Genomic DNA, 72,089 nt, shown 5'->3' on the forward strand with positions numbered 1-72,089 from the left:
TGCATTGCCCTAGAGCTGCAAGGCACAAAGTGCTGCGTTCTTTCCATAGGGGCAGATGGGCCCCAAAGCATCTTGCTTCCAGATCTCTGGGAAGCTAAGAAACTAGTCGCTCTGCACAGTGCTCTTACAGCCTACCGGGAGCATCTCTTACAAAGGCCTGTGAAACGAAGTTTCTTTGCAGGTCTGATCTAGCTGAAGTAGAACTTCGGCTCTGGGTGTGCTACATTGCCCTAGAGCTGCAAGGCACAAAGTGCTGCCTTCTTTCCAAAGGGTGAGAAGGGCCCCAAATCATCTTGCTTCCAGCTCTCTGGGAAGCTAAGAAACTAGTCGCTCTGCACAGTGCTCTTACAGCCTACCGGGAACATCTCTTACAAAGGCCTGTGAAACGCAGTTTCTTTGCAGGTCTGATCTAGCTGAAGTAGAACTTCGGCTCTGGGTGTGCTACATTGCCCTAGAGCTGCAAGGCACAAAGTGCTGCCTTCTTTCCAAAGGGTGAGAAGGGCCCCAAAGCATCTTGCTTCCAGCTCTTTGGGAAGCTAAGAAACAGGTCGCTCTGCACAGTGCTCTAACAGCCTACCGGGAACATCTCTTAGAAAGGCCTGTGAAACGAAGTTTCTTTGCAGGCCTGACCTGGCAGAAGTAGAACAACTGCTCTGGGTGTGCTACATTGCCCTAGAGCTGCAAGGCACAAAGTGCTGCCTTCTTTCCTTTAGGGCAGATGGCCCCTAAAGCATCTTGCTTCCAGCTCCTTGGGAAGCTAAAAAACAACTCGCTCTGCACAGTTCTCTAACAGCCTACAGGGAACATCTCTTACAAAGGCCTGTGAAACGCAGGTTCTTTGCAGGTCTGATGTGGCTGAAGTAGAACTTCTGCTTTGGGTGTGCTACATTGCCCTAGAGCTGCAAGGCACAAAGTGCTGCCTTCTTTCCAAAGGGTGAGAAGGGCCACAAAGCATCTTGCTTCCGGCTGTTTGGGAATCTAAGAAACAACTCGCTCTGCACAGTGATCTAACAGACTACCGGGAACATCTCTTACAAAGGCCTGTGAAACGCAGTTTCTTTGCGGGCCTGATCTGGCTGAAGTAGAACTTCTGCTCTGGGTGTGCTACATTGCCCTAGAGCTGCAAGGCACAAAGTGCTGCGTTCTTTCCATAGGGGCAGATGGGCCCCAAAGCATCTGTTTTTTTGTTGTTGTTGTTTATTAATGTTATGATGGATTACAAGATTGTGAAATTTCGGTTGTACATTTTTGTTAGTCATGTTGTGGGAACACCACTTCCCCCTCCGTGCCCTCCCCCCACCCCCCCTTTTCCCTGGTAACCACCGATCAGATCTCCTTCTCAATATACTAATTTCCACCTATGAGTGGAGTCATATAGAGTTCGTCTTTCTCTGACTGACTTATTTCGCTTAACATAATGCCCTCGAGGTCCATCCACATTGTTGTGAAGGGGCCAATGTCGTCTTTTTTTATGGCTGAGTAGTATTCCATTGTGTATATATACCACATCTTCTTTATCCAATCATCAGTTTCTGGGCATGTAGGCTGGTTCCACGTCTTGGCTATTGTAAATAATGCTGCGATGAACATAGGGGTGCAACGGACTCTTGAGATATCTGATATCAGGTTCTTAGGATAGATACCCAGTAATGGGATGGCTGGGTCATAGGGTATTTCTATTTTTAACTTTTTGAGAAATCTCCATACTGTTTTCCATAGTGGCTGTACCAGTTTGCATTCCCACCAACAGTGTATGAGGGTTCCTCTTTCTCCACAACCTCTCCAACATTTGTCGTTCCTGGTTTTGGATGTTTTTGCCAATCTAACGTGGGTAAGGTGATATCTTAGTGTAGTTTTGATTTGCATTTCCCTGATGATTAGCGATGATGAACATCTTTTCATGTGTCTATTGGCCATATTCATATCTTCTTTTGAGAAATGTCTGTTCATGTCCTCTGCCCATTTTTGGATCGGGTTGTTTGTTTTTTTGTTGTTAAGCAGTGTGAGTTCTTTGTACCTATTCTCCTCAAACTGTTCCAGAAAATTGAGAAAGATGGAGAACTCCCTAACACATTCTATGAAGCCAACATCACTCTGATCCCCCAACCTGACAAGGACAACACAAAGAAGGAGAACTACAGGCCGATATCACTGATGAACATAGATGCAAAAATCCTCAACAAAATTTTGGCAAACCGATTACAGCAATACATCAAAAAGATTATACACCATGATCAAGTGGGATTTATACCAGGGACACAGGGATGGTTCAACACCCGCAAGTCAATCAACGTGATACACTACATCAACAAAATGAAAAACAAAAACCACATGATCATCTCAATAGACGCAGAGAAAGCATTCGACAAGATCCAACACCCATTTATGATAAAAACCCTCAGTAAAATGGGTATAGAAGGAAAGTACCTCAACATAATAAAGGCCATATATGATAGACCCACAGCCAACATCATACTCAATGGACAAAAGCTGAAAGCCATCCCTCTGAGGACAGGAACAAGACAAGGGTGCCCACTTTCACCACTCCTATTCAACATAGTACTGGAGGTGCTGGCCAGAGCAATTCGGCAGGAAAAAAAAATAAAAGGAATCCAAATAGGTAACGAAGAAGTAAAACTCGCGTTGTTTGCAGACGACATGATCTTATACATAGAAAACCCCAAAGAATCCACAGAAAAACTATTAGAAATAACCAACAACTACAGCAAAGTAGCAGGGTATAAAATTAACGGGCCCCAAAGCATCTTGCTTCCAGCTCTCTGGGAAGCTAAGAAACAACTCGCTCTGCACAGTGCTCTAACAGCCTACCGGGAACATCTCTTACAAAGGCCTGTGAAACGCAGTTTCTTTGCAGGCCTGATCTGGCTGAAGTAGAACTTCTGCTCGGGGTGTGCTGCATTGCCCTAGAGCTGCAAGGCACAAAGTGCTGCGTTCTTTCCATAGGGGCAGATGGGCCCCAAAGCATCTTGCTTCCAGCTCTCTGGGAAGCTAAGAAACTAGTCGCTCTGCACAGTGCTCTTACAGCCCAGCGGGAACATCTCTTACAAAGTCCTGTGAAACGAAGTTTCTTTGCAGGTCTGATCTAGCTGAAGTAGAACTTCGGCTCTGGGTGTGCTACATTGCCCTAGAGCTGCAAGGCACAAAGTGCTGCCTTCTTTCCAAAGGGTGAGAAGGGCCCCAAAGCATCTTGCATCCAGCTGTTGGGGAAGCTAAGAAACAAGTCGCTCTGCATAGTGCTCTAACAGCCTACCGGGAACATCTCTTACAAAGGCCTGTGAAACGAAGTTTCTTTGCAGGCCTGACCTGGCAGAAGTAGAACAACTGCTCTGGGTGTGCTACATTGCCCTAGAGCTGCAAGGCACAAAGTGCTGCCTTCTTTCCTTAAGGGCAGATGGCCCCTAAAACATCTTGCTTCCAGCTCCTTGGGAAGCTAAGAAACAACTCGCTCTGCACAGTTCTCTAACAGCCTACAGGGAACATCTCTTACAAAGGCCTGTGAAACGCAGTTTCTTTGCAGGTCTGATGTGGCTGAAGTAGAACTTCTGCTTTGGGTGTGCTACATTGCCCTAGAGCTGCAAGGCACAAAGTGCTGCCTTCTTTCCAAAGGGTGAGAAGGGCCCCAAAGCATCTTGCTTCCGGCTCTTTGGGAATCTAAGAAACAACTCGCTCTGCACAGTGCTCTAACAGCCTACCGGGAACATCTCTTACAAAGGCCTGTGAAACGCAGTTTCTTTGCGGGCCTGATCTGGCTGAAGTAGAACTTCTGCTCTGGGTGTGCTACATTGCCCTAGAGCTGCAAGGCACAAAGTGCTGCGTTCTTTCCATAGGGGCAGATGGGCCGCAAAGCATCTTTTTTTTTTTGTTTGTTTATTAATGTTATGATGGATTACAAGATTGTGAAATTTCGGTTGTACATTTTTGTTAGTCATGTTGTGGGAACACCACTTCCCCCTCCGTGCCCTCCCCCAACCCCCCCTTTTCCCTGGTAACCACCGATCAGATCTCCTTCTCAATATACTAATTTCCACCTATGAGTGGAGTCATATAGAGTTCGTCTTTCTCTGACTGACTTATTTCGCTTAACATAATGCCCTCGAGGTCCATCCACATTGTTGTGAAGGGGCCAATGTCGTCTTTTTTTATGGCTGAGTAGTATTCCATTGTGTATATATACCACATCTTCTTTATCCAATCATCAGTTTCTGGGCATGTAGGCTGGTTCCACGTCTTGGCTATTGTAAATAATGCTGCGATGAACATAGGGGTGCAACGGACTCTTGAGATATCTGATATCAGGTTCTTAGGATAGATACCCAGTAATGGGATGGCTGGGTCATAGGGTATTTCTATTTTTAACTTTTTGAGAAATCTCCATACTGTTTTCCATACTGGCTGTACCAGTTTGCATTCCCACCAACAGTGTATGAGGGTTCCTCTTTCTCCACAACCTCTCCAACATTTGTCGTTCTTGGTTTTGGATGTTTTTGCCAATCTAACGTGGGTAAGGTGATATCTTAGTGTAGTTTTGATTTGCATTTCCCTGATGATTAGCGATGATGAACATCTTTTCATGTGTCTAGTGGCCATATTCCTATCTTCTTTTGAGAAATGTCTGTTCATGTCCTCTGCCCATTTTTTGATCGGGTTGTTTGTTTTTTTGTTGTTAAGCAGTGTGAGTTCTTTGTACCTATTCTCCTCAAACTGTTCCAGAAAATTGAGAAAGATGGAGAACTCCCTAACACATTCTATGAAGCCAACATCACTCTGATCCCCCAACCTGACAAGGACAACACAAAGAAGGAGAACTACAGGCCGATATCACTGATGAACATAGATGCAAAAATCCTCAACAAAATTTTGGCAAACCGATTACAGCAATACATCAAAAAGATTATACACCATGATCAAGTGGGATTTATACCAGGGACACAGGGATGATTCAACACCCGCAAGTCAATCAACGTGATACACTACATCAACAAAATGAAAAACAAAAACCACATGATCATCTCAATAGACGCAGAGAAAGCATTCGACAAGATCCAACACCCATTTATGATAAAAACCCTCAGTAAAATGGGTATAGAAGGAAAGTACCTCAACATAATAAAGGCCATATATGATAGACCCACAGCCAACATCATACTCAATGGACAAAAGCTGAAAGCCATCCCTCTGAGGACAGGAACAAGACAAGGGTGCCCACCTTCACCACTCCTATTCAACATAGTACTGGAGGTGCTGGCCAGAGCAATTCGGCAGGAAAAAAAAATAAAAGAAATCCAAATAGGTAACGAAGAAGTAAAACTCGCGTTGTTTGCAGACGACATGATCTTATACATAGAAAACCCCAAAGAATCCACAGAAAAACTATTAGAAATAATCAACAACTACAGCAAAGTAGCAGGGTATAAAATTAACGGGCCCCAAAGCATCTTGCTTCCAGCTCTCTGGGAAGCTAAGAAACAACTCGCTCTGCACAGTGCTCTAACAGCCTACCGGGAACATCTCTTACAAAGGCCTGTGAAACGCAGTTTCTTTGCAGGCCTGATCTGGCTGAAGTAGAACTTCTGCTCGGGGTGTGCTGCATTGCCCTAGAGCTGCAAGGCACAAAGTGCTGCGTTCTTTCCATAGGGGCAGATGGGCCCCAAAGCATCTTGCTTCCGGCTCTCTGGGAAGCTAAGAAACTAGTCGCTCTGCACAGTGCTCTTACAGCCCAGCGGGAACATCTCTTACAAAGTCCTGTGAAACGAAGTTTCTTTGCAGGCCTGACCTGGCAGAAGTAGAACGACTGCTCTGGGTGTGCTACATTGCCCTAGAGCTGCAAGGCACAAAGTGCTGCCTTCTTTCCTTAAGGGCAGATGGCCCCTAAAACATCTTGCTTCCAGCTCCTTGGGAAGCTAAGAAACAACTCGCTCTGCACAGTTCTCTAACAGCCTACAGGGAACATCTCTTACAAAGGCCTGTGAAACGCAGTTTCTTTGCAGGTCTGATGTGGCTGAAGTAGAACTTCTGCTTTGGGTGTGCTACATTGCCCTAGAGCTGCAAGGCACAAAGTGCTGCCTTCTTTCCAAAGGGTGAGAAGGGCCCCAAAGCATCTTGCTTCCGGCTCTTTGGGAATCTAAGAAACAACTCGCTCTGCACAGTGCTCTAACAGCCTACCGGGAACATCTCTTACAAAGGCCTGTGAAACGCAGTTTCTTTGCGGGCCTGATCTGGCTGAAGTAGAACTTCTGCTCTGGGTGTGCTACATTGCCCTAGAGCTGCAAGGCACAAAGTGCTGCGTTCTTTCCATAGGGGCAGATGGGCCGCAAAGCATCTTTTTTTTTTGTTTGTTTATTAATGTTATGATGGATTACAAGATTGTGAAATTTCGGTTGTACATTTTTGTTAGTCATGTTGTGGGAACACCACTTCCCCCTCCGTGCCCTCCCCCAACCCCCCCTTTTCCCTGGTAACCACCGATCAGATCTCCTTCTCAATATACTAATTTCCACCTATGAGTGGAGTCATATAGAGTTCGTCTTTCTCTGACTGACTTATTTCGCTTAACATAATGCCCTCGAGGTCCATCCACATTGTTGTGAAGGGGCCAATGTCGTCTTTTTTTATGGCTGAGTAGTATTCCATTGTGTATATATACCACATCTTCTTTATCCAATCATCAGTTTCTGGGCATGTAGGCTGGTTCCACGTCTTGGCTATTGTAAATAATGCTGCGATGAACATAGGGGTGCAACGGACTCTTGAGATATCTGATATCAGGTTCTTAGGATAGATACCCAGTAATGGGATGGCTGGGTCATAGGGTATTTCTATTTTTAACTTTTTGAGAAATCTCCATACTGTTTTCCATAGTGGCTGTACCAGTTTGCATTCCCACCAACAGTGTATGAGGGTTCCTCTTTCTCCACAACCTCTCCAACATTTGTCGTTCTTGGTTTTGGATGTTTTTGCCAATCTAACGTGGGTAAGGTGATATCTTAGTGTAGTTTTGATTTGCATTTCCCTGATGATTAGCGATGATGAACATCTTTTCATGTGTCTAGTGGCCATATTCATATCTTCTTTTGAGAAATGTCTGTTCATGTCCTCTGCCCATTTTTGGATCGGGTTGTTTGTTTTTTTGTTGTTAAGCAGTGTGAGTTCTTTGTACCTATTCTCCTCAAACTGTTCCAGAAAATTGAGAAAGATGGAGAACTCCCTAACACATTCTATGAAGCCAACATCACTCTGATCCCCCAACCTGACAAGGACAACACAAAGAAGGAGAACTACAGGCCGATATCACTGATGAACATAGATGCAAAAATCCTCAACAAAATTTTGGCAAACCGATTACAGCAATACATCAAAAAGATTATACACCATGATCAAGTGGGATTTATACCAGGGACACAGGGATGATTCAACACCCGCAAGTCAATCAACGTGATACACTACATCAACAAAATGAAAAACAAAAACCACATGATCATCTCAATAGACGCAGAGAAAGCATTCGACAAGATCCAACACCCATTTATGATAAAAACCCTCAGTAAAATGGGTATAGAAGGAAAGTACCTCAACATAATAAAGGCCATATATGATAGACCCACAGCCAACATCATACTCAATGGACAAAAGCTGAAAGCCATCCCTCTGAGGACAGGAACAAGACAAGGGTGCCCACCTTCACCACTCCTATTCAACATAGTACTGGAGGTGCTGGCCAGAGCAATTCGGCAGGAAAAAAAAATAAAAGAAATCCAAATAGGTAACGAAGAAGTAAAACTCGCGTTGTTTGCAGACGACATGATCTTATACATAGAAAACCCCAAAGAATCCACAGAAAAACTATTAGAAATAATCAACAACTACAGCAAAGTAGCAGGGTATAAAATTAACGGGCCCCAAAGCATCTTGCTTCCAGCTCTCTGGGAAGCTAAGAAACAACTCGCTCTGCACAGTGCTCTAACAGCCTACCGGGAACATCTCTTACAAAGGCCTGTGAAACGCAGTTTCTTTGCAGGCCTGATCTGGCTGAAGTAGAACTTCTGCTCGGGGTGTGCTGCATTGCCCTAGAGCTGCAAGGCACAAAGTGCTGCGTTCTTTCCATAGGGGCAGATGGGCCCCAAAGCATCTTGCTTCCGGCTCTCTGGGAAGCTAAGAAACTAGTCGCTCTGCACAGTGCTCTTACAGCCCAGCGGGAACATCTCTTACAAAGTCCTGTGAAACGAAGTTTCTTTGCAGGCCTGACCTGGCAGAAGTAGAACGACTGCTCTGGGTGTGCTACATTGCCCTAGAGCTGCAAGGCACAAAGTGCTGCCTTCTTTCCTTAAGGGCAGATGGCCCCTAAAACATCTTGCTTCCAGCTCCTTGGGAAGCTAAGAAACAACTCGCTCTGCACAGTTCTCTAACAGCCTACAGGGAACATCTCTTACAAAGGCCTGTGAAACGCAGTTTCTTTGCAGGTCTGATGTGGCTGAAGTAGAACTTCTGCTTTGGGTGTGCTACATTGCCCTAGAGCTGCAAGGCACAAAGTGCTGCCTTCTTTCCAAAGGGTGAGAAGGGCCCCAAAGCATCTTGCTTCCGGCTCTTTGGGAATCTAAGAAACAACTCGCTCTGCACAGTGCTCTAACAGCCTACCGGGAACATCTCTTACAAAGGCCTGTGAAACGCAGTTTCTTTGCGGGCCTGATCTGGCTGAAGTAGAACTTCTGCTCTGGGTGTGCTACATTGCCCTAGAGCTGCAAGGCACAAAGTGCTGCGTTCTTTCCATAGGGGCAGATGGGCCGCAAAGCATCTTTTTTTTTTGTTTGTTTATTAATGTTATGATGGATTACAAGATTGTGAAATTTCGGTTGTACATTTTTGTTAGTCATGTTGTGGGAACACCACTTCCCCCTCCGTGCCCTCCCCCAACCCCCCCTTTTCCCTGGTAACCACCGATCAGATCTCCTTCTCAATATACTAATTTCCACCTATGAGTGGAGTCATATAGAGTTCGTCTTTCTCTGACTGACTTATTTCGCTTAACATAATGCCCTCGAGGTCCATCCACATTGTTGTGAAGGGGCCAATGTCGTCTTTTTTTATGGCTGAGTAGTATTCCATTGTGTATATATACCACATCTTCTTTATCCAATCATCAGTTTCTGGGCATGTAGGCTGGTTCCACGTCTTGGCTATTGTAAATAATGCTGCGATGAACATAGGGGTGCAACGGACTCTTGAGATATCTGATATCAGGTTCTTAGGATAGATACCCAGTAATGGGATGGCTGGGTCATAGGGTATTTCTATTTTTAACTTTTTGAGAAATCTCCATACTGTTTTCCATAGTGGCTGTACCAGTTTGCATTCCCACCAACAGTGTATGAGGGTTCCTCTTTCTCCACAACCTCTCCAACATTTGTCGTTCTTGGTTTTGGATGTTTTTGCCAATCTAACGTGGGTAAGGTGATATCTTAGTGTAGTTTTGATTTGCATTTCCCTGATGATTAGCGATGATGAACATCTTTTCATGTGTCTAGTGGCCATATTCCTATCTTCTTTTGAGAAATGTCTGTTCATGTCCTCTGCCCATTTTTGGATCGGGTTGTTTGTTTTTTTGTTGTTAAGCAGTGTGAGTTCTTTGTACCTATTCTCCTCAAACTGTTCCAGAAAATTGAGAAAGATGGAGAACTCCCTAACACATTCTATGAAGCCAACATCACTCTGATCCCCCAACCTGACAAGGACAACACAAAGAAGGAGAACTACAGGCCGATATCACTGATGAACATAGATGCAAAAATCCTCAACAAAATTTTGGCAAACCGATTACAGCAATACATCAAAAAGATTATACACCATGATCAAGTGGGATTTATACCAGGGACACAGGGATGATTCAACACCCGCAAGTCAATCAACGTGATACACTACATCAACAAAATGAAAAACAAAAACCACATGATCATCTCAATAGACGCAGAGAAAGCATTCGACAAGATCCAACACCCATTTATGATAAAAACCCTCAGTAAAATGGGTATAGAAGGAAAGTACCTCAACATAATAAAGGCCATATATGATAGACCCACAGCCAACATCATACTCAATGGACAAAAGCTGAAAGCCATCCCTCTGAGGACAGGAACAAGACAAGGGTGCCCACCTTCACCACTCCTATTCAACATAGTACTGGAGGTGCTGGCCAGAGCAATTCGGCAGGAAAAAAAAATAAAAGAAATCCAAATAGGTAACGAAGAAGTAAAACTCGCGTTGTTTGCAGACGACATGATCTTATACATAGAAAACCCCAAAGAATCCACAGAAAAACTATTAGAAATAATCAACAACTACAGCAAAGTAGCAGGGTATAAAATTAACGGGCCCCAAAGCATCTTGCTTCCAGCTCTCTGGGAAGCTAAGAAACAACTCGCTCTGCACAGTGCTCTAACAGCCTACCGGGAACATCTCTTACAAAGGCCTGTGAAACGCAGTTTCTTTGCAGGCCTGATCTGGCTGAAGTAGAACTTCTGCTCGGGGTGTGCTGCATTGCCCTAGAGCTGCAAGGCACAAAGTGCTGCGTTCTTTCCATAGGGGCAGATGGGCCCCAAAGCATCTTGCTTCCGGCTCTCTGGGAAGCTAAGAAACTAGTCGCTCTGCACAGTGCTCTTACAGCCCAGCGGGAACATCTCTTACAAAGTCCTGTGAAACGAAGTTTCTTTGCAGGCCTGACCTGGCAGAAGTAGAACGACTGCTCTGGGTGTGCTACATTGCCCTAGAGCTGCAAGGCACAAAGTGCTGCCTTCTTTCCTTAAGGGCAGATGGCCCCTAAAACATCTTGCTTCCAGCTCCTTGGGAAGCTAAGAAACAACTCGCTCTGCACAGTTCTCTAACAGCCTACAGGGAACATCTCTTACAAAGGCCTGTGAAACGCAGTTTCTTTGCAGGTCTGATGTGGCTGAAGTAGAACTTCTGCTTTGGGTGTGCTACATTGCCCTAGAGCTGCAAGGCACAAAGTGCTGCCTTCTTTCCAAAGGGTGAGAAGGGCCCCAAAGCATCTTGCTTCCGGCTCTTTGGGAATCTAAGAAACAACTCGCTCTGCACAGTGCTCTAACAGCCTACCGGGAACATCTCTTACAAAGGCCTGTGAAACGCAGTTTCTTTGCGGGCCTGATCTGGCTGAAGTAGAACTTCTGCTCTGGGTGTGCTACATTGCCCTAGAGCTGCAAGGCACAAAGTGCTGCGTTCTTTCCATAGGGGCAGATGGGCCGCAAAGCATCTTTTTTTTTTGTTTGTTTATTAATGTTATGATGGATTACAAGATTGTGAAATTTCGGTTGTACATTTTTGTTAGTCATGTTGTGGGAACACCACTTCCCCCTCCGTGCCCTCCCCCAACCCCCCCTTTTCCCTGGTAACCACCGATCAGATCTCCTTCTCAATATACTAATTTCCACCTATGAGTGGAGTCATATAGAGTTCGTCTTTCTCTGACTGACTTATTTCGCTTAACATAATGCCCTCGAGGTCCATCCACATTGTTGTGAAGGGGCCAATGTCGTCTTTTTTTATGGCTGAGTAGTATTCCATTGTGTATATATACCACATCTTCTTTATCCAATCATCAGTTTCTGGGCATGTAGGCTGGTTCCACGTCTTGGCTATTGTAAATAATGCTGCGATGAACATAGGGGTGCAACGGACTCTTGAGATATCTGATATCAGGTTCTTAGGATAGATACCCAGTAATGGGATGGCTGGGTCATAGGGTATTTCTATTTTTAACTTTTTGAGAAATCTCCATACTGTTTTCCATAGTGGCTGTACCAGTTTGCATTCCCACCAACAGTGTATGAGGGTTCCTCTTTCTCCACAACCTCTCCAACATTTGTCGTTCTTGGTTTTGGATGTTTTTGCCAATCTAACGTGGGTAAGGTGATATCTTAGTGTAGTTTTGATTTGCATTTCCCTGATGATTAGCGATGATGAACATCTTTTCATGTGTCTAGTGGCCATATTCCTATCTTCTTTTGAGAAATGTCTGTTCATGTCCTCTGCCCATTTTTGGATCGGGTTGTTTGTTTTTTTGTTGTTAAGCAGTGTGAGTTCTTTGTACCTATTCTCCTCAAACTGTTCCAGAAAATTGAGAAAGATGGAGAACTCCCTAACACATTCTATGAAGCCAACATCACTCTGATCCCCCAACCTGACAAGGACAACACAAAGAAGGAGAACTACAGGCCGATATCACTGATGAACATAGATGCAAAAATCCTCAACAAAATTTTGGCAAACCGATTACAGCAATACATCAAAAAGATTATACACCATGATCAAGTGGGATTTATACCAGGGACACAGGGATGATTCAACACCCGCAAGTCAATCAACGTGATACACTACATCAACAAAATGAAAAACAAAAACCACATGATCATCTCAATAGACGCAGAGAAAGCATTCGACAAGATCCAACACCCATTTATGATAAAAACCCTCAGTAAAATGGGTATAGAAGGAAAGTACCTCAACATAATAAAGGCCATATATGATAGACCCACAGCCAACATCATACTCAATGGACAAAAGCTGAAAGCCATCCCTCTGAGGACAGGAACAAGACAAGGGTGCCCACCTTCACCACTCCTATTCAACATAGTACTGGAGGTGCTGGCCAGAGCAATTCGGCAGGAAAAAAAAATAAAAGAAATCCAAATAGGTAACGAAGAAGTAAAACTCGCGTTGTTTGCAGACGACATGATCTTATACATAGAAAACCCCAAAGAATCCACAGAAAAACTATTAGAAATAATCAACAACTACAGCAAAGTAGCAGGGTATAAAATTAACGGGCCCCAAAGCATCTTGCTTCCAGCTCTCTGGGAAGCTAAGAAACAACTCGCTCTGCACAGTGCTCTAACAGCCTACCGGGAACATCTCTTACAAAGGCCTGTGAAACGCAGTTTCTTTGCAGGCCTGATCTGGCTGAAGTAGAACTTCTGCTCGGGGTGTGCTGCATTGCCCTAGAGCTGCAAGGCACAAAGTGCTGCGTTCTTTCCATAGGGGCAGATGGGCCCCAAAGCATCTTGCTTCCGGCTCTCTGGGAAGCTAAGAAACTAGTCGCTCTGCACAGTGCTCTTACAGCCCAGCGGGAACATCTCTTACAAAGTCCTGTGAAACGAAGTTTCTTTGCAGGCCTGACCTGGCAGAAGTAGAACGACTGCTCTGGGTGTGCTACATTGCCCTAGAGCTGCAAGGCACAAAGTGCTGCCTTCTTTCCTTAAGGGCAGATGGCCCCTAAAACATCTTGCTTCCAGCTCCTTGGGAAGCTAAGAAACAACTCGCTCTGCACAGTTCTCTAACAGCCTACAGGGAACATCTCTTACAAAGGCCTGTGAAACGCAGTTTCTTTGCAGGTCTGATGTGGCTGAAGTAGAACTTCTGCTTTGGGTGTGCTACATTGCCCTAGAGCTGCAAGGCACAAAGTGCTGCCTTCTTTCCAAAGGGTGAGAAGGGCCCCAAAGCATCTTGCTTCCGGCTCTTTGGGAATCTAAGAAACAACTCGCTCTGCACAGTGCTCTAACAGCCTACCGGGAACATCTCTTACAAAGGCCTGTGAAACGCAGTTTCTTTGCGGGCCTGATCTGGCTGAAGTAGAACTTCTGCTCTGGGTGTGCTACATTGCCCTAGAGCTGCAAGGCACAAAGTGCTGCGTTCTTTCCATAGGGGCAGATGGGCCGCAAAGCATCTTTTTTTTTTGTTTGTTTATTAATGTTATGATGGATTACAAGATTGTGAAATTTCGGTTGTACATTTTTGTTAGTCATGTTGTGGGAACACCACTTCCCCCTCCGTGCCCTCCCCCAACCCCCCCTTTTCCCTGGTAACCACCGATCAGATCTCCTTCTCAATATACTAATTTCCACCTATGAGTGGAGTCATATAGAGTTCGTCTTTCTCTGACTGACTTATTTCGCTTAACATAATGCCCTCGAGGTCCATCCACATTGTTGTGAAGGGGCCAATGTCGTCTTTTTTTATGGCTGAGTAGTATTCCATTGTGTATATATACCACATCTTCTTTATCCAATCATCAGTTTCTGGGCATGTAGGCTGGTTCCACGTCTTGGCTATTGTAAATAATGCTGCGATGAACATAGGGGTGCAACGGACTCTTGAGATATCTGATATCAGGTTCTTAGGATAGATACCCAGTAATGGGATGGCTGGGTCATAGGGTATTTCTATTTTTAACTTTTTGAGAAATCTCCATACTGTTTTCCATAGTGGCTGTACCAGTTTGCATTCCCACCAACAGTGTATGAGGGTTCCTCTTTCTCCACAACCTCTCCAACATTTGTCGTTCTTGGTTTTGGATGTTTTTGCCAATCTAACGTGGGTAAGGTGATATCTTAGTGTAGTTTTGATTTGCATTTCCCTGATGATTAGCGATGATGAACATCTTTTCATGTGTCTAGTGGCCATATTCCTATCTTCTTTTGAGAAATGTCTGTTCATGTCCTCTGCCCATTTTTGGATCGGGTTGTTTGTTTTTTTGTTGTTAAGCAGTGTGAGTTCTTTGTACCTATTCTCCTCAAACTGTTCCAGAAAATTGAGAAAGATGGAGAACTCCCTAACACATTCTATGAAGCCAACATCACTCTGATCCCCCAACCTGACAAGGACAACACAAAGAAGGAGAACTACAGGCCGATATCACTGATGAACATAGATGCAAAAATCCTCAACAAAATTTTGGCAAACCGATTACAGCAATACATCAAAAAGATTATACACCATGATCAAGTGGGATTTATACCAGGGACACAGGGATGATTCAACACCCGCAAGTCAATCAACGTGATACACTACATCAACAAAATGAAAAACAAAAACCACATGATCATCTCAATAGACGCAGAGAAAGCATTCGACAAGATCCAACACCCATTTATGATAAAAACCCTCAGTAAAATGGGTATAGAAGGAAAGTACCTCAACATAATAAAGGCCATATATGATAGACCCACAGCCAACATCATACTCAATGGACAAAAGCTGAAAGCCATCCCTCTGAGGACAGGAACAAGACAAGGGTGCCCACCTTCACCACTCCTATTCAACATAGTACTGGAGGTGCTGGCCAGAGCAATTCGGCAGGAAAAAAAAATAAAAGAAATCCAAATAGGTAACGAAGAAGTAAAACTCGCGTTGTTTGCAGACGACATGATCTTATACATAGAAAACCCCAAAGAATCCACAGAAAAACTATTAGAAATAATCAACAACTACAGCAAAGTAGCAGGGTATAAAATTAACGGGCCCCAAAGCATCTTGCTTCCAGCTCTCTGGGAAGCTAAGAAACAACTCGCTCTGCACAGTGCTCTAACAGCCTACCGGGAACATCTCTTACAAAGGCCTGTGAAACGCAGTTTCTTTGCAGGCCTGATCTGGCTGAAGTAGAACTTCTGCTCGGGGTGTGCTGCATTGCCCTAGAGCTGCAAGGCACAAAGTGCTGCGTTCTTTCCATAGGGGCAGATGGGCCCCAAAGCATCTTGCTTCCGGCTCTCTGGGAAGCTAAGAAACTAGTCGCTCTGCACAGTGCTCTTACAGCCCAGCGGGAACATCTCTTACAAAGTCCTGTGAAACGAAGTTTCTTTGCAGGCCTGACCTGGCAGAAGTAGAACGACTGCTCTGGGTGTGCTACATTGCCCTAGAGCTGCAAGGCACAAAGTGCTGCCTTCTTTCCTTAAGGGCAGATGGCCCCTAAAACATCTTGCTTCCAGCTCCTTGGGAAGCTAAGAAACAACTCGCTCTGCACAGTTCTCTAACAGCCTACAGGGAACATCTCTTACAAAGGCCTGTGAAACGCAGTTTCTTTGCAGGTCTGATGTGGCTGAAGTAGAACTTCTGCTTTGGGTGTGCTACATTGCCCTAGAGCTGCAAGGCACAAAGTGCTGCCTTCTTTCCAAAGGGTGAGAAGGGCCCCAAAGCATCTTGCTTCCGGCTCTTTGGGAATCTAAGAAACAACTCGCTCTGCACAGTGCTCTAACAGCCTACCGGGAACATCTCTTACAAAGGCCTGTGAAACGCAGTTTCTTTGCGGGCCTGATCTGGCTGAAGTAGAACTTCTGCTCTGGGTGTGCTACATTGCCCTAGAGCTGCAAGGCACAAAGTGCTGCGTTCTTTCCATAGGGGCAGATGGGCCGCAAAGCATCTTTTTTTTTTGTTTGTTTATTAATGTTATGATGGATTACAAGATTGTGAAATTTCGGTTGTACATTTTTGTTAGTCATGTTGTGGGAACACCACTTCCCCCTCCGTGCCCTCCCCCAACCCCCCCTTTTCCCTGGTAACCACCGATCAGATCTCCTTCTCAATATACTAATTTCCACCTATGAGTGGAGTCATATAGAGTTCGTCTTTCTCTGACTGACTTATTTCGCTTAACATAATGCCCTCGAGGTCCATCCACATTGTTGTGAAGGGGCCAATGTCGTCTTTTTTTATGGCTGAGTAGTATTCCATTGTGTATATATACCACATCTTCTTTATCCAATCATCAGTTTCTGGGCATGTAGGCTGGTTCCACGTCTTGGCTATTGTAAATAATGCTGCGATGAACATAGGGGTGCAACGGACTCTTGAGATATCTGATATCAGGTTCTTAGGATAGATACCCAGTAATGGGATGGCTGGGTCATAGGGTATTTCTATTTTTAACTTTTTGAGAAATCTCCATACTGTTTTCCATAGTGGCTGTACCAGTTTGCATTCCCACCAACAGTGTATGAGGGTTCCTCTTTCTCCACAACCTCTCCAACATTTGTCGTTCTTGGTTTTGGATGTTTTTGCCAATCTAACGTGGGTAAGGTGATATCTTAGTGTAGTTTTGATTTGCATTTCCCTGATGATTAGCGATGATGAACATCTTTTCATGTGTCTAGTGGCCATATTCCTATCTTCTTTTGAGAAATGTCTGTTCATGTCCTCTGCCCATTTTTGGATCGGGTTGTTTGTTTTTTTGTTGTTAAGCAGTGTGAGTTCTTTGTACCTATTCTCCTCAAACTGTTCCAGAAAATTGAGAAAGATGGAGAACTCCCTAACACATTCTATGAAGCCAACATCACTCTGATCCCCCAACCTGACAAGGACAACACAAAGAAGGAGAACTACAGGCCGATATCACTGATGAACATAGATGCAAAAATCCTCAACAAAATTTTGGCAAACCGATTACAGCAATACATCAAAAAGATTATACACCATGATCAAGTGGGATTTATACCAGGGACACAGGGATGATTCAACACCCGCAAGTCAATCAACGTGATACACTACATCAACAAAATGAAAAACAAAAACCACATGATCATCTCAATAGACGCAGAGAAAGCATTCGACAAGATCCAACACCCATTTATGATAAAAACCCTCAGTAAAATGGGTATAGAAGGAAAGTACCTCAACATAATAAAGGCCATATATGATAGACCCACAGCCAACATCATACTCAATGGACAAAAGCTGAAAGCCATCCCTCTGAGGACAGGAACAAGACAAGGGTGCCCACCTTCACCACTCCTATTCAACATAGTACTGGAGGTGCTGGCCAGAGCAATTCGGCAGGAAAAAAAAATAAAAGAAATCCAAATAGGTAACGAAGAAGTAAAACTCGCGTTGTTTGCAGACGACATGATCTTATACATAGAAAACCCCAAAGAATCCACAGAAAAACTATTAGAAATAATCAACAACTACAGCAAAGTAGCAGGGTATAAAATTAACGGGCCCCAAAGCATCTTGCTTCCAGCTCTCTGGGAAGCTAAGAAACAACTCGCTCTGCACAGTGCTCTAACAGCCTACCGGGAACATCTCTTACAAAGGCCTGTGAAACGCAGTTTCTTTGCAGGCCTGATCTGGCTGAAGTAGAACTTCTGCTCGGGGTGTGCTGCATTGCCCTAGAGCTGCAAGGCACAAAGTGCTGCGTTCTTTCCATAGGGGCAGATGGGCCCCAAAGCATCTTGCTTCCAGCTCTCTGGGAAGCTAAGAAACTAGTCGCTCTGCACAGTGCTCTTACAGCCCAGCGGGAACATCTCTTACAAAGTCCTGTGAAACGAAGTTTCTTTGCAGGCCTGACCTGGCAGAAGTAGAACGACTGCTCTGGGTGTGCTACATTGCCCTAGAGCTGCAAGGCACAAAGTGCTGCCTTCTTTCCTTAAGGGCAGATGGCCCCTAAAACATCTTGCTTCCAGCTCCTTGGGAAGCTAAGAAACAACTCGCTCTGCACAGTTCTCTAACAGCCTACAGGGAACATCTCTTACAAAGGCCTGTGAAACGCAGTTTCTTTGCAGGTCTGATGTGGCTGAAGTAGAACTTCTGCTTTGGGTGTGCTACATTGCCCTAGAGCTGCAAGGCACAAAGTGCTGCCTTCTTTCCAAAGGGTGAGAAGGGCCCCAAAGCATCTTGCTTCCGGCTCTTTGGGAATCTAAGAAACAACTCGCTCTGCACAGTGCTCTAACAGCCTACCGGGAACATCTCTTACAAAGGCCTGTGAAACGCAGTTTCTTTGCGGGCCTGATCTGGCTGAAGTAGAACTTCTGCTCTGGGTGTGCTACATTGCCCTAGAGCTGCAAGGCACAAAGTGCTGCGTTCTTTCCATAGGGGCAGATGGGCCGCAAAGCATCTTTTTTTTTTTTGTTTGTTTATTAATGTTATGATGGATTACAAGATTGTGAAATTTCGGTTGTACATTTTTGTTAGTCATGTTGTGGGAACACCACTTCCCCCTCCGTGCCCTCCCCCAACCCCCCCTTTTCCCTGGTAACCACCGATCAGATCTCCTTCTCAATATACTAATTTCCACCTATGAGTGGAGTCATGTAGAGTTCGTCTTTCTCTGACTGACTTATTTCGCTTAACATAATGCCCTCGAGGTCCATCCACATTGTTGTGAAGGGGCCAATGTCGTCTTTTTTTATGGCTGAGTAGTATTCCATTGTGTATATATACCACATCTTCTTTATCCAATCATCAGTTTCTGGGCATGTAGGCTGGTTCCACGTCTTGGCTATTGTAAATAATGCTGCGATGAACATAGGGGTGCAACGGACTCTTGAGATATCTGATATCAGGTTCTTAGGATACATACCCAGTAATGGGATGGCTGGGTCATAGGGTATTTCTATTTTTAACTTTTTGAGAAATCTCCATACTGTTTTCCATAGTGGCTGTACCAGTTTGCATTCCCACCAACAGTGTATGAGGGTTCCTCTTTCTCCACAACCTCTCCAACATTTGTCGTTCTTGGTTTTGGATGTTTTTGCCAATCTAACGTGGGTAAGGTGATATCTTAGTGTAGTTTTGATTTGCATTTCCCTGATGATTAGCGATGATGAACATCTTTTCATGTGTCTATTGGCCATATTCCTATCTTCTTTTGAGAAATGTCTGTTCATGTCCTCTGCCCATTTTTGGATCGGGTTGTTTGTTTTTTTGTTGTTAAGCAGTGTGAGTTCTTTGTACCTATTCTCCTCAAACTGTTCCAGAAAATTGAGAAAGATGGAGAACTCCCTAACACATTCTATGAAGCCAACATCACTCTGATCCCCCAACCTGACAAGGACAACACAAAGAAGGAGAACTACAGGCCGATATCACTGATGAACATAGATGCAAAAATCCTCAACCAAATTTTGGCAAACCGATTACAGCAATACATCAAAAAGATTATACACCATGATCAAGTGGGATTTATACCAGGGACACAGGGATGATTCAACACCCGCAAGTCAATCAACGTGATACACTACATCAACAAAATGAAAAACAAAAACCACATGATCATCTCAATAGACGCAGAGAAAGCATTCGACAAGATCCAACACCCATTTATGATAAAAACCCTCAGTAAAATGGGTATAGAAGGAAAGTACCTCAACATAATAAAGGCCATATATGATAGACCCACAGCCAACATCATACTCAATGGACAAAAGCTGAAAGCCATCCCTCTGAGGACAGGAACAAGACAAGGGTGCCCACTTTCACCACTCCTATTCAACATAGTACTGGAGGTGCTGGCCAGAGCAATTCGGCAGGAAAAAAAAATAAAAGGAATCCAAATAGGTAACGAAGAAGTAAAACTCGCGTTGTTTGCAGACGACATGATCTTATACATAGAAAACCCCAAAGAATCCACAGAAAAACTATTAGAAATAACCAACAACTACAGCAAAGTAGCAGGGTATAAAATTAACGGGCCCCAAAGCATCTTGCTTCCAGCTCTCTGGGAAGCTAAGAAACAACTCGCTCTGCACAGTGCTCTAACAGCCTACCGGGAACATCTCTTACAAAGGCCTGTGAAACGCAGTTTCTTTGCAGGCCTGATCTGGCTGAAGTAGAACTTCTGCTCGGGGTGTGCTGCATTGCCCTAGAGCTGCAAGGCACAAAGTGCTGCGTTCTTTCCATAGGGGCAGATGGGCCCCAAAGCATCTTGCTTCCAGCTCTCTGGGAAGCTAAGAAACTAGTCGCTCTGCACAGTGCTCTTACAGCCTACCGGGAACATCTCTTACAAAGGCCTGTGAAACGAAGTTTCTTTGCAGGTCTGATCTAGCTGAAGTAGAACTTCGGCTCTGGGTGTGCTACATTGCCCTAGAGCTGCAAGGCACAAAGTGCTGCCTTCTTTCCTTAAGGGCAGATGGCCCCTAAAGCATCTTGCTTCCAGCTCCTTGGGAAGCTAAGAAACAACTCGCTCTGCACAGTTCTCTAACAGCCTACAGGGAACATCTCTTACAAAGGCCTGTGAAACGCAGTTTCTTTGCAGGTCTGATGTGGCTGAAGTAGAACTTCTGCTTTGGGTGTGCTACATTGCCCTAGAGCTGCAAGGCACAAAGTGCTGCCTTCTTTCCAAAGGGTGAGAAGGGCCCCAAAGCATCTTGCTTCCGTCTGTTTGGGAATCTAAGAAACAACTCGCTCTGCACAGTGCTCTAACAGCCTACCGGGAACATCTCTTACAAAGGCCTGTGAAACGCAGTTTCTTTGCGGGCCTGATCTGGCTGAAGTAGAACTTCTGCTCTGGGTGTGCTACATTGCCCTAGAGCTGCAAGGCACAAAGTGCTGCGTTCTTTCCATAGGGGCAGATGGGCCGCAAAGCATCTTTTTTTTTTTTGTTTGTTTATTAATGTTATGATGGATTACAAGATTGTGAAATTTCGGTTGTACATTTTTGTTAGTCATGTTGTGGGAACACCACTTCCCCCTCCGTGCCCTCCCCCCACCCCCCCTTTTCCCTGGTAACCACCGATCAGATCTCCTTCTCAATATACTAATTTCCACCTATGAGTGGAGTCATGTAGAGTTCGTCTTTCTCTGACTGACTTATTTCGCTTAACATAATGCCCTCGAGGTCCATCCACATTGTTGTGAAGGGGCCAATGTCGTCTTTTTTTATGGCTGAGTAGTATTCCATTGTGTATATATACCACATCTTCTTTATCCAATCATCAGTTTCTGGGCATGTAGGCTGGTTCCACGTCTTGGCTATTGTAAATAATGCTGCGATGAACATAGGGGTGCAACGGACTCTTGAGATATCTGATATCAGGTTCTTAGGATAGATACCCAGTAATGGGATGGCTGGGTCATAGGGTATTTCTATTTTTAACTTTTTGAGAAATCTCCATACTGTTTTCCATAGTGGCTGTACCAGTTTGCATTCCCACCAACAGTGTATGAGGGTTCCTCTTTCTCCACAACCTCTCCAACATTTGTCGTTCTTGGTTTTGGATGTTTTTGCCAATCTAACGTGGGTAAGGTGATATCTTAGTGTAGTTTTGATTTGCATTTCCCTGATGATTAGCGATGATGAACATCTTTTCATGTGTCTAGTGGCCATATTCCTATCTTCTTTTGAGAAATGTCTGTTCATGTCCTCTGCCCATTTTTGGATCGGGTTGTTTGTTTTTTTGTTGTTAAGCAGTGTGAGTTCTTTGTACCTATTCTCCTCAAACTGTTCCAGAAAATTGAGAAAGATGGAGAACTCCCTAACACATTCTATGAAGCCAACATCACTCTGATCCCCCAACCTGACAAGGACAACACAAAGAAGGAGAACTACAGGCCGATATCACTGATGAACATAGATGCAAAAATCCTCAACCAAATTTTGGCAAACCGATTACAGCAATACATCAAAAAGATTATACACCATGATCAAGTGGGATTTATACCAGGGACACAGGGATGATTCAACACCCGCAAGTCAATCAACGTGATACACTACATCAACAAAATGAAAAACAAAAACCACATGATCATCTCAATAGACGCAGAGAAAGCATTCGACAAGATCCAACACCCATTTATGATAAAAACCCTCAGTAAAATGGGTATAGAAGGAAAGTACCTCAACATAATAAAGGCCATATATGATAGACCCACAGCCAACATCATACTCAATGGACAAAAGCTGAAAGCCATCCCTCTGAGGACAGGAACAAGACAAGGGTGCCCACTTTCACCACTCCTATTCAACATAGTACTGGAGGTGCTGGCCAGAGCAATTCGGCAGGAAAAAAAAATAAAAGGAATCCAAATAGGTAACGAAGAAGTAAAACTCGCGTTGTTTGCAGACGACATGATCTTATACATAGAAAACCCCAAAGAATCCACAGAAAAACTATTAGAAATAACCAACAACTACAGCAAAGTAGCAGGGTATAAAATTAACGGGCCCCAAAGCATCTTGCTTCCAGCTCTCTGGGAAGCTAAGAAACAACTCGCTCTGCACAGTGCTCTAACAGCCTACCGGGAACATCTCTTACAAAGGCCTGTGAAACGCAGTTTCTTTGCAGGCCTGATCTGGCTGAAGTAGAAATTCTGCTCGGGGTGTGCTGCATTGCCCTAGAGCTGCAAGGCACAAAGTGCTGCGTTCTTTCCATAGGGGCAGATGGGCCCCAAAGCATCTTGCTTCCAGCTCTCTGGGAAGCTAAGAAACTAGTCGCTCTGCACAGTGCTCTTACAGCCTACCGGGAACATCTCTTACAAAGGCCTGTGAAACGAAGTTTCTTTGCAGGTCTGATCTAGCTGAAGTAGAACTTCGGCTCTGGGTGTGCTACATTGCCCTAGAGCTGCAAGGCACAAAGTGCTGCCTTCTTTCCAAAGGGTGAGAAGGGCCCCAAAGCATCTTGCATCCAGCTCTTTGGGAAGCTAAGAAACAAGTCGCTCTGCACAGTGCTCTAACAGCCTACCGGGAACATCTCTTACAAAGGCCTGTGAAACGAAGTTTCTTTGCAGGCCTGACCTGGCAGAAGTAGAACAACTGCTCTGGGTGTGCTACATTGCCCTAGAGCTGCAAGGCACAAAGTGCTGCCTTCTTTCCTTAAGGGCAGATGGCCCCTAAAGCATCTTGCTTCCAGCTCCTTGGGAAGCTAAGAAACAACTCGCTCTGCACAGTGCTCTAACAGCCTACCGGGAACATCTCTTACAAAGGCCTGTGAAACGCAGTTTCTTTGCAGGCCTGATCTGGCTGAAGTAGAACTTCTGCTCGGGGTGTGCTGCATTGCCCTAGAGCTTCAAGGCACAAAGTGCTGCGTTCTTTCCATAGGGGCAGATGGGCCCCAAAGCATCTTGCTTCCAGCTCTCTGGGAAGCTAAGAAACTAGTCGCTCTGCACAGTGCTCTTACAGCCCAGCGGGAACATCTCTTACAAAGTCCTGTGAAACGAAGTTTCTTTGCAGGCCTGACCTGGCAGAAGTAGAACGACTGCTCTGGGTGTGCTACATTGCCCTAGAGCTGCAAGGCACAAAGTGCTGCCTTCTTTCCTTAAGGGCAGATGGCCCCTAAAACATCTTGCTTCCAGCTCCTTGGGAAGCTAAGAAACAACTCGCTCTGCACAGTTCTCTAACAGCCTACAGGGAACATCTCTTACAAAGGCCTGTGAAACGCAGTTTCTTTGCAGGTCTGATGTGGCTGAAGTAGAACTTCTGCTTTGGGTGTGCTACATTGCCCTAGAGCTGCAAGGCACAAAGTGCTGCCTTCTTTCCAAAGGGTGAGAAGGGCCCCAAAGCATCTTGCTTCCGGCTCTTTGGGAATCTAAGAAACAACTCGCTCTGCACAGTGCTCTAACAGCCTACCGGGAACATCTCTTACAAAGGCCTGTGAAACGCAGTTTCTTTGCGGGCCTGATCTGGCTGAAGTAGAACTTCTGCTCTGGGTGTGCTACATTGCCCTAGAGCTGCAAGGCACAAAGTGCTGCGTTCTTTCCATAGGGGCAGATGGGCCGCAAAGCATCTTTTTTTTTTTTGTTTGTTTATTAATGTTATGATGGATTACAAGATTGTGAAATTTCGGTTGTACATTTTTGTTAGTCATGTTGTGGGAACACCACTTCCCCCTCCGTGCCCTCCCCCAACCCCCCCTTTTCCCTGGTAACCACCGATCAGATCTCCTTCTCAATATACTAATTTCCACCTATGAGTGGAGTCATGTAGAGTTCGTCTTTCTCTGACTGACTTATTTCGCTTAACATAATGCCCTCGAGGTCCATCCACATTGTTGTGAAGGGGCCAATGTCGTCTTTTTTTATGGCTGAGTAGTATTCCATTGTGTATATATACCACATCTTCTTTATCCAATCATCAGTTTCTGGGCATGTAGGCTGGTTCCACGTCTTGGCTATTGTAAATAATGCTGCGATGAACATAGGGGTGCAACGGACTCTTGAGATATCTGATATCAGGTTCTTAGGATACATACCCAGTAATGGGATGGCTGGGTCATAGGGTATTTCTATTTTTAACTTTTTGAGAAATCTCCATACTGTTTTCCATAGTGGCTGTACCAGTTTGCATTCCCACCAACAGTGTATGAGGGTTCCTCTTTCTCCACAACCTCTCCAACATTTGTCGTTCTTGGTTTTGGATGTTTTTGCCAATCTAACGTGGGTAAGGTGATATCTTAGTGTAGTTTTGATTTGCATTTCCCTGATGATTAGCGATGATGAACATCTTTTCATGTGTCTATTGGCCATATTCCTATCTTCTTTTGAGAAATGTCTGTTCATGTCCTCTGCCCATTTTTGGATCGGGTTGTTTGTTTTTTTGTTGTTAAGCAGTGTGAGTTCTTTGTACCTATTCTCCTCAAACTGTTCCAGAAAATTGAGAAAGATGGAGAACTCCCTAACACATTCTATGAAGCCAACATCACTCTGATCCCCCAACCTGACAAGGACAACACAAAGAAGGAGAACTACAGGCCGATATCACTGATGAACATAGATGCAAAAATCCTCAACCAAATTTTGGCAAACCGATTACAGCAATACATCAAAAAGATTATACACCATGATCAAGTGGGATTTATACCAGGGACACAGGGATGATTCAACACCCGCAAGTCAATCAACGTGATACACTACATCAACAAAATGAAAAACAAAAACCACATGATCATCTCAATAGACGCAGAGAAAGCATTCGACAAGATCCAACACCCATTTATGATAAAAACCCTCAGTAAAATGGGTATAGAAGGAAAGTACCTCAACATAATAAAGGCCATATATGATAGACCCACAGCCAACATCATACTCAATGGACAAAAGCTGAAAGCCATCCCTCTGAGGACAGGAACAAGACAAGGGTGCCCACTTTCACCACTCCTATTCAACATAGTACTGGAGGTGCTGGCCAGAGCAATTCGGCAGGAAAAAAAAATAAAAGGAATCCAAATAGGTAACGAAGAAGTAAAACTCGCGTTGTTTGCAGACGACATGATCTTATACATAGAAAACCCCAAAGAATCCACAGAAAAACTATTAGAAATAACCAACAACTACAGCAAAGTAGCAGGGTATAAAATTAACGGGCCCCAAAGCATCTTGCTTCCAGCTCTCTGGGAAGCTAAGAAACAACTCGCTCTGCACAGTGCTCTAACAGCCTACCGGGAACATCTCTTACAAAGGCCTGTGAAACGCAGTTTCTTTGCAGGCCTGATCTGGCTGAAGTAGAACTTCTGCTCGGGGTGTGCTGCATTGCCCTAGAGCTGCAAGGCACAAAGTGCTGCGTTCTTTCCATAGGGGCAGATGGGCCCCAAAGCATCTTGCTTCCAGCTCTCTGGGAAGCTAAGAAACTAGTCGCTCTGCACAGTGCTCTTACAGCCTACCGGGAACATCTCTTACAAAGGCCTGTGAAACGAAGTTTCTTTGCAGGTCTGATCTAGCTGAAGTAGAACTTCGGCTCTGGGTGTGCTACATTGCCCTAGAGCTGCAAGGCACAAAGTGCTGCCTTCTTTCCTTAAGGGCAGATGGCCCCTAAAGCATCTTGCTTCCAGCTCCTTGGGAAGCTAAGAAACAACTCGCTCTGCACAGTTCTCTAACAGCCTACAGGGAACATCTCTTACAAAGGCCTGTGAAACGCAGTTTCTTTGCAGGTCTGATGTGGCTGAAGTAGAACTTCTGCTTTGGGTGTGCTACATTGCCCTAGAGCTGCAAGGCACAAAGTGCTGCCTTCTTTCCAAAGGGTGAGAAGGGCCCCAAAGCATCTTGCTTCCGTCTGTTTGGGAATCTAAGAAACAACTCGCTCTGCACAGTGCTCTAACAGCCTACCGGGAACATCTCTTACAAAGGCCTGTGAAACGCAGTTTCTTTGCGGGCCTGATCTGGCTGAAGTAGAACTTCTGCTCTGGGTGTGCTACATTGCCCTAGAGCTGCAAGGCACAAAGTGCTGCGTTCTTTCCATAGGGGCAGATGGGCCGCAAAGCATCTTTTTTTTTTTTGTTTGTTTATTAATGTTATGATGGATTACAAGATTGTGAAATTTCGGTTGTACATTTTTGTTAGTCATGTTGTGGGAACACCACTTCCCCCTCCGTGCCCTCCCCCCACCCCCCCTTTTCCCTGGTAACCACCGATCAGATCTCCTTCTCAATATACTAATTTCCACCTATGAGTGGAGTCATGTAGAGTTCGTCTTTCTCTGACTGACTTATTTCGCTTAACATAATGCCCTCGAGGTCCATCCACATTGTTGTGAAGGGGCCAATGTCGTCTTTTTTTATGGCTGAGTAGTATTCCATTGTGTATATATACCACATCTTCTTTATCCAATCATCAGTTTCTGGGCATGTAGGCTGGTTCCACGTCTTGGCTATTGTAAATAATGCTGCGATGAACATAGGGGTGCAACGGACTCTTGAGATATCTGATATCAGGTTCTTAGGATACATACCCAGTAATGGGATGGCTGGGTCATAGGGTATTTCTATTTTTAACTTTTTGAGAAATCTCCATACTGTTTTCCATAGTGGCTGTACCAGTTTGCATTCCCACCAACAGTGTATGAGGGTTCCTCTTTCTCCACAACCTCTCCAACATTTGTCGTTCTTGGTTTTGGATGTTTTTGCCAATCTAACGTGGGTAAGGTGATATCTTAGTGTAGTTTTGATTTGCATTTCCCTGATGATTAGCGATGATGAACATCTTTTCATGTGTCTAGTGGCCATATTCCTATCTTCTTTTGAGAAATGTCTGTTCATGTCCTCTGCCCATTTTTGGATCGGGTTGTTTGTTTTTTTGTTGTTAAGCAGTGTGAGTTCTTTGTACCTATTCTCCTCAAACTGTTCCAGAAAATTGAGAAAGATGGAGAACTCCCTAACACATTCTATGAAGCCAACATCACTCTGATCCCCCAACCTGACAAGGACAACACAAAGAAGGAGAACTACAGGCCGATATCACTGATGAACATAGATGCAAAAATCCTCAACCAAATTTTGGCAAACCGATTACAGCAATACATCAAAAAGATTATACACCATGATCAAGTGGGATTTATACCAGGGACACAGGGATGATTCAACACCCGCAAGTCAATCAACGTGATACACTACATCAACAAAATGAAAAACAAAAACCACATGATCATCTCAATAGACGCAGAGAAAGCATTCGACAAGATCCAACACCCATTTATGATAAAAACCCTCAGTAAAATGGGTATAGAAGGAAAGTACCTCAACATAATAAAGGCCATATATGATAGACCCACAGCCAACATCATACTCAATGGACAAAAGCTGAAAGCCATCCCTCTGAGGACAGGAACAAGACAAGGGTGCCCACTTTCACCACTCCTATTCAACATAGTACTGGAGGTGCTGGCCAGAGCAATTCGGCAGGAAAAAAAAATAAAAGGAATCCAAATAGGTAACGAAGAAGTAAAACTCGCGTTGTTTGCAGACGACATGATCTTATACATAGAAAACCCCAAAGAATCCACAGAAAAACTATTAGAAATAACCAACAACTACAGCAAAGTAGCAGGGTATAAAATTAACGGGCCCCAAAGCATCTTGCTTCCAGCTCTCTGGGAAGCTAAGAAACAACTCGCTCTGCACAGTGCTCTAACAGCCTACCGGGAACATCTCTTACAAAGGCCTGTGAAACGCAGTTTCTTTGCAGGCCTGATCTGGCTGAAGTAGAAATTCTGCTCGGGGTGTGCTGCATTGCCCTAGAGCTGCAAGGCACAAAGTGCTGCGTTCTTTCCATAGGGGCAGATGGGCCCCAAAGCATCTTGCTTCCAGCTCTCTGGGAAGCTAAGAAACTAGTCGCTCTGCACAGTGCTCTTACAGCCTACCGGGAACATCTCTTACAAAGGCCTGTGAAACGAAGTTTCTTTGCAGGTCTGATCTAGCTGAAGTAGAACTTCGGCTCTGGGTGTGCTACATTGCCCTAGAGCTGCAAGGCACAAAGTGCTGCCTTCTTTCCAAAGGGTGAGAAGGGCCCCAAAGCATCTTGCATCCAGCTCTTTGGGAAGCTAAGAAACAAGTCGCTCTGCACAGTGCTCTAACAGCCTACCGGGAACATCTCTTACAAAGGCCTGTGAAACGAAGTTTCTTTGCAGGCCTGACCTGGCAGAAGTAGAACAACTGCTCTGGGTGTGCTACATTGCCCTAGAGCTGCAAGGCACAAAGTGCTGCCTTCTTTCCTTAAGGGCAGATGGCCCCTAAAGCATCTTGCTTCCAGCTCCTTGGGAAGCTAAGAAACAACTCGCTCTGCACAGTTCTCTAACAGCCTACAGGGAACATCTCTTACAAAGGCCTGTGAAACGCAGTTTCTTTGCAGGTCTGATGTGGCTGAAGTAGAACTTCTGCTTTGGGTGTGCTACATTGCCCTAGAGCTGCAAGGCACAAAGTGCTGCCTTCTTTCCAAAGGGTGAGAAGGGCCCCAAAGAATCTTGCTTCCGGCTGTTTGGGAATCTAAGAAACAACTCGCTCTGCACAGTGCTCTAACAGCCTACCGGGAACATCTCTTACAAAGGCCTGTGAAACGCAGTTTCTTTGCGGGCCTGATCTGGCTGAAGTAGAACTTCTGCTCTGGGTGTGCTACATTGCCCTAGAGCTGCAAGGCACAAAGTGCTGCGTTCTTTCCATAGGGGCAGATGGGCCGCAAAGCATCTTTTTTTTTTTTGTTTGTTTATTAATGTTATGATGGATTACAAGATTGTGAAATTTCGGTTGTACATTTTTGTTAGTCATGTTGTGGGAACACCACTTCCCCCTCCGTGCCCTCCCCCCACCCCCCCTTTTCCCTGGTAACCACCGATCAGATCTCCTTCTCAATATACTAATTTCCACCTATGAGTGGAGTCATATAGAGTTCGTCTTTCTCTGACTGACTTATTTCGCTTAACATAATGCCCTCGAGGTCCATCCACATTGTTGTGAAGGGGCCAATGTCGTCTTTTTTTATGGCTGAGTAGTATTCCATTGTGTATATATACCACATCTTCTTTATCCAATCATCAGTTTCTGGGCATGTAGGCTGGTTCCACGTCTTGGCTATTGTAAATAATGCTGCGATGAACATAGGGGTGCAACGGACTCTTGAGATATCTGATATCAGGTTCTTAGGATAGATACCCAGTAATGGGATGGCTGGGTCATAGGGTATTTCTATTTTTAACTTTTTGAGAAATCTCCATACTGTTTTCCATAGTGGCTGTACCAGTTTGCATTCCCACCAACAGTGTATGAGGGTTCCTCTTTCTCCACAACCTCTCCAACATTTGTCGTTCTTGGTTTTGGATGTTTTTGCCAATCTAACGGGGGTAAGGTGATATCTTAGTGTAGTTTTGATTTGCATTTCCCTGATGATTAGCGATGATGAACATCTTTTCATGTGTCTATTGGCCATATTCATATCTTCTTTTGAGAAATGTCTGTTCATGTCCTCTGCCCATTTTTTGATCGGGTTGTTTGTTTTTTTGTTGTTAAGCAGTGTGAGTTCTTTGTACCTATTCTCCTCAAACTGTTCCAGAAAATTGAGAAAGATGGAGAACTCCCTAACACATTCTATGAAGCCAACATCACTCTGATCCCCAAACCTGACAAGGACAACACAAAGAAGGAGAACTACAGGACGATATCACTGATGAACATAGATGCAAAAATCCTCAACAAAATTTTGGCAAACCGATTACAGCAATACATCAAAAAGATTATACACCATGATCAAGTGGGATTTATACCAGGGACACAGGGATGGTTCAACACCCGCAAGTCAATCAACGTGATACACTACATCAACAAAATGAAAAACAAAAACCACAGGATCATCTCAATAGACGCAGAGAAAGCATTCGACAAGATCCAACACCCATTTATGATAAAAACCCTCAGTAAAATGGGTATAGAAGGAAAGTACCTCAACATAATAAAGGCCATATATGATAGACCCACAGCCAACATCATACTCAATGGACAAAAGCTGAAAGCCATCCCTCTGAGGACAGGAACAAGACAAGGGTGCCCACTTTCACCACTCCTATTCAACATAGTACTGGAGGTGCTGGCCAGAGCAATTCGGCAGGAAAAAAAAATAAAAGGAATCCAAATAGGTAACGAAGAAGTAAAACTCGCGTTGTTTGCAGACGACATGATCTTATACATAGAAAACCCCAAAGAATCCACAGAAAAACTATTAGAAATAACCAACAACTACAGCAAAGTAGCAGGGTATAAAATTAACGGGCCCCAAAGCATCTTGCTTCCAGCTCTCTGGGAAGCTAAGAAACAACTCGCTCTGCACAGTGCTCTAACAGCCTACCGGGAACATCTCTTACAAAGGCCTGTGAAACGCAGTTTCTTTGCAGGCCTGATCTGGCTGAAGTAGAACTTCTGCTCGGGGTGTGCTGCATTGCCCTAGAGCTGCAAGGCACAAAGTGCTGCGTTCTTTCCATAGGGGCAGATGGGCCCCAAAGCATCTTGCTTCCAGCTCTCTGGGAAGCTAAGAAACTAGTCGCTCTGCACAGTGCTCTTATAGCCTACCGGGAACATCTCTTACAAAGGCCTGTGAAACGAAGTTTCTTTGCAGGTCTGATCTAGCTGAAGTAGAACTTCGGCTCTGGGTGTGCTACATTGCCCTAGAGCTGCAAGGCACAAAGTGCTGCCTTCTTTCCAAAGGGTGAGAAGGGCCCCAAAGCATCTTGCATCCAGCTCTTTGGGAAGCTAAGAAACAAGTCGCTCTGCACAGTGCTCTAACAGCCTACCAGGAACATCTCTTACAAAGGCCTGTGAAACGAAGTTTCTTTGCAGGCCTGACCTGGCAGAAGTAGAAAAACTGCTCTGGGTGTGCTACATTGCCCTAGAGCTGCAAGGCACAAAGTGCTGCCTTCTTTCCTTAAGGGCAGATGGCCCCTAAAGCATCTTGCTTCCAACTCTTTTGGAAGCTGAGAAACAACTTGCTCTGCACAGTGCTCTAACAGCCTACAGGGAACATCTCTTACAAAGGCCTGTGAAACGCAGTTTCTTTGCATGCCTGATGAGGCTGAAGTAGAACTTCTGCTCTGGGTGTGCTACATTGCCTTTGAGCTGCAATGCACAAAGTGCTGCCTTCTTGCCAAAGGGTGAGAAGGGCCCCAAAGCATCTTGCATCCAGCTCTTTGGGAAGCTAAGAAACAAGTCGCTCTGCACAGTGCTCTAACAGCCTACCGGGAACATCTCTTACAAAGGCCTGTGAAACGAAGTTTCTTTGCAGGCCTGACCTGGCAGAAGTAGAACAACTGCTCTGGGTGTGCTACATTGCCCTAGAGCTGCAAGGCACAAAGTGCTGCCTTCTTTCCTTAAGGGCAGATGGCCCCTAAAGCATCTTGCTTCCAGCTCCTTGGGAAGCTAAGAAACAACTCGCTCTGCACAGTTCTCTAACAGCCTACAGGGAACATCTCTTACAAAGGCCTGTGAAACGCAGTTTCTTTGCAGGTCTGATGTGGCTGAAGTAGAACTTCTGCTTTGGGTGTGCTACATTGCCCTAGAGCTGCAAGGCACAAAGTGCTGCCTTCTTTCCAAAGGGTGAGAAGGGCCCCAAAGAATCTTGCTTCCGGCTGTTTGGGAATCTAAGAAACAACTCGCTCTGCACAGTGCTCTAACAGCCTACCGGGAACATCTCTTACAAAGGCCTGTGAAACGCAGTTTCTTTGCGGGCCTGATCTGGCTGAAGTAGAACTTCTGCTCTGGGTGTGCTACATTGCCCTAGAGCTGCAAGGCACAAAGTGCTGCGTTCTTTCCATAGGGGCAGATGGGCCGCAAAGCATCTTTTTTTTTTTTGTTTGTTTATTAATGTTATGATGGATTACAAGATTGTGAAATTTCGGTTGTACATTTTTGTTAGTCATGTTGTGGGAACACCACTTCCCCCTCCGTGCCCTCCCCCCACCCCCCCTTTTCCCTGGTAACCACCGATCAGATCTCCTTCTCAATATACTAATTTCCACCTATGAGTGGAGTCATATAGAGTTCGTCTTTCTCTGACTGACTTATTTCGCTTAACATAATGCCCTCGAGGTCCATCCACATTGTTGTGAAGGGGCCAATGTCGTCTTTTTTTATGGCTGAGTAGTATTCCATTGTGTATATATACCACATCTTCTTTATCCAATCATCAGTTTCTGGGCATGTAGGCTGGTTCCACGTCTTGGCTATTGTAAATAATGCTGCGATGAACATAGGGGTGCAACGGACTCTTGAGATATCTGATATCAGGTTCTTAGGATAGATACCCAGTAATGGGATGGCTGGGTCATAGGGTATTTCTATTTTTAACTTTTTGAGAAATCTCCATACTGTTTTCCATAGTGGCTGTACCAGTTTGCATTCCCACCAACAGTGTATGAGGGTTCCTCTTTCTCCACAACCTCTCCAACATTTGTCGTTCTTGGTTTTGGATGTTTTTGCCAATCTAACGGGGGTAAGGTGATATCTTAGTGTAGTTTTGATTTGCATTTCCCTGATGATTAGCGATGATGAACATCTTTTCATGTGTCTATTGGCCATATTCATATCTTCTTTTGAGAAATGTCTGTTCATGTCCTCTGCCCATTTTTTGATCGGGTTGTTTGTTTTTTTGTTGTTAAGCAGTGTGAGTTCTTTGTACCTATTCTCCTCAAACTGTTCCAGAAAATTGAGAAAGATGGAGAACTCCCTAACACATTCTATGAAGCCAACATCACTCTGATCCCCAAACCTGACAAGGACAACACAAAGAAGGAGAACTACAGGACGATATCACTGATGAACATAGATGCAAAAATCCTCAACAAAATTTTGGCAAACCGATTACAGCAATACATCAAAAAGATTATACACCATGATCAAGTGGGATTTATACCAGGGACACAGGGATGGTTCAACACCCGCAAGTCAATCAACGTGATACACTACATCAACAAAATGAAAAACAAAAACCACAGGATCATCTCAATAGACGCAGAGAAAGCATTCGACAAGATCCAACACCCATTTATGATAAAAACCCTCGGGAAAATGGGTGTAGAAGGAAAGTACCTCAACATAATAAAGGCCATATATGATAGACCCACAGCCAACATCATACTCAATGGACAAAAGCTGAAAGCCATCCCTCTGAGGACAGGAACAAGACAAGGGTGCCCACTTTCACCACTCCTATTCAACATAGTACTGGAGGTGCTGGCCAGAGCAATTCGGCAGGAAAAAAAAATAAAAGGAATCCAAATAGGTAACGAAGAAGTAAAACTCGCGTTGTTTGCAGACGACATGATCTTATACATAGAAAACCCCAAAGAATCCACAGAAAAACTATTAGAAATAACCAACAACTACAGCAAAGTAGCAGGGTATAAAATTAACGGGCCCCAAAGCATCTTGCTTCCAGCTCTCTGGGAAGCTAAGAAACAACTCGCTCTGCACAGTGCTCTAACAGCCTACCGGGAACATCTCTTACAAAGGCCTGTGAAACGCAGTTTCTTTGCAGGCCTGATCTGGCTGAAGTAGAACTTCTGCTCGGGGTGTGCTGCATTGCCCTAGAGCTGCAAGGCACAAAGTGCTGCGTTCTTTCCATAGGGGCAGATGGGCCCCAAAGCATCTTGCTTCCAGCTCTCTGGGAAGCTAAGAAACTAGTCGCTCTGCACAGTGCTCTTATAGCCTACCGGGAACATCTCTTACAAAGGCCTGTGAAACGAAGTTTCTTTGCAGGTCTGATCTAGCTGAAGTAGAACTTCGGCTCTGGGTGTGCTACATTGCCCTAGAGCTGCAAGGCACAAAGTGCTGCCTTCTTTCCAAAGGGTGAGAAGGGCCCCAAAGCATCTTGCATCCAGCTCTTTGGGAAGCTAAGAAACAAGTCGCTCTGCACAGTGCTCTAACAGCCTACCAGGAACATCTCTTACAAAGGCCTGTGAAACGAAGTTTCTTTGCAGGCCTGACCTGGCAGAAGTAGAAAAACTGCTCTGGGTGTGCTACATTGCCCTAGAGCTGCAAGGCACAAAGTGCTGCCTTCTTTCCTTAAGGGCAGATGGCCCCTAAAGCATCTTGCTTCCAACTCTTTTGGAAGCTGAGAAACAACTTGCTCTGCACAGTGCTCTAACAGCCTACAGGGAACATCTCTTACAAAGGCCTGTGAAACGCAGTTTCTTTGCATGCCTGATGAGGCTGAAGTAGAACTTCTGCTCTGGGTGTGCTACATTGCCTTTGAGCTGCAATGCACAAAGTGCTGCCTTCTTGCCAAAGGGTGAGAAGGGCCCCAAAGCATCTTGCTTCCAGCTCTTTGGGAAGCTAAGAAACAACTCGCTCTGCACAGTGCTCTAACAGCCTACCGGGAACATCTCTTACAAAGGCCTGTGAAACGCAGTTTCTTTGCGGGCCTGATCTGGCTGAAGTAGAACTTCTGCTCTGGGTGTGCTACATTGCCCTAGAGCTGCAAGGAACAAAGTGCTGCGTTCTTCCCATAGGGGCAGATGGGCCCCAAAGCATCTTTTTTTTTGTTGTTGTTTATTAATGTTATGATGGATTGCACGCTTGTGAAATTTCAGTTGTACATTTTTGTTAGTCATGTTGTGGGAACACCACTTCCCCCTCCGTGCCCTCCCCCCACCCCCCCTTTTCCCTGGTAACCACTGATCAGATCTCCTTCTCAATATACTAATTTCCACCTATGAGTGGAGTCATATAGAGTTCGTCTTTCTCTGACTGACTTATTTCGCTTAACATAATGCCCTCGAGGTCCATCCACATTGTTGTGAAGGGGCCAATGTCGTCTTTTTTTATGGCTGAGTAGTATTCCATTGTGTATATATACCACATCTTCTTTATCCAATCATCAGTTTCTGGGCATGTAGGCTGGTTCCACGTCTTGGCTATTGTAAATAATGCTGCGATGAACATAGGGGTGCAACGGACTCTTGAGATATCTGATATCAGGTTCTTAGGATAGATACCCAGTAATGGGATGGCTGGGTCATAGGGTATTTCTATTTTTAACTTTTTGAGAAATCTCCATACTGTTTTCCATAGTGGCTGTACCAGTTTGCATTCCCACCAACAGTGTATGAGGGTTCCTCTTTCTCCACAACCTCTCCAACATTTGTCGTTCTTGGTTTTGGATGTTTTTGCCAATCTAACGGGGGTAAGGTGATATCTTAGTGTAGTTTTGATTTGCATTTCCCTGATGATTAGCGATGATGAACATCTTTTCATGTGTCTATTGGCCATATTCATATCTTCTTTGGAGAAATGTCTGTTCATGTCCTCTGCCCATTTTTGGATCGGGTTGTTTGTTTTTTTGTTGTTAAGCAGTGTGAGTTCTTTGTACCTATTCTCCTCAAACTGTTCCAGAAAATTGAGAAAGATGGAGAACTCCCTAACACATTCTATGAAGCCAACATCACTCTGATCCCCCAACCTGACAAGGACAACACAAAGAAGGAGAACTACAGGACGATATCACTGATGAACATAGATGCAAAAATCCTCAACAAAATTTTGGCAAACCGATTACAGCAATACATCAAAAAGATTATACACCATGATCAAGTGGGATTTATACCAGGGACACAGGGATGGTTCAACACCCGCAAGTCAATCAACGTGATACACTACATCAACAAAATGAAAAACAAAAACCACAGGATCATCTCAATAGACGCAGAGAAGGCATTCGACAAGATCCAACACCCATTTATGATAAAAACCCTCAGTAAAATGGGTATAGAAGGAAAGTACCTCAACATAATAAAGGCCATATATGATAGACCCACAGCCAACATCATACTCAATGGACAAAAGCTGAAAGCCATCCCTCTGAGGACAGGAACAAGACAAGGGTGCCCACTTTCACCACTCCTATTCAACATAGTACTGGAGGTGCTGGCCAGAGCAATTCGGCAGGAAAAAAAAATAAAAGGAATCCAAATAGGTAACGAAGAAGTAAAACTCGCGTTGTTTGCAGACGACATGATCTTATACATAGAAAACCCCAAAGAATCCACAGAAAAACTATTAGAAATAACCAACAACTACAGCAAAGTAGCAGGGTATAAAATTAACGGGCCCCAAAGCATCTTGCTTCCAGCTCTCTGGGAAGCTAAGAAACAACTCGCTCTGCACAGTGCTCTAACAGCCTACCGGGAACATCTCTTACAAAGGCCTGTGAAACGCAGTTTCTTTGCAGGCCTGATCTGGCTGAAGTAGAACTTCTGCTCGGGGTGTGCTGCATTGCCCTAGAGCTGCAAGGCACAAAGTGCTGCGTTCTTTCCATAGGGGCAGATGGGCCCCAAAGCATCTTGCTTCCAGCTCTCTGGGAAGCTAAGAAACTAGTCGCTCTGCACAGTGCTCTTACAGCCTACCGGGAACATCTCTTACAAAGGCCTGTGAAACGAAGTTTCTTTGCAGGTCTGATCTAGCTGAAGTAGAACTTCGGCTCTGGGTGTGCTACATTGCCCTAGAGCTGCAAGGCACAAAGTGCTGCCTTCTTTCCAAAGGGTGAGAAGGGCCCCAAAGCATCTTGCATCCAGCTCTTTGGGAAGCTAAGAAACAAGTCCCTCTGCACAGTGCTCTAACAGCCTACCAGGAACATCTCTTACAAAGGCCTGTGAAACGAAGTTTCTTTGCAGGCCTGACCTGGCAGAAGTAGAAAAACTGCTCTGGGTGTGCTACATTGCCCTAGAGCTGCAAGGCACAAAGTGCTGCCTTCTTTCCTTAAGGGCAGATGGCCCCTAAAGCATCTTGCTTCCAACTCTTTTGGAAGCTGAGAAACAACTTGCTCTGCACAGTGCTCTAACAGCCTACAGGGAACATCTCTTACAAAGGCCTGTGAAACACAGTTTCTTTGCATGCCTGATGAGGCTGAAGTAGAACTTCTGCTCTGGGTGTGCTACATTGCCTTTGAGCTGCAATGCACAAAGTGCTGCCTTCTTGCCAAAGGGTGAGAAGGGCCCCAAAGCATCTTGCTTCCAGCTCTTTGGGAAGCTAAGAAACAACTCGCTCTGCACAGTGCTCTAACAGCCTACCGGGAACATCTCTTACAAAAGGCCTGTGAAACGCAGTTTCTTTGCGGGCCTGATCTGGCTGAAGTAGAACTTCTGCTCTGGGTGTGCTACATTGCCCTAGAGCTGCAAGGCACAAAGTGCTGCGTTCTTCCCATAGGGGCAGATGGGCCCCAAAGCATCTTTTTTTTTGTTGTTGTTTATTAATGTTATGATGGATTGCACGCTTGTGAAATTTCAGTTGTACATTTTTGTTAGTCATGTTGTGGGAACACCACTTCCCCCTCCGTGCCCTCCCCCCACCCCCCCTTTTCCCTGGTAACCACTGATCAGATCTCCTTCTCAATATACTAATTTCCACCTATGAGTGGAGTCATATAGAGTTCGTCTTTCTCTGACTGACTTATTTCGCTTAACATAATGCCCTCGAGGTCCATCCACATTGTTGTGAAGGGGCCAATGTCGTCTTTTTTATGGCTGAGTAGTATTCCATTGTGTATATATACCACATCTTCTTTATCCAATCATCAGTTTCTGGGCATGTAGGCTGGTTCCACGTCTTGGCTATTGTAAATAATGCTGCGATGAACATAGGGGTGCAATGGACTCTTGAGATATCTGATATCAGGTTCTTAGGATAGATACCCAGTAATGGGATGGCTGGGTCATAGGGTATTTCTATTTTTAACTTTTTGAGAAATCTCCATACTGTTTTCCATAGTGGCTGTACCAGTTTGCATTCCCACCAACAGTGTATGAGGGTTCCTCTTTCTCCACAACCTCTCCAACATTTGTCGTTCTTGGTTTTGGATGTTTTTGCCAATCTAACGGGGGTAAGGTGATATCTTAGTGTAGTTTTGATTTGCATTTCCCTGATGATTAGCGATGATGAACATCTTTTCATGTGTCTATTGGCCATATTCATATCTTCTTTTGAGAAATGTCTGTTCATGTCCTCTGCCCATTTTTGGATCGGGTTGTTTGTTTTTTTGTTGTTAAGCAGTGTGAGTTCTTTGTACCTATTCTCCTCAAACTGTTCCAGAAAATTGAGAAAGATGGAGAACTCCCTAACACATTCTATGAAGCCAACATCACTCTGATCCCCCAACCTGACAAGGACAACACAAAGAAGGAGAACTACAGGCCGATATCACTGATGAACATAGATGCAAAAATCCTCAACAAAATTTTGGCAAACCGATTACAGCAATACATCAAAAAGATTATACACCATGATCAAGTGGGATTTATACAAGGGACACAGGGATGGTTCAACACCCGCAAGTCAATCAACGTGATACACTACATCAACAAAATGAAAAACAAAAACCACAGGATCATCTCAATAGACGCAGAGAAAGCATTCGACAAGATCCAACACCCATTTATGATAAAAACTGTCAGTAAAATGGGTATAGAAGGAAAGTACCTCAACATAATAAAGGCCATATATGATAGACCCACAGCCAACATCATACTCAATGGACAAAAGCTGAAAGCCATCCCTCTGAGGACAGGAACAAGACAAGGGTGCCCACTTTCACCACTCCTATTCAACATAGTACTGGAGGTGCTGGCCAGAGCAATTCGGCAGGAAAAAAAAATAAAAGGAATCCAAATAGGTAACGAAGAAGTAAAACTCGCGTTGTTTGCAGACGACATGATCTTATACATAGAAAACCCCAAAGAATCCACAGAAAAACTATTAGAAATAACCAACAACTACAGCAAAGTAGCAGGGTATAAAATTAACGGGCCCCAAAGCATCTTGCTTCCAGCTCTCTGGGAAGCTAAGAAACAACTCGCTCTGCACAGTGCTCTAACAGCCTTCCGGGAACATCTCTTACAAAGGCCTGTGAAACGCAGTTTCTTTGCAGGCCTGATCTGGCTGAAGTAGAACTTCTGCTCGGGGTGTGCTGCATTGCCCTAGAGCTGAAAAGCACAAAGTGCTGCCTTCTTTACTTAACGGCAGATGGCCCCCAAAGCATCTTGCTTCCAGGTCTTTGGGAAGCTAAGAAAGAACTCGCTCTGCACAGTGCTCTAACAGCCTACAGGGAACATCTCTTACAAAGGCCTGTGAAACGCAGTTTCTTTGCAGGCCTGATCTGGCTGAAGAAGAACTTCTGCTCTGGGTGTGCTACATTGCCCTAGAGCTGTAAGGCACAAAGTGCTGCCTTCTTTCCAAAGGGTGAGAAGGGCCCCAAAGCATCTTGCTTCCAGCTCTTTGGGAAGCTAAGAAACAACTCGCTCTGCACAGTGCTCTAACAGCCTACCGGGAACATCTCTTACAAAGGCCTCTGAAACGCAGTTTCTTTGCGGGCCTGATCTGGCTGAAGTAGAACTTCTGCTCTGGGTGTGCTACATTGCCCTAGAGCTGCAAGGCACAAAGTGCTGCGTTCTTTCCATAGGGGCAGATGGGCCCCAAAGCATCTTTTTTGTTTGTTTGTTTATTAATGTTATGATGGATTACAAGCTTGTGAAATTTCAGTTGTACATTTTTGTTAGTCATGTTGTGGGAACACCACTTCCCACTCCGTCCCCTCCCCCCACCCCCCCTTTTCCCTGGTAACCACCGATCAGATCTCCTTCTCAATATACTAATTTCCACCTATGAGTGGAGTCATATAGAGTTCGTCTTTCTCTGACTGACTTATTTCGCTTAACATAATGCCCTCGAGGTCCATCCACATTGTTGTGAAGGGGCCAATGTCGTCTTTTTTTATGGCTGAGTAGTGTTCCATTGTGTATATATACCACATCTTCTTTATCAATCATCAGTTTCTGGGCATGTAGGCTGGTTCCACGTCTTGGCTATTGTAAATAATGCTGCGATGAACATAGGGGTGCAATGGACTCTTGAGATATCTGATATCAGGTTCTTAGGATAGATACCCAGTAATGGGATGGCTGGGTCATAGGGTATTTCTATTTTTAACTTTTTGAGAAATCTCCATACTGTTTTCCATAGTGGCTGTACCAGTTTGCATTCCCACCAACAGTGTATGAGGGTTCCTCTTTCTCCACAACCTCTCCAACATTTGTCGTTCTTGGTTTTGGATGTTTTTGCCAATCTAACGGGGGTAAGGTGATATCTTAGTGTAGTTTTGATTTGCATTTCCCTGATGATTAGCGATGATGAACATCTTTTCATGTGTCTATTGGCCATATTCATATCTTCTTTTGAGAAATGTCTGTTCATGTCCTCTGCCCATTTTTGGATCGGGTTGTTTGTTTTTTTGTTGTTAAGCAGTGTGAGTTCTTTGTACCTATTCTCCTCAAACTGTTCCAGAAAATTGAGAAAGATGGAGAACTCCCTAACACATTCTATGAAGCCAACATCACTCTGATCCCCCAACCTGACAAGGACAACACAAAGAAGGAGAACTACAGGCCGATATCACTGATGAACATAGATGCAAAAATCCTCAACATAATTTTGGCAAACCGATTACAGCAATACATCAAAAAGATTATACACCATGATCAAGTGGGATATATACCAGGGACACAGGGATGGTTCAACACCCGCAAGTCAATCAACGTGATACACTACATCAACAAAATGAAAAACAAAAACCACATGATCATCTCAATAGACGCAGAGAAAGCATTCGACAAGATCCAACACCCATTTATGATAAAAACTCTCAGTAAAATGGGTATAGAAGGAAAGTACCTCAACATAATAAAGGCCATATATGATAGACCCACAGCCAACATCATACTCAATGGACAAAAGCTGAAAGCCATCCCTCTGAGGACAGGAACAAGACAAGGGTGCCCACTTTCACCACTCCTATTCAACATAGTACTGGAGGTGCTGGCCAAAGCAATTCGGCAGGAAAAAAAATAAAAGGAATCCAAATAGGTAACGAAGAAGTAAAACTCGCGTTGTTTGCAGACGACATGATCTTATACATAGAAAACCCCAAAGAATCCACAGAAAAACTATTAGAAATAACCAACAACTACAGCAAAGTAGCAGGGTATAAAATTAACGGGCCCCAAAGCATCTTGCTTCCAGCTCTCTGGGAAGCTAAGAAACAACTCGCTCTGCACAGTGCTCTAACAGCCTACCAGGAACATCTCTTACAAAGGCCTGTGAAACGCAGTTTCTTTGCAGGCCTGATCTGGCTGAAGTAGAACTTCTGCTCGGGGTGTGCTGCATTGCCCTAGAGCTGAAAAGCACAAAGTGCTGCCTTCTTTACTTAACGGCAGATGGCCCCCAAAGCATCTTGCTTCCAGGTCTTTGGGAAGCTAAGAAAGAACTCGCTCTGCACAGTGCTCTAACAGCCTACAGGGAACATCTCTTACAAAGGCCTGTGAAACGCAGTTTCTTTGCAGGCCTGATCTGGCTGAAGAAGAACTTCTGCTCTGGGTGTGCTACATTGCCCTAGAGCTGTAAGGCACAAAGTGCTGCCTTCTTTCCAAAGGGTGAGAAGGGCCCCAAAGCATCTTGCTTCCAGCTCTTTGGGAAGCTAAGAAACAACTCGCTCTGCACAGTGCTCTAACAGCCTACCGGGAACATCTCTTACAAAGGCCTCTGAAACGCAGTTTCTTTGCGGGCCTGATCTGGCTGAAGTAGAACTTCTGCTCTGGGTGTGCTACATTGCCCTAGAGCTGCAAGGCACAAAGTGCTGCGTTCTTTCCATAGGGGCAGATGGGCCCCAAAGCATCTTTTTTTTTTGTTTGTTTATTAATGTTATGATGGATTACAAGCTTGTGAAATTTCAGTTGTACATTTTTGTTAGTCATGTTGTGGGAACACCACTTCCCACTCCGTCCCCTCCCCCCACCCCCCCTTTTCCCTGGTAACCACCGATCAGATCTCCTTCTCAATATACTAATTTCCACCTATGAGTGGAGTCATATAGACTTCGTCTTTCTCTGACTGACTTATTTCGCTTAACATAATGCCCTCGAGGTCCATCCACATTGTTGTGAAGGGGCCAATGTCGTCTTTTTTTATGGCTGAGTAGTATTCCATTGTGTATATATACCACATCTTCTTTATCCAATCATCAGTTTCTGGGCATGTAGGCTGGTTCCACGTCTTGGCTATTGTAAATAATGCTGCGATGAACTTAGGGGTGCAACGGACTCTTGAGATATCTGATATCAGGTTCTTAGGATAGATACCCAGTAATGGGATGGCTGGGTCATAGGGTATTTCTATTTTTAACTTTTTGAGAAATCTCCATACTGTTTTCCATAGTGGCTGTACCAGTTTGCATTCCCACCAACAGTGTATGAGGGTTCCTCTTTCTCCACAACCTCTCCAACATTTGTCGTTCTTGGTTTTGGATGTTTTTGCCAATCTAACGTGGGTAAGGTGATATCTTAGTGTAGTTTTGATTTGCATTTCCCTGATGATTAGCGATGATGAACATCTTTTCATGTGTCTATTGGCCATATTCATATCTTCTTTTGAGAAATGTCTGTTCATGTCCTCTGCCCATTTTTTGATCGGGTTGTTTGTTTTTTTGTTGTTAAGCAGTGTGAGTTCTTTGTACCTATTCTCCTCAAACTGTTCCAGAAAATTGAGAAAGATGGAGAACTCCCTAACACATTCTATGAAGCCAACATCACTCTGATCCCCCAACCTGACAAGGACAACACAAAGAAGGAGAACTACAGGCCGATATCACTGATGAACATAGATGCAAAAATCCTCAACAAAATTTTGGCAAACCGATTACAGCAATACATCAAAAAGATTATACACCATGATCAAGTGGGATTTATACCAGGGACACAGGGATGGTTCAACACCCGCAAGTCAATCAACGTGATACACTACATCAACAAAATGAAAAACAAAAACCACATGATCATCTCAATAGACTCAGAGAAAGCATTCGACAAGATCCAACACCCATTTATGATAAAAACTCTCAGTAAAATGGGTATAGAAGGAAAGTACCTCAACATAATAAAGGCCATATATGATAGACCCACAGCCAACATCATACTCAATGGACAAAAGCTGAAAGCCATCCCTCTGAGGACAGGAACAAGACAAGGGTGCCCACTTTCACCACTCCTATTCAACATAGTACTGGAGGTGCTGGCCAGAGCAATTCGGCAGGAAAAAAAAATAAAAGGAATCCAAATAGGTAACGAAGAAGTAAAACTCGCGTTGTTTGCAGACGACATGATCTTATACATAGAAAACCCCAAAGAATCCACAGAAAAACTATTAGAAATAATCAACAACTACAGCAAAGTAGCAGGGGATACAATTAACGGGCCCCAAAGCATCTTGCTTCCAGCTCTCTGGGAAGCTAAGAAACAACTCGCTCTGCACAGTGCTCTAACAGCCTACCGGGAACATCTCTTACAAAGGCCTGTGAAACGCAGTTTCTTTGCAGGCCTGATCTGGCTGAAGTAGAACTTCTGCTCGGGGTGTGCTGCATTGCCCTAGAGCTGAAAAGCACAAAGTGCTGCCTTCTTTACTTAACGGCAGATGGCCCCCAAAGCATCTTGCTTCCAGGTCTTTGGGAAGCTAAGAAACAAGTCGCTCTGCACAGTGCTCTAACAGCCTACCGGGAACATCTCTTACAAAGGCTTGTGAAATGCAGTTTCTTTGCGGGCCTGATCTGGCTGAAGTAGAACTTCTGCTCTGGGTGTGCTACATTGCCCTAGAGCTGCAAGAAACAAAATGCTGCCTTCCTTTCAAAGAGGTAGATGAGCCCCAAAGCATCTTGCTTCCAACTCTTTTGGAAGCTGAGAAACAACTTGCTCTGCACAGTGCTCTAACAGCCTACAGGGAACATCTCTTACAAAGGCCTGTGAAATGCAGTTTCTTTGCATGCCTGATGAGGCTGAAGTAGAACTTCTGCTCTGGGTGTGCTACATTGCCTTTGAGCTGCAATGCACAAAGTGCTGCCTTCTTGCCAAAGGGTGAGAAGGGCCCCAAAGCATCTTGCTTCCAGCTCTTTGGGAAGCTAAGAAACAACTCGCTCTGCACAGTACTCTAACAGCCTACCGGGAACATCTCTTACAAAGGCCTGTGAAACGCAGTTTCTTTGCGGGCCTGATCTGGCTGAAGTAGAACTTCTGCTCTGGGTGTGCTACATTGCCCTAGAGCCGCAAGGCACAAAGTGCTGCGTTCTTTCCATAGGGGCAGATGGGCCCCAAAGCATCTTTTTTTTTTTTTGTTTATTAATGTTATGATGGATTGCAAGCTTGTGAAATTTCAGTTGTACATTTTTGTTAGTCATGTTGTGGGAACACCACTTCCCCCTCCGTGCCCTCCCCCCACCCCCCCTTTTCCCTGGTAACCACTGATCAGATCTCCTTCTCAATATACTAATTTCCACCTATGAGTGGAGTCATATAGAGTTCGTCTTTCTCTGACTGACTTATTTCGCTTAACATAATGCCCTCGAGGTCCATCCACATTGTTGTGAAGGGGCCAATGTCGTCTTTTTTATGGCTGAGTAGTATTCCATTGTGTATATATACCACATCTTCTTTATCCAATCATCAGTTTCTGGGCATGTAGGCTGGTTCCACGTCTTGGCTATTGTAAATAATGCTGCGATGAACATAGGGGTGCAATGGACTCTTGAGATATCTGATATCAGGTTCTTAGGATAGATACCCAGTAATGGGATGGCTGGGTCATAGGGTATTTCTATTTTTAACTTTTTGAGAAATCTCCATACTGTTTTCCATAGTGGCTGTACCAGTTTGCATTCCCACCAACAGTGTATGAGGGTTCCTCTTTCTCCACAACCTCTCCAACATTTGTCGTTCTTGGTTTTGGATGTTTTTGCCAATCTAACGGGGGTAAGGTGATATCTTAGTGTAGTTTTGATTTGCATTTCCCTGATGATTAGCGATGATGAACATCTTTTCATGTGTCTATTGGCCATATTCATATCTTCTTTTGAGAAATGTCTGTTCATCTCCTCTGCCCATTTTTGGATCGGGTTGTTTGTTTTTTTGTTGTTAAGCAGTGTGAGTTCTTTGTACCTATTCTCCTCAAACTGTTCCAGAAAATTGAGAAAGATGGAGAACTCCCTAACACATTCTATGAAGCCAACATCACTCTGATCCCCCAACCTGACAAGGACAACACAAAGAATGAGAACTACAGGCCGATATCACTGATGAACATAGATGCAAAAATCCTCAACCAAATTTTGGCAAACCGATTACAGCAATACATCAAAAAGATTATACACCATGATCAAGTGGGATTTATACCAGGGACACAGGGATGGTTCAACACCCGCAAGTCAATCAACGTGATACACTACATCAACAAAATGAAAAACAAAAACCACATGATCATCTCAATAGACACAGAGAAAGCATTCGACAAGATCCAACACCCATTTATGATAAAAACTCTCAGTAAAATGGTTATAGAAGGAATGTACCTCAACATAATAAAGGCCATATATGATAGACCCACAGCCAACATCATACTCAATGGACAAAAGCTGAAAGCCATCCCTCTGAGGACAGGAACAAGACAAGGGTGCCCACTTTCACCACTCCTATTCAACATAGTACTGGAGGTGCTGGCCAGAGCAATTCGGCAGGAAAAAAAAATAAAAGGAATCCAAATAGGTAACGAAGAAGTAAAACTCGCGTTGTTTGCAGACGACATGATCTTATACATAGAAAACCCCAAAGAATCCACAGAAAAACTATTAGAAATAATCAACAACTACAGCAAAGTAGCAGGGTATAAAATTAACGGGCCCCAAAGCATCTTGCTTCCAGCTCTCTGGGAAGCTAAGAAACAACTCGCTCTGCACAGTGCTCTAACAGCCTACCGGGAACATCTCTTACAAAGGCCTGTGAAACGCAGTTTCTTTGCAGGCCTGATCTGGCTGAAGTAGAACTTCTGCTCGGGGTGTGCTGCATTGCCCTAGAGCTGAAAAGCACAAAGTGCTGCCTTCTTTACTTAACGGCAGATGGCCCCCAAAGCATCTTGCTTCCAGGTCTTTGGGAAGCTAAGAAAGAACTCGCTCTGCACAGTGCTCTAACAGCCTACAGGGAACATCTCTTACAAAGGCCTGTGAAACGCAGTTTCTTTGCAGGCCTGATCTGGCTGAAGAAGAACTTCTGCTCTGGGTGTGCTACATTGCCCTAGAGCTGTAAGGCACAAAGTGCTGCCTTCTTTCCAAAGGGTGAGAAGGGCCCCAAAGCATCTTGCTTCCAGCTCTTTGGGAAGCTAAGAAACAACTCGCTCTGCACAGTGCTCTAACAGCCTACCGGGAACATCTCTTACAAAGGCCTCTGAAACGCAGTTTCTTTGCGGGCCTGATCTGGCTGAAGTAGAACTTCTGCTCTGGGTGTGCTACATTGCCCTAGAGCTGCAAGGCACAAAGTGCTGCGTTCTTTCCATAGGGGCAGATGGGCCCCAAAGCATCTTTTTTTTTTGTTTGTTTATTAATGTTATGATGGATTACAAGCTTGTGAAATTTCAGTTGTACATTTTTGTTAGTCATGTTGTGGGAACACCACTTCCCACTCCGTCCCCTCCCCCCACCCCCCCTTTTCCCTGGTAACCACCGATCAGATCTCCTTCTCAATATACTAATTTCCACCTATGAGTGGAGTCATATAGACTTCGTCTTTCTCTGACTGACTTATTTCGCTTAACATAATGCCCTCGAGGTCCATCCACATTGTTGTGAAGGGGCCAATGTCGTCTTTTTTTATGGCTGAGTAGTATTCCATTGTGTATATATACCACATCTTCTTTATCCAATCATCAGTTTCTGGGCATGTAGGCTGGTTCCACGTCTTGGCTATTGTAAATAATGCTGCGATGAACTTAGGGGTGCAACGGACTCTTGAGATATCTGATATCAGGTTCTTAGGATAGATACCCAGTAATGGGATGGCTGGGTCATAGGGTATTTCTATTTTTAACTTTTTGAGAAATCTCCATACTGTTTTCCATAGTGGCTGTACCAGTTTGCATTCCCAGCAACAGTGTATGAGGGTTCCTCTTTCTCCACAACCTCTTCAACATTTGTCGTTCTTGGTTTTGGATGTTTTTGCCAATCTAACGGGGGTAAGGTGATATCTTAGTGTAGTTTTGATTTGCATTTCCCTGATGATTAGCGATGATGAACATCTTTTCATGTGTCTATTGGCCATATTCATATCTTCTTTTGAGAAATGTCTGTTCATCTCCTCTGCCCATTTTTGGATCGGGTTGTTTGTTTTTTTGTTGTTAAGCAGTGTGAGTTCTTTGTACCTATTCTCCTCAAACTGTTCCAGAAAATTGAGAAAGATGGAGAACTCCCTAACACATTCTATGAAGCCAACATCACTCTGATCCCCCAACCTGACAAGGACAACACAAAGAATGAGAACTACAGGCCGATATCACTGATGAACATAGATGCAAAAATCCTCAACCAAATTTTGGCAAACCGATTACAGCAATACATCAAAAAGATTATACACCATGATCAAGTGGGATTTATACCAGGGACACAGGGATGGTTCAACACCCGCAAGTCAATCAACGTGATACACTACATCAACAAAATGAAAAACAAAAACCACATGATCATCTCAATAGACACAGAGAAAGCATTCGACAAGATCCAACACCCATTTATGATAAAAACTCTCAGTAAAATGGTTATAGAAGGAATGTACCTCAACATAATAAAGGCCATATATGATAGACCCACAGCCAACATCATACTCAATGGACAAAAGCTGAAAGCCATCCCTCTGAGGACAGGAACAAGACAAGGGTGCCCACTTTCACCACTCCTATTCAACATAGTACTGGAGGTGCTGGCCAGAGCAATTCGGCAGGAAAAAAAAATAAAAGGAATCCAAATAGGTAACGAAGAAGTAAAACTCGCGTTGTTTGCAGACGACATGATCTTATACATAGAAAACCCCAAAGAATCCACAGAAAAACTATTAGAAATAATCAACAACTACAGCAAAGTAGCAGGGTATAAAATTAACGGGCCCCAAAGCATCTTGCTTCCAGCTCTCTGGGAAGCTAAGAAACAACTCGCTCTGCACAGTGCTCTAACAGCCTACCGGGAACATCTCTTACAAAGGCCTGTGAAACGCAGTTTCTTTGCAGGCCTGATCTGGCTGAAGTAGAACTTCTGCTCGGGGTGTGCTGCATTGCCCTAGAGCTGAAAAGCACAAAGTGCTGCCTTCTTTACTTAACGGCAGATGGCCCCCAAAGCATCTTGCTTCCAGGTCTTTGGGAAGCTAAGAAAGAACTCGCTCTGCACAGTGCTCTAACAGCCTACAGGGAACATCTCTTACAAAGGCCTGTGAAACGCAGTTTCTTTGCAGGCCTGATCTGGCTGAAGAAGAACTTCTGCTCTGGGTGTGCTACATTGCCCTAGAGCTGTAAGGCACAAAGTGCTGCCTTCTTTCCAAAGGGTGAGAAGGGCCCCAAAGCATCTTGCTTCCAGCTCTTTGGGAAGCTAAGAAACAACTCGCTCTGCACAGTGCTCTAACAGCCTACCGGGAACATCTCTTACAAAGGCCTCTGAAACGCAGTTTCTTTGCGGGCCTGATCTGGCTGAAGTAGAACTTCTGCTCTGGGTGTGCTACATTGCCCTAGAGCTGCAAGGCACAAAGTGCTGCGTTCTTTCCATAGGGGCAGATGGGCCCCAAAGCATCTTTTTTTTTTGTTTGTTTATTAATGTTATGATGGATTACAAGCTTGTGAAATTTCAGTTGTACATTTTTGTTAGTCATGTTGTGGGAACACCACTTCCCACTCCGTCCCCTCCCCCCACCCCCCCTTTTCCCTGGTAACCACCGATCAGATCTCCTTCTCAATATACTAATTTCCACCTATGAGTGGAGTCATATAGACTTCGTCTTTCTCTGACTGACTTATTTCGCTTAACATAATGCCCTCGAGGTCCATCCACATTGTTGTGAAGGGGCCAATGTCGTCTTTTTTTATGGCTGAGTAGTATTCCATTGTGTATATATACCACATCTTCTTTATCCAATCATCAGTTTCTGGGCATGTAGGCTGGTTCCACGTCTTGGCTATTGTAAATAATGCTGCGATGAACTTAGGGGTGCAACGGACTCTTGAGATATCTGATATCAGGTTCTTAGGATAGATACCCAGTAATGGGATGGCTGGGTCATAGGGTATTTCTATTTTTAACTTTTTGAGAAATCTCCATACTGTTTTCCATAGTGGCTGTACCAGTTTGCATTCCCAGCAACAGTGTATGAGGGTTCCTCTTTCTCCACAACCTCTTCAACATTTGTCGTTCTTGGTTTTGGATGTTTTTGCCAATCTAACGGGGGTAAGGTGATATCTTAGTGTAGTTTTGATTTGCATTTCCCTGATGATTAGCGATGATGAACATCTTTTCATGTGTCTATTGGCCATATTCATATCTTCTTTTGAGAAATGTCTGTTCATGTCCTCTGCCCATTTTTTGATCGGGTTGTTTGTTTTTTTGTTGTTAAGCAGTGTGAGTTCTTTGTACCTATTCTCCTCAAACTGTTCCAGAAAATTGAGAAAGATGGAGAACTCCCTAACACATTCTATGAAGCCAACATCATTCTGATCCCCAAACCTGAAAAGGACAACACAATGAAGGAGAACTACAGGCCGATATCACTGATGAACATAGATGCAAAAATCCTCAACAAAATTTTGGCAAACCGATTACAGCAATACATCAAAAAGATTATACACCATGATCAAGTGGGATTTATACCAGGGACACAGGGATGGTTCAACACCCGCAAGTCAATCAACGTGATACACTACATCAACAAAATGAAAAACAAAAACCACATGATCATCTCAATAGACGCAGAGAAAGCATTCGACAAGATCCAACACCCATTTATGATAAAAACTCTCAGTAAAATGGGTATAGAAGGAAAGTACCTCAACATAATAAAGGCCATATATGATAGACCCACAGCCAACATCATACTCAATGGACAAAAGCTGAAAGCCATCCCTCTGAGGACAGGAACAAGACAAGGGTGCCCACTTTCACCACTCCTATTCAACATAGTACTGGAGGTGCTGGCCAGAGCAATTCGGCAGGAAAAAAAAATAAAAGGAATCCAAATAGGTAACGAAGAAGTAAAACTCGCGTTGTTTGCAGACGACATGATCTTATACATAGAAAACCCCAAAGAATCCACAGAAAAACTATTAGAAATAATCAACAACTACAGCAAAGTAGCAGGGGATACAATTAGCGGGCCCCAAAGCATCTTGCTTCCAGCTCTCTGGGAAGCTAAGAAACAAATCGCTCTGCACAGTGCTCTAACAGCCTACCGGGAACATCTCTTACAAAGGCCTGTGAAACGCAGTTTCTTTGCAGGCCTGATCTGGCTGAAGTAGAACTTCTGCTCGGGGTGTGCTGCATTGCCCTAGAGCTGAAAAGCACAAAGTGCTGCCTTCTTTACTTAACGGCAGATGGCCCCCAAAGCATCTTGCTTCCAGGTCTTTGGGAAGCTAAGAAACAAGTCGCTCTGCACAGTGCTCTAAAAGCCTACCGGGAACATCTCTTACAAAGGCTTGTGAAATGCAGTTTCTTTGCGGGCCTGATCTGGCTGAAGTAGAACTTCTGCTCTGGGTGTGCTACATTGCCCTAGAGCTGCAAGAAACAAAATGCTGCCTTCCTTTCAAAGAGGTAGATGAGCCCCAAAGCATCTTGCTTCCAACTCTTTTGGAAGCTGAGAAACAACTTGCTCTGCACAGTGCTCTAACAGCCTACAGGGAACATCTCTTACAAAGGCCTGTGAAACGCAGTTTCTTTGCATGCCTGATGAGGCTGAAGTAGAACTTCTGCTCTGGGTGTGCTACATTGCCTTTGAGCTGCAATGCACAAAGTGCTGCCTTCTTGCCAAAGGGTGAGAAGGGCCCCAAAGCATCTTGCTTCCAGCTCTTTGGGAAGCTAAGAAACAACTCGCTCTGCACAGTACTCTAACACCCTACCGGGACATCTCTTACAAAGGCCTGTGAAACGCAGTTTCTTTGTGGGCCTGATCTGGCTGAAGTAGAACTTCTGCTCTGGGTGTGCTACATTGCCCTAGAGCCGCAAGGCACAAAGTGCTGCGTTCTTTCCATAGGGGCAGATGGGCCCCAAAGCATCTTTTTTTTTTTTTTGTTTATTAATGTTATGATGGATTGCAAGCTTGTGAAATTTCAGTTGTACATTTTTGTTAGTCATGTTGTGGGAACACCACTTCCCCCTCCGTGCCCTCCCCCCAACCCCCCTTTTCCCTGGTAACCACCGATCAGATCTCCTTCTCAATATACTAATTTCCACCTATGAGTGGAGTCATATAGAGTTCGTCTTTCTCTGACTGACTTATTTCGCTTAACATAATGCCCTCGAGGTCCATCCACATTGTTGTGAAGGGGCCAATGTCGTCTTTTTTATGGCTGAGTAGTATTCCATTGTGTATATATACCACATCTTCTTTACCAATCATCAGTTTCTGGGCATGTAGGCTGGTTCCACGTCTTGGCTATTGTAAATAATGCTGCGATGAACATAGGGGTGCAATGGACTCTTGAGATATCTGATATCAGGTTCTTAGGATAGATACCCAGTAATGGGATGGCTGGGTCATAGGGTATTTCTATTTTTAACTTTTTGAGAAATCTCCATACTGTTTTCCATAGTGGCTGTACCAGTTTGCATTCCCACCAACAGTGTATGAGGGTTCCTCTTTCTCCACAACCTATCCCACATTTGTCGTTCTTGGTTTTGGATGTTTTTGCCAATCTAACGGGGGTAAGGTGATATCTTAGTGTAGTTTTGATTTGCATTTCCCTGATGATTAGCGATGATGAACATCTTTTCATGTGTCTATTGGCCATATTCATATCTTCTTTTGAGAAATGTCTGTTCATCTCCTCTGCCCATTTTTGGATCGGGTTGTTTGTTTTTTTGTTGTTAAGCAGTGTGAGTTCTTTGTACCTATTCTCCTCAAACTGTTCCAGAAAATTGAGAAAGATGGAGAACTCCCTAACACATTCTATGAAGCCAACATCACTCTGATCCCCCAACCTGACAAGGACAACACAAAGAAGGAGAACTACAGGCCGATATCACTGATGAACATAGATGCAAAAATCCTCAACAAAATTTTGGCAAACCGATTACAGCAATACATCAAAAAGATTATACACCATGATCAAGTGGGATTTATACCAGGGACACAGGGATGGTTCAACACCCGCAAGTCAATCAACGTGATACACTACATCAACAAAATGAAAAACAAAAACCACATGATCATCTCAATAGACGCAGAGAAAGCATTCGACAAGATCCAACACCCATTTATGATAAAAACTCTCAGTAAAATGGGTATAGAAGGAAAGTACCTCAACATAATAAAGGCCATATATGATAGACCCACAGCCAACATCATACTCAATGGACAAAAGCTGAAAGCCATCCCTCTGAGGACAGGAACAAGACAAGGGTGCCCACTTTCACCACTCCTATTCAACATAGTACTGGAGGTGCTGGCCAGAGCAATTCGGCAGGAAAAAAAAATAAAAGGAATCCAAATAGGTAACGAAGAAGTAAAACTCGCGTTGTTTGCAGACGACATGATCTTATACATAGAAAACCCCAAAGAATCCACAGAAAAACTATTAGAAATAATCAACAACTACAGCAAAGTAGCAGGGGATACAATTAACGGGCCCCAAAGCATCTTGCTTCCAGCTCTCTGGGAAGCTAAGAAACAACTCGCTCTGCACAGTGCTCTAACAGCCTACCGGGAACATCTCTTACAAAGGCCTGTGAAACGCAGTTTCTTTGCAGGCCTGATCTGGCTGAAGTAGAACTTCTGCTCGGGGTGTGCTGCATTGCCCTAGAGCTGAAAAGCACAAAGTGCTGCCTTCTTTACTTAACGGCAGATGGCCCCCAAAGCATCTTGCTTCCAGGTCTTTGGGAAGCTAAGAAACAAGTCGCTCTGCACAGTGCTCTAACAGCCTACCGGGAACATCTCTTACAAAGGCTTGTGAAATGCAGTTTCTTTGCGGGCCTGATCTGGCTGAAGTAGAACTTCTGCTCTGGGTGTGCTACATTGCCCTGGAGCTGCAAGAAACAAAATGCTGCCTTCCTTTCAAAGAGGTAGATGAGCCCCAAAGCATCTTGCTTCCAACTCTTTTGGAAGCTGAGAAACAACTTGCTCTGCACAGTGCTCTAACAGCCTACAGGGAACATCTCTTACAAAGGCCTGTGAAATGCAGTTTCTTTGCATGCCTGATGAGGCTGAAGTAGAACTTCTGCTCTGGGTGTGCTACATTGCCTTTGAGCTGCAATGCACAAAGTGCTGCCTTCTTGCCAAAGGGTGAGAAGGGCCCCAAAGCATCTTGCTTCCAGCTCTTTGGGAAGCTAAGAAACAACTCGCTCTGCACAGTACTCTAACACCCTACCGGGACATCTCTTACAAAGGCCTGTGAAACGCAGTTTCTTTGTGGGCCTGATCTGGCTGAAGTAGAACTTCTGCTCTGGGTGTGCTACATTGCCCTAGAGCCGCAAGGCACAAAGTGCTGCGTTCTTTCCATAGGGGCAGATGGGCCCCAAAGCATCTTTTTTTTTTTTTTGTTTATTAATGTTATGATGGATTGCAAGCTTGTGAAATTTCAGTTGTACATTTTTGTTAGTCATGTTGTGGGAACACCACTTCCCCCTCCGTGCCCTCCCCCCACCCCCCCTTTTCCCTGGTAACCACTGGTCAGATCTCCTTCTCAATATACTAATTTCCACCTATGAGTGGAGTCATATAGAGTTCGTCTTTCTCTGACTGACTTATTTCGCTTAACATAATGCCCTCGAGGTCCATCCACATTGTTGTGAAGGGGCCAATGTCGTCTTTTTTATGGCTGAGTAGTATTCCATTGTGTATATATACCACATCTTCTTTATCCAATCATCAGTTTCTGGGCATGTAGGCTGGTTCCACGTCTTGGCTATTGTAAATAATGCTGCGATGAACATAGGGGTGCAATGGACTCTTGAGATATCTGATATCAGGTTCTTAGGATAGATACCCAGTAATGGGATGGCTGGGTCATAGGGTATTTCTATTTTTAACTTTTTGAGAAATCTCCATACTGTTTTCCATAGTGGCTGTACCAGTTTGCATTCCCACCAACAGTGTATGAGGGTTCCTCTTTCTCCACAACCTCTCCAACATTTGTCGTTCTTGGTTTTGGATGTTTTTGCCAATCTAACGGGGGTAAGGTGATATCTTAGTGTAGTTTTGATTTGCATTTCCCTGATGATTAGCGATGATGAACATCTTTTCATGTGTCTATTGGCCATATTCATATCTTCTTTTGAGAAATGTCTGTTCATCTCCTCTGCCCATTTTTGGATCGGGTTGTTTGTTTTTTTGTTGTTAAGCAGTGTGAGTTCTTTGTACCTATTCTCCTCAAACTGTTCCAGAAAATTGAGAAAGATGGAGAACTCCCTAACACATTCTATGAAGCCAACATCACTCTGATCCCCCAACCTGACAAGGACAACACAAAGAAGGAGAACTACAGGCCGATATCACTGATGAACATAGATGCAAAAATCCTCAACCAAATTTTGGCAAACCGATTACAGCAATACATCAAAAAGATTATACACCATGATCAAGTGGGATTTATACCAGGGACACAGGGATGGTTCAACACCCGCAAGTCAATCAACGTGATACACTACATCAACAAAATGAAAAACAAAAACCACATGATCATATCAATAGACACAGAGAAAGCATTCGACAAGATCCAACACCCATTTATGATAAAAACTCTCAGTAAAATGGTTATAGAAGGAATGTACCTCAACATAATAAAGGCCATATATGATAGACCCACAGCCAACATCATACTCAATGGACAAAAGCTGAAAGCCATCCCTCTGAGGACAGGAACAAGACAAGGGTGCCCACTTTCACCACTCCTATTCAACATAGTACTGGAGGTGCTGGCCAGAGCAATTCGGCAGGAAAAAAAAATAAAAGGAATCCAAATAGGTAACGAAGAAGTAAAACTCGCGTTGTTTGCAGACGACATGATCTTATACATAGAAAACCCCAAAGAATCCACAGAAAAACTATTAGAAATAATCAACAACTACAGCAAAGTAGCAGGGTATAAAATTAACGGGCCCCAAAGCATCTTGCTTCCAGCTCTCTGGGAAGCTAAGAAACAACTCGCTCTGCACAGTGCTCTAACAGCCTACCGGGAACATCTCTTACAAAGGCCTGTGAAACGCAGTTTCTTTGCAGGCCTGATCTGGCTGAAGTAGAACTTCTGCTCGGGGTGTGCTGCATTGCCCTAGAGCTGAAAAGCACAAAGTGCTGCCTTCTTTACTTAACGGCAGATGGCCCCCAAAGCATCTTGCTTCCAGGTCCTTGGGAAGCTAAGAAAGAACTCGCTCTGCACAGTGCTCTAACAGCCTACAGGGAACATCTCTTACAAAGGCCTGTGAAACGCAGTTTCTTTGCAGGCCTGATCTGGCTGAAGAAGAACTTCTGCTCTGGGTGTGCTACATTGCCCTAGAGCTGTAAGGCACAAAGTGCTGCCTTCTTTCCAAAGGGTGAGAAGGGCCCCAAAGCATCTTGCTTCCAGCTCTCTGGGAAGCTAAGAAACAAGTCGCTCTGCACAGTGCTCTTACAGCCTACCGGGAACATCTCTTACAAAGGCCTGTGAAACGAAGTTTCTTTGCAGGCCTGACTTGGCAGAAGTAGAAAAACTGCTCTGGGTGTGCTACATTGCCCTAGAGCTGCAAGGCAGAAGGGCTGCCTTCTTTAATTAAGGGCAGATTGCCCCTAAAGCATCTTGCTTGCAGCTCGTTGGGAAGCTAAGAAACAACTTGCTCTGCACAGTGCTCTAACAGCCTACCGGGAACATCTCTTACAAAGGCCTGTGAAACGCAGTTTCTTTGCGGGCCTGATCTGGCTGAAGTAGAACTTCTGCTCTGGGTGTGCTACATTGCGCTAGAGCTGCAAGGCACAAAGTGCTGCATTCTTTCCATAGGGGCAGATGGGCCCCAAAGCATCTTTTTTTTTTTTTTTTGTTTATTAATGTTATGATGGATTACAAGCTTGTGAAATTTCAGTTGTACATTTTTGTTAGTCATGTTGTGGGAACAACACTTCCCCCTCCGTGCCCTACCCCCACCCCCCCGTTTCCCTGGTAACCACCGATCAGATCTCCTTCTCAATATACTAATTTCCACCTATGAGTGGAGTCATATAGAGTTCGTCTGTCTCTGACTGACTTATTTCGCTTAACATAATGCCCTCGAGGTCCATCCACATTGTTGTGAAGGGGCCAATTTCGTCTTTTTTTATGGCTGAGTAGTATTCCATTGTGTATATATACCACATCTTCTTTATCCAATCATCAGTTTCTGGGCATGTAGGCTGGTTCCACGTCTTGGCTATTGTAAATAATGCTGCGATGAACATAGGGGTGCAACGGACTCTTGATATATCTGATATCAGGTTCTTAGGATAGATACCCAGTAATGGGATGGCTGGGTCATAGGGTATTTCTATTTTTAACTTTTTGAGAAATCTCCATACTGTTTTCCATAGTGGCTGTACCAGTTTGCATTCCCACCAACAGTGTATGAGGGTTCCTCTTTCTCCACAACCTCTCCAACATTTGTCGTTCTTGGTTTTGGATGTTTTTGCCAATCTAACGGGGGTAAGGTGATATCTTAGTGTAGTTTTGATTTGCATTTCCCTGATGATTAGCGATGATGAACATCTTTTCATGTGTCTATTGGCCATATTCATATCTTCTTTTGAGAAATGTCTGTTCATGTCCTCTGCCCATTTTTGGATCGGGTTGTTTGTTTTTTTGTTGTTAAGCAGTGTGAGTTCTTTGTACCTATTCTCCTCAAACTGTTCCAGAAAATTGAGAAAGATGGAGAACTCCCTAACACATTCTATGAAGCCAACATCACTCTGATCCCCAAACCTGACAAGGACAACACAAAGAAGGAGAACTACAGGCCGATATCACTGATGAACATAGATGCAAAAATCCTCAACAAAATTTTGGCAAACCGATTACAGCAATACGTCAAAAAGATTATACACCATGATCAAGTGGGATTTATACCAGGGACACAGGGATGGTTCAACACCCGCAAGTCAATCAACGTGATACACTACATCAACAAAATGAAAAACAAAAACGACAGGATCATCTCAATAGACGCAGAGAAAGCATTCGACAAGATCCAACACCCATTTATGATAAAAACCCTCAGTAAAATGGGTATAGAAGGAAAGTACCTCAACATAATAAAAGCCATATATGATAGACCCACAGCCAACATCATACTCAATGGACAAAATCTGAAAGCCATCCCTCTGAGGACAGGAACAAGACAAGGGGGCCCACTTTCACCACTCCTATTCAACATAGTACTGGAGGTGCTGGCCAGAGCAATTCGGCAGGAAAAAAAAATAGAAGGAATCCAAATAGGTAACGAAGAAGTAAAACTCGCGTTGTTTGCAGACGACATGATCTTATACATAGAAAACCCCAAAGAATCCACAGAAAAACTATTAGAAATAATCAACAACTACAGCAAAGTAGCAGGGTATAAAATTAACGGGCCCCAAAGCATCTTGCTTCCAGCTCTCTGGGAAGCTAAGAAACAACTCGCTCTGCACAGTGCTCTAACAGCCTACCGGGAACATCCCTTACAAAGGCCTGTGAAACGCAGTTTCTTTGCAGGCCTGATCTGGCTGAAGTAGAACTTCTGCTCTGGGTGTGCTGCATTGCCCTAGAGCTGCAAGGCACAAAGTGCTGCCTTCTTTCCTTAAGGGCAGATGGCCCCCAAAGCATCTTGCTTCCGGCTGTTTGGGAAGCTGAGAAACAACTCGCTCTGCAGAGTGCTCTAACAGCCTACCGGGAACATCTCTTACAAAGGCCTGTGAAACGCAGTTTCTTTGCAGGCCTGACCTGGCAGAAGTAGAACATCTGCTCTCGGTGTGCTACATTGCCCTAGAGCTGCAAGGCACAAAGTGCTGCCTTCTTTCCAAAGGGTGAGTAGGGCCCCAAAGCATCTTGCTTCCAGCTGTTTGGGAAGCTAAGAAACAACTCGCTCTGCACAGTGCTCTAACAGCCTACGGGGAACATCTCTTACAAAGGCCTGTGAAATGCAGTTTCTTTGCGGGCCTGATCTGGCTGAAGTAGAACTTCTGCTCTGGGTGTGCTACATTGCCCTAGAGCTGCAAGAAACAAAATGCTGCCTTCCTTTCAAAGAGGTAGATGAGCCCCAAAGCATCTTGCTTCCAACTCTTTTGGAAGCTGAGAAACAACTTGCTCTGCACAGTGCTCTAACAGCCTACAGGGAACATCTCTTACAAAGGCCTGTGAAACGCAGTTACTTTGCATGCCTGATCTGGCTGAAGTAGAACTTCTGCTCTGGGTGTGCTACATTGCCTTAGAGCTGCAACGCACAAAGTGCTGCCTTCTTGCCAAAGGGTGAGAAGGGCCCCAAAGCATCTTGCTTCCAGCTCTTTGGGAAGCTAAGAAACAACTCGCTCTGCACAGTGCTCTAACAGCCTACCGGGAACATCTCTTACAAAGGCCTGTGAAACGCAGTTTCTTTGCGGGCCTGATCTGGCTGAAGTAGAACTTCTGCTCTGGGTGTGTTACATTGCCCTAGAGCTGCAAGGCACAAAGTGCTGCGTTCTCTCCATAGGGGCAGATGGGCCCCAAAGCATCTTTTTTTTTTTTTGTTTATTAATGTTATGATGGATTACAAGCTTGTGAAATTTCAATTGTACATTTTTGTTAGTCATGTTGTGGGAACACCACTTCCCACTCCGTGCCCTCCCCCCACCCCCCCTTTTCCCTGGTAACCACCGATCAGATCTCCTTCTCAATATACTAATTTCCACCTATGAGTGGAGTCATATAGAGTTCGTCTTTCTCTGACTGACTTATTTCGCTTAACATAATGCCCTCGAGGTCCATCCACATTGTTGTGAATGGGCCAATTTCGTCTTTTTTTATGGCTGAGTAGTATTCCATTGTGTATATATACCACATCTTCTTTATCCAATCATCAGTTTCTGGGCATGTAGGCTGGTTCCACGTCTTGGCTATTGTAAATAAGGCTGCGATGAACATAGGGGTGCAACGGACTCTTGAGATATCTGATATCAGGTTCTTAGGATAGATACCCAGGAATGGGATGGCTGGGTCATAGGGTATTTCTATTTTTAACTTTTTGAGAATTCTCCATACTGTTTTCCATAGTGGCTGTACCAGTTTGCATTCCCACCAACAGTGTATGAGGGTTCCTCTTTCTCCACAACCTCTCCAACATTTGTCGTTCTTGGTTTTGGATGTTTTTGCCAATCTAACGGGGGTAAGGTGATATCTTAGTGTAGTTTTGATTTGCATTTCCCTGATGATTAGCGATGATGAACATCTTTTCATGTGTCTATTGGCCATATTCATATCTTCTTTTGAGAAATGTCTGTTCATGTCCTCTGCCCATTTTTTGATCGGGTTGTTTGTTTTTTTGTTGTTAAGCAGTGTGAGTTCCTTGTACCTATTCTCCTCAAACTGTTCCAGAAAATTGAGAAAGATGGAGAACTCCCTAACACATTCTATGAAGCCAACATCACTGTGATCCCCAAACCTGACAAGGACAACACAAAGAAGGAGAACTACAGGCCGATATCACTGATGAACATAGATGCAAAAATCCTCAACAAAATTTTGGCAAACCGATTACAGCAATACATCAAAAAGATTATACACCATGATCAAGTGGGATTTATACCAGGGACACAGGGATGGTTCAACACCCGCAAGTCAATCAACGTGATACACTACATCAACAAAATGAAAAACAAAAACCACATGATCATCTCAATACACGCAGAGAAAGCATTCGAAAAGATCCAACACCCATTTATGATAACAACCCTCTGTAAAATGGGTATAGAAGGAAAGTACCTCAACATAATAAAGGCCATATATGATAGACCCACAGCCAACATCATACTCAATGGACAAAAGCTGAAAGCCATCCCTCTGAGGACAGGAACAAGACAAGGGTGCCCACTTTCACCACTCCTATTCAACATAGTACTGGAGGTGCTGGCCAGAGCAGTTCGGCAGGAAAAAAAAATAAAAGGAATCCAAATAGGTAACGAAGAAGTAAAACTCGCGTTGTTTGCAGACGACATGATCTTATACATAGAAAACCCCAAAGAATCCACAGAAAAACTATTAGAAATAATCAACAACTACAGCAAAGTAGCAGGGTATAAAATTAACGGGCCCCAAAGCATCTTGCTTCCAGCTCTCTGGGAAGCTAAGAAACAACTCGCTCTGCACAGTGCTCTAACAGCCTACAGGGAACATCTCTTACAAAGGCCTGTGAAACGCAGTTTCTTTGCAGGCCTGATCTGGCTGAAGTAGAACTTCTGCTCGGGGTATGCTGCATTGCCCTAGAGCTGCAAGGCACAAAGTGCTGCCTTCATTTCAAAGGGGCAGATGGGCCCCAAAGCATCTTGCTTCCAGCTCTCTGGAAAGCTAAGAAACTAGTCGCTCTGCACAGTGCTCTTACAGCCTACCGGGAACATCTCTTACAAAGGCCTGTGAAACGCAGTTTCTTTGCAGGCCTGATCTGGCTGAAGTAGAACTTCTGCTCTGGGTGTGCTACATTGCCCTAGAGCTGCAAGGCACAAAGTGCTGAGTTCTTTCCAAAGGGTGAGAAGGGCCCCAAAGATCTTGCTTCCAGCTGTTTGGCAAGCTAAGAAACAACTCGCTCTGCAAAGTGCTCTAACAGCCTACCGGGAACAACTCTTACAAAGGCCTGTGAAACGCAGTTTCTTTGCAGGCCTGACCTGGCAGAAGTAGAACATCTGCTCTCGGTGTGCTACATTGCCCTAGAGCTGCAAGGCACAAAGTGCTGCCTTCTTTCCAAAGGGTGAGTAGGGCCCCAAAGCATCTTGCTTCCAGCTGTTTGGGAAGCTAAGAAACAACTCGCTCTGCACAGTGCTCTAACAGCCTACGGGGAACATCTCTTACAAAGGCCTGTGAAATGCAGTTTCTTTGCGGGCCTGATCTGGCTGAAGTAGAACTTCTGCCCTGGGTGTGCTACATTGCCCTAGAGCTGCAAGAAACAAAATGCTGCCTTCCTTTCAAAGAGGTAGATGAGCCCCAAAGCATCTTGCTTCCAACTCTTTTGGAAGCTGAGAAACAACTTGCTCTGCACAGTGCTCTAACAGCCTACAGGGAACATCTCTTACAAAGGCCTGTGAAACGCAGTTTCTTTGCATGCCTGATCTGGCTGAAGTAGAACTTCTGCTCTGGGTGTGCTACATTGCCTTAAGCTGCAACGCACAAAGTGCTGCCTTCTTGCCAAAGGGTGAGAAGGGCCCCAAAGCATCTTGCTTCCAGCTCTTTGGGAAGCTAAGAAACAACTCGCTCTGCACAGTGCTCTAACAGCCTACCGGGAACATCTCTTACAAAGGCCTGTGAAACGCAGTTTCTTTGCGGGCCTGATCTGGCTGAAGTAGAACTTCTGCTCTGGGTGTGCTACATTGCCCTAGAGCTGCAAGGCACAAAGTGCTGCGTTCTTTCCATAGGGGCAGATGGGCCCCAAAGCATCTTTTTTTTTTGTTTGTTTATTAATGTTATGATGGATTACAAGCTTGTGAAATTTCAGTTGTACATTTTTGTTAGTCATGTTGTGGGAACACCACTTCCCCCTCCGTGCCATCCCCCCACACCCCCTTTTCCCTGGTAACCACCGATCAGATCTCCTTCTCAATATACTAATTTCCACCTATGAGTGGAGTCATATAGAGTTCGTCTTTCTCTGACTGACTTATTTCGCTTAACATAATGCCCTCGAGGTCCATCCACATTGTTGTGAATGGGCCAATGTCGTCTTTTTTTATGGCTGAGTAGTATTCCATTGTGTATATATACCACATCTTCTTTATCCAATCATCAGTTTCTGGGCATGTAGGCTGGTTCCACGTCTTGGCTATTTTAAATAATGCTGCGATGAACATAGGGGTGCAACGGACTCTTGAGATATCTGATATCAGGTTCTTAGGATAGATACCCAGGAATGGGATGGCTGGGTCATAGGGTATTTCTATTTTTAACTTTTTGAGAAATCTCCATACTGTTTTCCATAGTGGCTGTACCAGTTTGCATTCCCACCAACAGTGTATGAGGGTTCCTCTTTCTCCACAACCTCTCCAACATTTGTCGTTCTTGGTTTTGGATGTTTTTGCCAATCTAACGGGGTTAAGGTGATATCTTAGTGTAGTTTTGATTTGCATTTCCCTGATGATTAGCGATGATGAACATCTTTTCATGTGTCTATTGGCCATATTCATATCTTCTTTGGAGAAATGTCTGTTCATGTCCTCTGCCCATTTTTTGATCGGGTTGTTTGTTTTTTTGTTGTTAAGCAGTGTGAGTTCTTTGTACCTATTCTCCTCAAACTGGTCCAGAAAATTGAGAAAGGTGGAGAACCCCCTAACACATTCTATGAAGCCAACATCACTCTGATCCCCCAACCTGACAAGGACAACACAAAGAAGGAGAACTACAGGCCGATATCACTGATGAACATAGATGCAAAAATCCTCAACCAAATTTTGGCAAACCGATTACAGCAATACATCAAAAAGATTATACACCATGATCAAGTGGGATTTATACCAGGGACACAGGGATGGTTCAACACCCGCAAGTCAATCAACGTGATACACTACATCAACAAAATGAAAAACAAAAACCACATGATCATCTCAATACACGCAGAGAAAGCATTCGACAAGATCCAACACCCATTTATGATAAAAACCCTCGGGAAAATGGGTGTAGAAGGAAAGTACCTCAACATAATAAAGGCCATATATGATAGACCCACAGCCAACATCATACTCAATGGACAAAAGCTGAAAGCCATCCCTCTGAGGACAGGAACAAGACAAGGGTGCCCACTTTCACCACTCCTATTCAACATAGTACTGGAGGTGCTGGCCAGAGCAATTCGGCAGGAAAAAAAAATAAAAGGAATCCAAATAGGTAACGAAGAAGTAAAACTCGCGTTGTTTGCAGACGACATGATCTTATACATAGAAAACCCCAAAGAATCCACAGAAAAACTATTAGAAATAATCAAAACTACAGCAAAGTAGCAGGGTATAAAATTAACGGGCCCCAAAGCATGTTGCTTCCAGCTCTCTGGGAAGCTAAGAAACAACTCGCTCTGCACAGTGCTCTAACAGCCTACCGGGAACATTTCTTACAAAGGCCTGTGAAACGCAGTTTCTTTGCAGGCCTGATCTGGCTGAAGTAGAACTTCTGCTCTGGGTGTGCTGCATTGCCCTAGAGCTGCAAGGCACAAAGTGCTGCGTTCTTTCCATAGGGGCACATGGGCCCCAAAGCATCTTGCTTCCGGGTCTCTGGGAAGCTAAGAAACTAGTCGCTCTGCACAGTGCTCTTACTGCCTACCGGGAACATCTCTTAGAAAGGCCTGTGAAACGCAGTTTCTTTGTAGGCCTGACCTGGCAGAAGTAGAACAACTGCTCTGGGTGTGCTACATTGCCCTAGAGATGCAAGGCACAAAGTGCTGCCTTCTTTCCTTAAGGGCGGATGGCCCCTAAATCATCTTGCTTCCAGCTCTTTGGGAAGCTAAGAAACAACTCGCTCTGCACAGTGCTCTAACAGCCTACCGGGAACATCTCTTACAAAGGCCTGTGAAACGCAGTTTCTTTGCGGGCCTGATCTGGCTGAAGTACAACTTCTGCTCTGGGTGTGCTACATTGCCCTAGAGCTGCAAGGCACAAAGTGCTGCCTTCTTTCCAAAGGGTGAGTAGGGCACCAAAGCATCTTGCTTCCAGCTGTTTGGGAAGCTAAGAAACAACTCGCTCTGCACAGTGCTCTAACAGCCTACCGGGAACATCTCTTACAAAGGCCTGTGAAATGCAGTTTCTTTGCGGGCCTGATCTGGCTGAAGTAGAACTTCTGCTCTGGGTGTGCTACATTGCCCTAGAGCTGCAAGGCACAAAGTGCTGCCTTCTTTTCGAAGGGGCAGATGAGCCCCAAAGCATCTTGCTTCCAACTCTTTTGGAAGCTGAGAAACAACTCGCTCTGCACAGTGCTCTAACAGCCTACCGCGATCATTTCTTACAAAGGCCTGTGAAACGCAGTTTCTTTGCAGGCCTGATCTGGCTGAAGTAGAACTTCTGCTCTGGGTGTGCTACATTGCCCTAGAGCTGCAAGGCACAAAGTGCTGCCTTCTTGCCAAAGGGTGAGAAGGGCCCCAAAGCATCTTGCTTCCAGCTCTTTGGGAAGCTAAGAAACAACTCGCTCTGCACAGTGCTCTAACAGCCTACCGCGAACATCTCTTACAAAGGCCTGTGAAACGCAGTTTCTTTGCAGGCCTGGTCTGGGTGAAGTAGAACTTCTGCTCTGCGTGTGCTACATTGCCCTAGAGCTACAATTCACAAAGTGCTGCCTTCTTTCCAAAGGGTGAGAAGGGCCCCAAAGCATCTTGCTTCCAGCTATTTGGGAAGCTAAGAAACAACTCGCTGTGCACAGTGCTCTAACAGCCTACTGGGAACATCTCTTACAAAGGCCTGTGAAACGCAGTTTCTTTGCAGGCCTGATCTGGCTGAGGTAGAACTTCTGCCCTGGGTGTGCTACATTGCCCTATAGCTGCAAGGCACAAAGTGCTGACTTCTTTCCAAAGGGTGAGAAGGGCCCCAAAGCATCTTGCTTCCGGCTGTTTGGGAAGCTAAGAAACAACTCTCTCTGCACAGTGCTCTAACAGCCTACCGGGAACATCTCTTACAAAGGCCTGTGAAACGCAGTTTCTTTGCAGGCCTGACCTGGCAGAAGTAGAACAACTGCTCTGGGTGTGCTACATTGCCCTAGAGCTGCAAGGCAGAAGGGCTGCCTTCTTTCCTTAAGGGCAGATGGCCCCTAAAGCATCTTGCTTGCAGCTCGTTGGGAAGCTAAGAAACAACTCGCTCTGCACAGTGCTCTAACAGCCTACCGGGAACATCTCTTACAAAGGCCTGTGAAACGCAGTTTCTTTGCAGGCCTGATCTGGCTGAAGTAGAACTTCTGCTCTGGGTGTGCTACATTGCGCTAGAGCTGCAAGGCACAAAGTGCTGCATTCTTTCCATAGGGGCAGATGGGCCCCAAAGCATCTTATTTTGTTGTTGTTGTTTATTAATGTTATGATGGATTACAAGCTTGTGAAATTTCAGTTGTACATTTTTGTTAGTCATGTTGTGGGAACAACACTTCCCCCTCCGTGCCCTCCCCCCACCCCCCCTTTTCCCTGGTAACCACCGATCAGATCTCCTTCTCAATATACTAATTTCCACCTATGAGTGGAGTCATATAGAGTTCGTCTTTCTCTGACTGACTTATTTCGCTTAACATAATGCCCTCGAGGTCCATCCACATTGTTGTGAAGGGGCCAATGTCCTCTTGTTTTATGGCTGAGTAGTATTCCATTGTGTATATATACCACATCTTCTTTATCCAATCATCAGTTTCTGGGCATGTAGGCTGGTTCCACGTCTTGGCTATTGTAAATAATGCTGCGATGAACATAGGGGTGCAACGGACTCTTGAGATATCTGATATCAGGTTCTTAGGATAGATACCCAGTAATGGGATGGCTGGGTCATAGGGTATTTCTATTTTTAACTTTTTGAGAAATCTCCATACTGTTTTCCATAGTGGCTGTACCAGTTTGCATTCCCACCAACAGTGTATGAGGGTTCCTCTTTCTCCATAACCTCTCCAACATTTGTCGTTCTTGGTTTTGGATGTTTTTGCCAATCTAACGGGGGTAAGGTGATATCTTAGTGTAGTTTTGATTTGCATTTCCCTGATGATTAGCGATGATGAACATCTTTTCATGTGTCTATTGGCCATATTCATATCTTCTTTTGAGAAATGTCTGTTCATGTCCTCTGCCCATTTTTTGATCGGGTTGTTTGTTTTTTTGTTGTTAAGCAGTGTGAGTTCTTTGTACCTATTCTCCTCAAACTGTTCCAGAAAATTGAAAAAGATGGAGAACTCCCTAACACATTCTATGAAGCCAACATCACTCTGATCCCCCAACCTGACAAGGACAACACAAAGAAGGAGAACTACAGGCCGATATCACTGATGAACATAGATGCAAAAATCCTCAACAAAATTTTGGCAAACCGATTACAGCAATACATCAAAAAGATTATACACCATGATAAAGTGGGATTTATACCAGGGGCACAGGGATGGTTCAACACCCGCAAGTCAATCAACGTGATACACTACATCAACAAAATGAAAAACAAAAACCACATGATCATCTCAATAGACGCAGAGAAAGCATTCGACAAGATCCAACACCCATTTATGATAAAAACCCTCAGTAAAATGGGTATAGAAGGAAAGGATCTCAACATAATAAAGGCCATATATGATAAACCCACAGCCAACATCATACTCAATGGACAAAAGCTGAAAGCCATCCCTCTGAGGACAGGAACAAGACAAGGGTGCCCACTTTCATCACTCCTATTCAACATAGTACTGGAGGTGCTGGCCAGAGCAATTCGGCAGGAAAAAAAAATAAAAGGAATCCAAATAGGTAACGAAGAAGTAAAACTCGCGTTGTTTGCAGACGACATGATCTTATACATACAAAACCCCAAAGAATCCACAGAAAAACTATTAGAAATAATCAACAACTACAGCAAAGTAGCAGGGTATACAATTAACGGGCCCCAAAGCATCTTGCTTCCAGCTCTCTGGGAAGCTAAGAAACAACTCGCTCTGCACAGTGCTCTAACAGCCTACCGGGAACATCTCTTACAAAGGCCTGTGAAACGCAGTTTCTTTGCAGGCCTGATCTGGCTGAAGTAGAACTTCTGCTCTGGGTGTGCTACATTGCCCTAGAGCTGCAAGGCACAAAGTGCTGCCTTCATTTCAAAGGGGCAGATGAGCCCCAAAGCATCTTGCTTCCAACTCTTTTGGAAGCTGAGAAACAACTCGCGCTGCACAATGCTCTAACAGCCTAACGCGAACATCTCTTACAAAGGCCTGTGAAACGCAGTTTCTTTGCAGTCCTGATTTGGCTGAAGTAGAACTTCTGCTCTGGGTGTGCTACATTGCCTTAGAGCTGCAAGGCACAAAGTGCTGCCTTCTTGCCAAAGGGTGAGAAGGGCCCCAAAGCATCTTGCTTCCAGCTCTTTGGGAAGCTAAGAAACAACTCGCTCTGCACAGTGCTCTAACAGCCTACCGGGAACATCTCTTACAAAGGCCTGTGAAACGCAGTTTCTTTGCGGGCCTGATCTGGCTGAAGTAGAACTTCTGCTCTGGGTGTGCTACATTGCCCTAGAGCTGCAAGGCACAAAGTGCTGCGTTCTTTCCATAGGGGCAGCTGTGCCCCAAAGCATCTTGCTTCCGGCTCTCTGGGAAGGTAAGAAACTAGTCGCTCTGCACAGTGCTCTTACAGCCTACCGGGAACATCTCTTACAAAGGCCTGTGAAACGAAGTTTCTTTGCAGGTCTGATCTAGCTGAACTAGAACTTCGGCTCTGGGTGTGCTACATTGCCCTAGAGCTGCAAGGCACAAAGTGCTGCCTTCTTTCCAAAGGGTGAGAAGGGCCCCAAAGCATCTTGCTTCCAGCTCGTTGGGAAGCTAAGAAACAACTCGCTCTGCACAGTGCTCTAACAGCCTACAGGGAACATCTCTTACAAAGGCCTGTGAAACGCAGTTTCTTTGCGGGCCTGATCTGGCTGAAGTAGAACTTCTGCTATGGGTGTGCTATATTGCCCTAGAGCTGCAAGGCACAAAGTGCTGCATTCTTTCCATAGGGGCAGATGGGCCCCAAAGCATCTTTTTATATTTTTTTTTATTAATGTTATGATGGATTACAAGCTTGTGAAATTTCAGTTGTACATTTTTGTTAGTCATGTTGTGGGAACACCACTTCCCACTCCGTGCCCTCCCCCCACCCCCCCTTTTCCCTGGTAACCACCGATCAGATCTCCTTCTCAATATACTAGATTCCACCTATGAGTGGAGTCATATAGAGTTCGTCTTTCTCTGACTGACTTATTTCGCTTAACATAATGCCCTCGAGGTCCATCCACATTGTTGTGAAGGGGCCAAAGTCGTCTTTTTTTATGGCTGAGTAGTATTCCATTGTGTATATATACCACATCTTCTTTATCCAATCATCAGTTTCTGGGCATGTAGGCTGGTTGCACGTCTTGGCTATTGTAAATAATGCTGCGATGAACATAGGGGTGCAACGGACTCTTGAGATATCTGATATCAGGTTCTTAGGATAGATACCCAGTAATGGGATGGCTGGGTCATAGGGTATTTCTATTTTTAGCTTTTTGAGAAATCTCCATACTGTTTTCCATAGTGGCTGTACCAGTTTGCATTCCCACCAACAGTGTATGAGGGTTCCTCTTTCTCCACAACCTCTCCAACATTCGTCGTTCTTGGTTTTGGATGATTTTGCCAATCTAACGGGGGTAAGGTTATATCTTAGTGTAGTTTTGATTTGCATTTCCCTGATGATTAGCGATGATGAACATCTTTTCATGTGTCTATTGGCCATATTCATATCTTCTTTTGAGAAAAGTCTGTTCATGTCCTCTGCCCATTTTTTGATCGGGTTGTTTGTTTTTTTGTTGTTAAGCAGTGTGAGTTCTTTGTACCTATTCTCCTCAAACTGTTCCAGAAAATTGAGAAAGATGGAGAACTCCCTAACACATTCTATGAAGCCAACATCACTCTGATCCCCCAACCTGACAAGGACAACACAAAGAAGGAGAACTACAGGCCGATATCACTGATGAACATAGATGCAAAAATCCTCAACAAAATTTTGGCAAACCGATTACAGCAATACATCAAAAAGATTATACACCATGATCAAGTGGGATTTATACCAGGGACACAGGGATGGTTCAACACCCGCAAGTCAATCAACGTGATACACTACATCAACAAAATGAAAAACAAAAACCACATGATCATCTCAATAGACGCAGAGAAAGCATTCGACAAGATCCAACACCCATTTATGATAAAAACCCTCAGTAAAATGGGTATAGAAGGAAAGTACCTCAACATAATAAAGGCCATATATGATAGACCCACAGCCAACATCATACTCAATGGACAAAAGCTGAAAGCCATCCCTCTGAGGACAGGAACAAGACAAGGGTGTCCACTTTCACCACTCCTATTCAACATAGTACTGGAGGTGCTGGCCAGAGCAATTCGGCAGGAAAAAAAAATAAAAGGAATCCAAATAGGTAACGAAGAAGTAAAACTCGCGTTGTTTGCAGACGACATGATCTTATACATAGAAAACCCCAAAGAATCCACAGAAAAACTATTAGAAATAATCAACAACTACAGCAAAGTAGCAGGGGATACAATTAACGGGCCCCAAAGCATCTTGCTTCCAGCTCTCTGGGAAGCTAAGAAACAACTCGCTCTGCACAGTGCTCTAACAGCCTACCGGGAACGTCTCTTACAAAGGCCTGTGAAATGCAGTTTCTTTGCAGGCCTGATCTGGCTGAAGTACAACTTCTGCTCTGGGTGTGCTACATTGCCCTAGAGCTGCAAGGCACAAAGTGCTGCCTTCATTTCAAAGGGGCAGATGAGCCCCAAAGCATCTTGCTTCCAACTCTTTTGGAAGCTGAGAAACAACTCGCTCTGCACAGTGCTCTAACAGCCTACCGGGAACATCTCTTACAAAGGCCTGTGAAACGCAGTTTCTTTGCAGTCCTGATTTGGCTGAAGTAGAACTTCTGCTCTGGGTGTGCTACATTGCCTTAGAGCTGCAAGGCACAAAGTGCTGCCTTCTTGCCAAAGGGTGAGAAGGGCCCCAAAGCATCTTGCTTCCAGCTCTTTGGGAAGCTAAGAAACAACTCGCTCTGCACAGTGCTCTAACAGCCTACCGGGAACATCTCTTACAAAGGCCTGTGAAACGCAGTTTCTTTGCGGGCCTGATCTGCCTGAAGTAGAACTTCTGCTCTGGGTGTGCTACATTGCCCTAGAGCTGCAAGGCACAAAGTGCTGCGTTCTTTCCATAGGGGCAGCTGTGCCCCAAAGCATCTTGCTTCCGGCTCTCTGGGAAGGTAAGAAACTAGTCGCTCTGCACAGTGCTCTTACAGCCTACCGGGAACATCTCTTACAAAGGCCTGTGAAACGAAGTTTCTTTGCAGGTCTGATCTAGCTGAACTAGAACTTCGGCTCTGGGTGTGCTACATTGCCCTAGAGCTGCAAGGCACAAAGTGCTGCCTTCTTTCCAAAGGGTGAGAAGGGCCCCAAAGCATCTTGCTTCCAGCTCGTTGGGAAGCTAAGAAACAACTCGCTCTGCACAGTGCTCTAACAGCCTACAGGGAACATCTCTTACAAAGGCCTGTGAAACGCAGTTTCTTTGCGGGCCTGATCTGGCTGAAGTAGAACTTCTGCTATGGGTGTGCTATATTGCCCTAGAGCTGCAAGGCACAAAGTGCTGCGTTCTTTCCATAGGGGCAGATGGGCCCCAAAGCATCTTTTTATATTTTTTTTTATTAATGTTATGATGGATTACAAGCTTGTGAAATTTCAGTTGTACATTTTTGTTAGTCATGTTGTGGGAACACCACTTCCCACTCCGTGCCCTCCCCCCACCCCCCCTTTTCCCTGGTAACCACCGATCAGATCTCCTTCTCAATATACTAGATTCCACCTATGAGTGGAGTCATATAGAGTTCGTCTTTCTCTGACTGACTTATTTCGCTTAACATAATGCCCTCGAGGTCCATCCACATTGTTGTGAAGGGGCCAAAGTCGTCTTTTTTTATGGCTGAGTAGTATTCCATTGTGTATATATACCACATCTTCTTTATCCAATCATCAGTTTCTGGGCATGTAGGCTGGTTGCACGTCTTGGCTATTGTAAATAATGCTGCGATGAACATAGGGGTGCAACGGACTCTTGAGATATCTGATATCAGGTTCTTAGGATAGATACCCAGTAATGGGATGGCTGGGTCATAGGGTATTTCTATTTTTAACTTTTTGAGAAATCTCCATACTGTTTTCCATAGTGGCTGTACCAGTTTGCATTCCCACCAACAGTGTATGAGGGTTCCTCTTTCTCCACAACCTCTCCAACATTCGTCGTTCTTGGTTTTGGATGATTTTGCCAATCTAACGGGGGTAAGGTGATATCTTAGTGTAGTTTTGATTTGCATTTCCCTGATGATTAGCGATGAT

This window comes from Equus asinus, chromosome 1, assembly GCF_041296235.1.
Source record: "Equus asinus isolate D_3611 breed Donkey chromosome 1, EquAss-T2T_v2, whole genome shotgun sequence".
In the NCBI taxonomy this organism is placed as follows: domain Eukaryota; kingdom Metazoa; phylum Chordata; class Mammalia; order Perissodactyla; family Equidae; genus Equus; species Equus asinus.